Source organism: Macaca mulatta, chromosome 8 (genome assembly GCF_049350105.2).
Source record: "Macaca mulatta isolate MMU2019108-1 chromosome 8, T2T-MMU8v2.0, whole genome shotgun sequence".
Lineage (NCBI taxonomy): Eukaryota > Metazoa > Chordata > Mammalia > Primates > Cercopithecidae > Macaca > Macaca mulatta.
The window spans coordinates 85,519,830-85,591,918 of NC_133413.1; the positions used below are offsets into that span (position 1 = coordinate 85,519,830).

Below are 72,089 nucleotides of genomic sequence, written 5' to 3' on the forward strand. Positions count from 1 at the left end.
CCTGCCTCAGCCTCCCAAGTAGCTGGGATTACAGGAGCCCGCCACCACGCCTGGCTCTTTTTTTAATTTTTAATTTTAATTTTTTATTTTTAGTAGAGGTTGAGCTTCACTACGTTGACCAGGCGGGTCACGAACTCCTGACCTCAAATTATCCACCCGCCTCAATCTCCCAAAGTGCTGAGATTACAGTCATGAACCACTGTACCTTGCCAAATTTTTTTTTTTTTTTAAATTGGCCATGTAGTTATTGCATATACAGCTACATACAACAACAGGAATAAATCTCACAAACATATTGAAATAAAAGAAAACAGACAAAAAAGAAGCCAGACAATGGGATTATTATAGACCACAGACTCTTTGGCTTCCAATGTAATGAAAGTTAATACGGGCCAAACAGATTTCCCAGACAAGGCTTTTATTTGGGGCTAGTGCTTGAGTGTAAGGGAGACAGTAGAATCAAAAGAATCCTCCAGTTGACTCCCTGAAAAAGCTGGTATGGATTTTTTAAATTAGGCAGATCAAGGGAATTGACATCATGTGTAAGAAGTTATGCAGGCTAGGTTGGGCAAACCTTGAGAGGGGTACCGGATGCAGGTCAGCATCTGTGGTTGCGATGGTTATCTTGAATAATGGGGCCATCTGGATGTCTGGCCAGAGGCAACAAGGATGCAAATCAATTTTTCAGCATTCCTTCCTGAGATGGGACACTCCACAACCTTGATTCCGTATTTGGGTCTTCTAAGGCCAGTTTCTGGACTTAAATAACATTTACCCTATTCAAGTACTTTCTACTTACTGTTACGTTTTAAGTGCTTTCGTGCATTAACTCACCTTAATACAAAAGTAACAGATGAGATAGCTACTATTATTTCCCTTTAAAGAGAAAGGATCCAGGGCCGTACAAAGTCCAATGACTAATGGCACTTCATGAATCTAATTTAGGCAGCTTAATTTAAATTCCATGTTTTAAAACATTGTCCTACACTGATTCTATCTCCTAACACAACAGGAATTCTATTCTTACACCTCCCCAATAGAGGATGTACTTAACGAAAAAAGTGGTGATAGAACAGACATGGAGTCATGAAATTATACAGTGAACAAAATGTCTCTATATACCCACTTTTGCAAGTTCAGGGATAGGAAAACACATAAGAATAGATTTAAAGATAACTATGCACATAAGCAGAAAATAATAGCCACATGGAGAAAATACGATATTGACAGAAAAATGTATCTCTTTGTAGAAATGTATCTGTTAGAATGCTTTGTGGTGCACACAACCGAATACCCAAGTCACTGTGATTTAAACATTCGTTATTTATTTTAGCAAGAAAAATGGAAGATAGGTGTTGCGGTGATTGGTCAATGGCAGGGGAGTCAGGCACAGTTGTCTTTCTGTTTGGCCAGGGTAACGGGTTTCTGCCCTCAGGCTTGTCTGTCTTCTTTGCAAAGTAAGAGCTGCATCTTTCAGTTTCACAGACTTACACATTGGTACCTAAAGAGACATTTTCTCTTTTTGCATCTCTTTTTATCACAGAAGAAAACCTTTGCCAACCCTCCTCCTTATCCCCAAGTTTCCCTTTCAACAGCTAGGGTTGCATGACACGCCCATGCTAAATCAGTCACTGGTGGCAGGGATAGATTGTGATGCCTGGCTTTGACTAATCAACATTCGCCTCCTGAAGATGCCAGTTTGACAGCATGTGAGAGGGTGGATACCCCCAGTAAATTGGAGGCTATGGGCTTGGAAGGAAGAAAGGGGTGGAAGGCTGGTTGTTGGTTAGGCAACCACCAATGTTTGCCACAAGAAAGTAGTAATGCTAAAAACAACCAGGGCTTTACAAGTAACAGCCTTAGCCGCAAACCAAAGTGCCACTTTTACATGAATTCTGTGTGAAGAAGACATTTTCTTATGTCTACACACAGATTTCTCAACAACAAATAAAAAATCTGAACAGTATCATCTTTGAGTATTCAAGAATATTGTGTTTGATTTTACTGTTCAAAATGGCATTTCCGACATATATACTCAATCAGGAATGACAAGATGTATTATTGAAAGGCTAAAGTTAACATGATGAATGTTTAAATCACCTGCAGTACCCAAACTGGAAGCCAAAAGAAATGCTGAGTCAAAGGATAATTTTTTCTCCTTGTTTAGAGAAAGATTTGGAATTAAAGCCTTAAAACAATTTTTATTTTCTTTAATGTAAGCCTTTAGGGTGTTGGATTTATCATACATCGTGTAAGAATGTTTATAACAAATATTCAAGGGTTACAAATTCATTTAACTTCACTTCCCTATCATTTTAATTCCCTTCTTCCTAATTTGAATTCTCTTTGCAAATGTTTCAAGTAATATTATTACTTTCAATGGCTCTTTATTCAACATTCAGTATACTTTTCAATGCCACATGAAGATTGTAGTATAAAAACATAGTTTTCATCTGCTGTAACAAATGATAGTTATTTTAGTCTAAACTTTGGCGGTTTTCTATCAGTTTCTAGGAGGGAAAGCCAGTTTTCTCAACCCTGTGCATGGAAATTATGAATAGCTACTAGAAAAATACAAAGTTAAGAACTTTTTGTACTTAAAACTGCTATAAAATTGCAGAATTACACTTCTATAAAAGTCTTATGTGCATCAAAACTTTTCACCTTCTGCATCTTTCTAATAAGTGATGCTTCCCTTGTCTGTGACAGGAAGCTAGGTCTCACCTTCAGCTGAGGCTTACATTTGAGTTTTTAGGTTTGATAGACACGGTGTAGTTGAATGGTGGAAAGAGACAGGCAACAGCTTGGGATGATTTGAGTTATGACCACAATGTTGTACTTGATTTGATCATATGCTAGATACTCTAGCATTGAGAAAGAATGAAAATTGAGATTATGATTCACCACATTAGGGAAGCAAACATAGATGGATTAAAATAATTAAAAATAAAAATAAAAAACAGCTCCACACTCGGTAGGGTAAGCTGTTGTGAATTTAAAATTAGCAATTTTCTTACTCCAGATTACAACATGAACAAAGGAACGGCCTCTCTTTTCACTACCTATTCTGGCGTTTCAATTCTTGTCAACAATCCCTGATAAATTAACTAATGGCATCCTTTATATCAAACTCCTTAAATGTATACATCATAAGAAAAAAAAGTGCTATGGCCACCTTGAGAAGACAGTGCCTCATATTTTATGAATAAAGAGGGTGTCTCAACTGTCAGGCCATTCTGAGTCACATATTGACCCCAAATTCTATTGAACATCTTCCCCGCTTGGATCTCATCAAGGATGCGGACCCCTGGGAAAAATAAAAGGAAAAGACTTTCTCCATTTCGTCCCCTATTTCCCCCTTTTGTGCCTCCAAGATTGAAGGTGTTAACCCCATCCCCCACCCACTCCATGCTCTCTGGGGCAGCCCCTTCCTCTGTAAGGGCCCTGAAAGGCATTTCAACGTATCAGCAGAAAGGAACTGAGTGGGAGGAGGATCTTTGCATGCAGGGGAGCTGGCGGGGTTGACGGGGGTTGGGGCCCTCCTTGCACATATCTCCCACGGGGGGACCAGACCTTCCGGGCTCAGGTATTGGGAGCCCAAAGCACGCCTACAAAGGCCGAGCGCCCTGGCTTCGCAGCGTCCCAGAGAAGCAGGGCGGGCTGCTTCTGGCGGCTCTGGCGGGCCTCTGGCCAAGGCAGGCTGGAGGTGGGGGTGGGCGAGGAGGGGCGCCGAAGTCACGTGCCCGCGCTGGGGCCGCAATAAATGCTCTGGAGCGCGAGGGAGCGACGAAAGCGCTCGGCGCCTGGTTCTGCGCGCACCGGCTGCACCCAGCAAGAGCAAGAGGTCGCCTCCAGCCTCCGCAGCCGAGCCTTGCTGGTGTCCCCGCCCGTCGCTCCTGCAGATAATGCTCAGAGACTCTGGGGCGCCCACCCTGGCAAACTAACGAAGCAGCTCCCTTCTCACCCCAACTGCAGGTCTAATTTTGGACGCTTTGCCTGCCACTTCTTCAAGGTTGAGGGAGCCAGAGAGGCGGAGGCTCGCGTATTCCTGTAGTCAGAGCCCACGTTGCCCCCCTGACGCGCGGTGCTCGGGCCCTTCCCGAGCGGGGCTCTCGGTCTGCGGTCCCGTGTGAAGGCTCTGGGCGGCTGCAGAGGCCGGCCGTCCGGTTTGGCTCAGCTCTGCCAGGAAACTTCACACTGGAGAGGTAAGGGCGATTCTAAAACGCATCGCTGGGTCGTCAAGCTGCCACCCGTTCCTAACTCCCTTTTCCTTCTTAAACTGTACTAAAAAAAAAAAAAAAAAAAAAAAAAAAAAAAAGCCTACTGGTACAGAGTGGTTAGGCTCGAGGGGTGGGTGGGCTACTCGGAAAGCAGCGACGATAGAGATTAGCGGGAGCTCCAGTTCTTGTAAGTGACTTTGTTGGTTTCACCTCCTTTCTCTGTCGCGCGCTTTCCATTTGAATTCAGAGAACTGTGTGTGCCTTCACACTCGAGAGGAAAAGCTCTCAAGTTGCCGGGGAGCTGCTGACTTCTTCGGGTGCAGGCCACAGATTAGTCACAAACTTTCCAGGAAATACTGAGTTCTTGACCTGAGCCTGAGTAAGAAGAGACTTACCCCAGGGACCCAAACCGTTCATTTGCAGTAGTTCACGGGGCCCCCTAGATGTACTCTTGGATGCATATATGAATAGCCTTTTGTATTTCTTTGAAACATTCACTCTCAGTTTTAGAATGCTGTGGACATTTTGAGTGTCTGTGCAACAGAGATGTGCCACTGGAATAATACCAAATAAAATATTAACACCTTAAAACTCTTCATAGAGAAACATGAACCTCTAGATTGAAATCAAACATTCTAGGTGTATATAACATCTTTTGCAGAATATGTGTAATGTGTAGCCACTTAAAGTCTTGCAATTCACATAGTATTTTCAAGCTTTGACTCTTCTAGGCTACTTTTGCCATTTACGTTTGGCCTCAGGGGTATTATCTTGGACAATACAGTTTTCTATTTTGTGGAAACTGCATTGTGAAAAGTCCTCTGGAAGAAAAAAAAAATGGGTTGGAGATAAGTTATTTCAAAATATGAGTGTCCATTTTCTGTTGTTAAATAGATAGATCAAACTGACACGCTTCCTTTGTAACTTGTTTTGCTCGTGTTATTAGAAAATTCATATCTGCCGGTATTTTCATCTTAATCACATGACATGTCGTTATAGCCAAAAGGAGTGGAAGAGCCTGTCTTGGAGATTTTCCTGGGGAAATCCTGAGGTCATTCATTATGAAGTGTACCGCGCGGGAGTGGCTCAGAGTAACCACAGTGCTGTTCATGGCTAGAGCAATTCCAGCCATGGTGGTTCCTAATGCCACTTTATTGGAGAAACTTTTGGAAAAGTACATGGATGAGGATGGTGAGTGGTGGACAGCCAAACAACGAGGGAAAAGGGCCATCACAGACAATGACATGCAGAGTATTTTGGACCTTCATAATAAATTACGAAGTCAGGTGTATCCAACAGCCTCTAATATGGAGTATATGGTAAGGACGTTTTTCAAGTGGTATGTACAAAAGAAATGTTTATTCATGCTTTCAGTCAGCAGTCCTCATGCTGTTCTTTACTCTTTAATCATTTGTTTTATATGAATATTTTATATGTTTTAAGAAAAGATTTTCTTTCAGGGTATTTTCCTCTACGTATTCATTTATTAATAATGTTCCTCTTGTTTCTAAGAGCTCTTGACATTTCAGAGTAGGACTAAATGCCTTTAGAAACAATGTTCCTACTAAGTGCTGTAAATTCTACTCTTACCAGGAAGGTTAATATAGTGAAAATGGAAAACAGCTGGTATATTTGCTGTTAATTGACTTAACTGAAAATTTACTTCCTAATTCCTGATAGAACCTTTTTATGAATGGTGGATCTGAAAATGGACTAATAATTGGAAGAAATAATTGCTGGATTGCTGGTATATATAGTTTCTAATGGGTCTTTGTTTCTTATAAACATGTAAATGACATTGTAAAAGATACATTTTTATGGTTGCTTTATGTTAAACAGTGCTTTGGCAATGGCTTTTTTTCTCCCCTTGGATTTATTATTTGTGAACTTGAAGCATGAAAATAAGCCTGGGCAAAGGATTAATTTAAAATATGCAACTTATCCTTAACAACCTTATGTTTACTCTGAGTAAATTTGTAACTTTAAGGGACAGAATTACTTCTTTAAGACTACTAGCATGTAACTTATGAGTATACTGCCATTTCATACCCTAAACATTTAGAAAACTTCAAAAATCAGTTATTATATTCCTTCTATGAATGAGGAATGCACTAGCAAAGCCTGATAATAAATAGTTGTTGGTGATGGCAAAACTTACTTAACAAATGTTGGAAATGGCATTTTCATTGCAGTTAATTTTCATACATTAGTTTTTTTCTGCATTTACCTTAGTTTTGGTGGATATTCTTTATTTGGATAATTTTCGTGAAGCATGGAAGTTCTGAGTTCCTATCACCCATTATAAAGTATGGCATTACACTATTTTAACTTTTACCAGAAAAAAATTATTTTACCCTAAAGAAAGTAGGTGGCACTCAAGAGAACTAATCAGGGATTAAGAATTGAGACTCAGGAATGAGGCTGTCTGGATTAAACTTCTGGCACTGACACCCTCTAGCTATGTGACATTGGGCATTTGCTAATTTCTCTCTACTTCAGTTTCCTGGTGCCTAGCATTATATACTCACCTCAAAGGATTATTGTGAAGATAAAAGGAGATAACCTGGACACAGTTTAGCTCATTATCAAACATATTTCAAGATCTCAGTAAATGTTACCAAGACATGTATAACTAATTTGATGTTTCCTTATATGGTTTAAATATAATATCTAAGGAAATTGCCAGCTCTTCTCAAAATACTGTGCAGGACATGACATCTGTCATGTCTTATATTTCTGCCTCTTGCATAGTGTTTGTCTAAAGTGAAAAATTCTATGACTTCTTCATCAATGAGACTTCAAACAGAGTGGCCAGTTCTGGAGCCTTTCCAACTAGGCTACTGAATGCTTATTCCATGTGAATAGGTATTCAGCTACTTTTTACTTAAGGAAGAACTTGGGAGTTCAAACCCACAAAATGCAATCTGAGAATATTTGTGTGTGTTTTCAGTAATATGGAAATCATGGAAGAACAGTTCTGTGATTCGTTCTCATGTCTGGCTTCCAATAATAATAATAATAATAATAATAACTGCCTATTGTATGATATCTGGTCTGGGATGTTTATATGAGTTTCTTTTTAGTTTCACTGGTTTCAGTCTGTCCTTGAAATGTAGATTCAGAAACCAGCCAGGGTTTATGTTGTGTTGCCCTTAGATACTATTAGCACTGGAACTGTGTCTTGGCCATTAACCGGTCTGCAGAGAAGTGCATTGCCCAACTGTAATACACATTTTCTAGAGTACACATTTAAGGTGAAGTCTAAAATACTATTTTATTTGAAATACTGTTGATTTAGGCATTTTATAACAATGTAAATGAGATGTAGATCATTCTTGTGAAAATCCAATTTATTCAAATCGTTATTTAAAATGTATTTATTCTGAGAAAACAAACCTTTAAACTGGCTAAAGGGCTATTTCCTGTAAAATCTGCAATGTCCTATGATAAGTACTACTGGTTTTGGCCCCTTCTACCCTATGTGTCTGTCATTTCATGTTAAATGTTTGAATAACCACTTACCTTATTTATACTTGGTGCATATTTTAGGTAACTCTTTGTCCTTAAACCTATGGGAGCCAGGCCGTATCCGGACATTATTAATGTTACATTTCTACCCCTACTCTTTTACTCATTTAACTTTTAGGGTTAAAAATTGAGTCTGGGCTGGGTGCAGTGGTTCATGCCTGTAATTCCAACACTTGGGGGCAGAGGTGGGAGGATCACCTGAGTTCAGGAGTTCTAGACCAGCCTGGCCAATATGGTGAAACCCCATCTCTACTAAAAATACAAAAAATTAGCCAAGCATGGTGGCATGCACCGGTAATTCCAGCCACTGGAGAGGTTGAGGCACCGGAAACGCTTGAACCCGGGAGGGGAACATTGTAGTGAGCTGAGATCACGCCACTGCACTCCAGCCTGGGTGACAGAGTAAGACACTGCCTTAAAACAAACAAGCAAGCAAGCAAACAAACAAACAAACAAAAATCTTGAGTCTGGAAAGCTTATTTTCTTTTAAAGAGCTTTAGGTGTTGATTGAGAATAAAGAAATAGACTCATTTGAAAATTTGCTTGTAAGCAAGGACACAGAATTCTTTGTTCACGTCTGTGAGTAATGCCAGAGGAGCACAGAACAAATGGAACATTTCTAATTTTGAGTGCTAATCAGTGGATGAGATGAGGTATATATTGTTTCTGAAGGTGGTCAGAAACGTGAATCGTAGGAAAGAGTTGGGGGTATATGTCAATTAGAGGAAGTGGAAGAGAAAAATGCAGGGTGGCAGGAATTGGCAGGCTGGTTGTAGGGAACTGGAAGCAGATTAAGTTCATGGAAGCAGATTAGTTGATGAAAGCACAGACCTTGTGGCAGAGTCAGGATGAGGAGAAATAAGTTATTGGTGATAGAAACCAGTAATCCTAAGGAAGGAGATTACCTACATTTAATTTGGGGTAAATGGAGAAACTGGAACTTTTAGGGCATTCAGTGATACTGTTGCTGAAGTGGCAGTGGGTTTTGGAGGAAAAAGTATTGGCTTTGGACCTAGATTTCAGCAGGTTCACATTTTGCTTCTGCTGCTTATTGGCACGTGAACCCTGATAGTCAGCAAACATTCTAGGCGTTGTTCTTCTCATTGGCAAAATAAATGAAAGAATATAAACCTTATATGTTTATTGGCCATTTTTATGTTTTTTTTTTTTTTTGGAAAAATGTCTGTTCATGTCCTTTGCACACTTTTTAGTGGGGTTGTTTTTTTCTCATTGAGTTCCTTGTAGATTCCATATACCAGTCCTTTGTCAGATACATAGTTTACAAATATTCTCTTCCATTCTGTAGGTTGTCTGTTTACTCTGTGGTTATTTCTTGCTGTGCAGAAGCTTTTTCGTTTTAGCACCATTGGTCTATTTTTGTGTTAGTTGCATTTGCTTTTGAGGTGTTTTTCATAAATTCTTTGCCTAGGCCAATGTCTAGAAGAGTTTTCCCTGGGTTTTCTTGTATAGTTTTTATAGTTTCAGGTCTTACATGTAAATATTTAATTCATAAATCATGCAGTATCACTCAGCCATAAAAAAGAATGAAATCATGTCTTTTGCAGCAATGTGAATGGGACTGGAGATCATTATCTTAAGTGAAATAACTCAGAAACAGAAAGTCAAATCCCGTATGTTCTCACTTACATGTGGGAGTTTAAATACTATGTGCACATGGATATAGGAAGTGAATTAATAAACGCTGGAGACTTGGAGAGGTGGCAAGGGTGGCAAGAGATGAGAAATTATGTAATGTGTATATTACATTATGTAATATATGTAATCATGTAATGTGTATATTGTACACTATTTGGGTGGTAGTTACACCTAAAGTGCAGACTTCATCACTACACAATATATCAATGTAACAAAACTGCACTTACACTCCTTAAGTCTATTAAAAAAAAAAAAGAATACAAACCTGACAGGTTGTAATGAGATAAGCCATTTGCTACTGTGGAACAGCTTTGCTTTCTTTAAGCGTTTGCATTATGTGTTTTAAGACTGCATTGCTTGGTTCTTCCATGTCCCCATGCTCTTGTTTCCCACACATCTCTGAAAAGTTTGTTTCCCAAGTTTTCACTTCTGTCCTTTTCCCTTTCTACAGGGACTTCTGTACTCCTCTGACTTTAGATATCCTGTATTTGTGGCTCCATATTCTGTATCTCCAGCTGACAGCGCTGTCTTTGAGCTTCATTTGAGCTTCATTTTTGTATTTCCTACTGCCTATTGGACCATCTCCATGTAATGTTACTCCACAGACATAATACTGCACACTGCAAGTGTCAAAAAAAAAAACCCAAAAAAACCTGCCTTATCCTTTTCCTCTACCCTCACCTGCCAGCCTCTTTGTTGATGATGAATATCACTAACATCTTCTCAGTACTTTCTAAGAAACATACAAAAAAAAAAAAACCCAGAAAATTGGTCACATCCTTAACTTTTTACCACACATTTCCGTATATCATACACACACGAACATCAATACACCATTACTTGCCAAATTGTGTAGCTTCTGTCTCAAATGTCTTTTGAATCCCTCTCTTCTATTGCATTCTAATCTTTGCTCTTTTCATACCTACACTGGTACCACAGCTTCCCACCTAGCAGACTATACCAGTCTGTTCTGTTCCTCCTTTCTTTTTTTTTCCTTTTTTTTTCTTTTTTGAGACTAAATCTCGCTCTGTCTGCCAGACTGAAGGGCAGTGGCACAATCTCAGCTCAGTGCAAACTCTGCCTCCAAAGTGTAAGTGATTCTCCTGCTTCAGCCTCCCAGGTAGCTAAGATTACAGGTGCACGTCACCATCCCCAGCTAATTTTTATATTTTTAATAGAGATGGAGTTTCACCATGTTGGGCAGGCTGGTCTCAAACTCCTAGTCTAAAGTGATCTGCCCGCCTTGGCCTCCAACAGTGCTGGCATTATAGGCATGAGCCACCATGCCGGTCTTTGTACCTACTTTATTTCTAATTTACCTCACTCTCCTCACCATTAGTGAAGGTGACTTTTCCCTCAAACCAGTCTGTGCTGGTTGCTTAGTTGCACAACAGTTCTCTTGGCTTCTGGCTGCTCACAATTTAAAGCCCACCATGATTAGCTTATAAATGGAAGCATGTTGTCCAATCTGCCCCAGAGTGGTCAACTCCCTTGTGTTTATTTGAACCTGTGTTCCCATTGAATTACTCAGTGTTCTTGAAGATGGGCATACCTCCTCATGCCCTCGTGCTGGGCTGGAGTGCAGTGGCACTGTCTTGGCTTATTGCATGTCCGCCTCCCAGGCTCAAGAGATTCTCCTGCCTCAGCCTCCCGAGTAGCTGGGATTGCGGGCGTGTGTCACTTCGCCTGGCTAATTTTTGTGTTTTTAGTAAAGATGGGGTTTCACTATGTTGGCTAGGCTGGTCTCGAACTCGTGACCTCAGGTGATCCACCCGCCTCAACCTCCCAAACTGCTGGACAAGTGTGAGCCACTGGGCACGGCCACAAACTCTTACTTTTCCCTCAAAACAGCTTAAACTTTGTCTTTCCTATAAAGCTCCCTCTGCTCTCGCCATTCCACTGCTGCATTCCTATTTATTTAAGCCTATTTATAGTATTAAAGCCTATTTTTTTGCAGTGAAATATCATACTTGTTTTCCTTTCTAAGACTGAATTACTAGAAGGATAAGTATCATACATTATTTATCTTTATAACTAAGCTTGGTGAATAGAAGGGCTACTCAGTAAACATTTGTTGATAGAATATTGTTGCTCAATAAATACTTGTTGAATAAGGGGATGGATGGATGAATAGGTAAGATTATATGAAACAAATATGGAGGACAGGTAAGACAGAGAAATTAAAATAATAAAAGTTCTGGAAGGTAGAATATCACCAAAACCAGGGATATTGATGTGGGAAATTGGAAACACTTGAGAAAAAAGTGTAAATGCTTCAAATAATTCAGGATTTTTTCCCTAGTTTTTCAAATTTTCATGAGCTGCTAAAAAATGTCGTATAACATAGAGCTACTAAACTGTTAGTAAATGTATTGAAATGTTGTGGAATTTAAATAATAAAACAGATTAATGAGTCTTTACCCCTTATTGCATATTTTTAACATAGTCTGTAAAATATTATAGATAAAGTTCAAAATAGTTTGTTACTATACAAAGTGTACCTAAGTGTAGAATGTACTTTAGCAACCAGGGAGGGCAGGTGACCTAAAAAGGACATGTGGGTCAACTGTGTAAACTGTTTCTTGCTGTTATTACTGTTTCCCTGTTTTTTTTGAGAAGTGTTGGCAGACACTCTGCTGGGGAGTTGATTGCTATGCATGCCTCCTCTCCCCTCATGTATTGGAGAGGCTATGGGCAGAACCTTCACATGAATGACACTTTTCTAACTGTAAAATGAAACACATCTGGTTTCGCTAGGGAACCAGAACCTAAGGGCCAAATAACTGGTGGTACTTTCAGTCCTGGGAGTATGTTGATGCAAACAATGTCTTGGTTTCAATTGGTTACTTATGTTCTTTCTAAGGCCATGCTTAAAATTAGAAATTATGTTTTGTTTTTTTCCTTCTGTGCTTCAGTACAGAAGATAACTCCAGAAACTGGACATGGGACAATCTAGTTTGTTGAACAGGGTAATGCTAATCTAGAATATGCAAAAGTGATCTTTAGCTTGTGAATTGCTTCATTTACTCTCATAAATTCACATTTTCTAACATTATTTGCTATCAGTGATATATGTCCAGAATAAATGTAGATAAAGAAATGATGGCCTTATGACTTCCTTACCCATAGCTTGTGTCCTGATCTTGGTACAAGTGCCAATAATTCATTGCAATAAATATTTTATTGCAATTAAGGTTTAATGGCAATTAAGGTTACTGCAATTCTTAACTCCTAAAATAATAGTTTTCTCTCTGTATACTGTTGCTTGACTGGTCATTTTCAAAAATGAAATATTTTTATATCTTTGACACACGGTATCTACATACACCTAAAGGTATATGAAATTTCTGTTTATTTAAAGAATATCATTATTACTTAAAATTACTAAAGTTCCCTTATTCTGAATTTAAAATAGCTTATTTAATTTTCCTAAAGTGTTTTTGCTTTAATAGTAGTATTGAGATACAATAAAGTTGTTTTAAGTATCATTTTCTACAGAATTTTAAAGTTTACAAAACTTTATTTTGAATATTTTTAAGACTTCGACCTTTAAAGTGAGTGTATTTTTCTTTTTGAAGATTGCACCATAGATGGCAATACCTATAGAAAGAAAAGTGACATTACAACCCAGTTCTATTCTCCCTTAAATATTAGCAACATATCTATGGGTTTAGAAAGACAAGAGAAGAAAAGTAGTTTCAATAGGAGAATGGAACATCCAGAGCCTGAGATATGCCACAAAATTTTGGAATTGTGCTTTTATTCATTCCTTTATTCAGCAAGTATTGGGAGTTTACTAAATCCCAGGCACTATCTAGGCTCCTAGTAGAAACAGAACAAACATTCTTCCTTGCATGGAATAGATGCGAGTCTCCAGACAGCCAGGGTGCCCATGTGGCAGACAGACGGAGTATGAGAAGTGTGGTAGGAGATGAGGTTACAGGTTTAATTGGGGAAGAGATGAAGATCATCGTAAAAACTCTTTCTTTTAGCTGAGTTTATGATAAGAAGCCATTTGAGGCATTTCGACATATGAATAGCATGACCTTCCCTACATTTATTCAGAATCATTCTGGCTTTGTTGAGAACATACTTTAGGCGGTGCGAAGAGGAGCACAGCTGTGAACAGGAAGACAAGGCAATTGCAGTAATCGTACAATAGTTGATGGTGGCTAGGAGTGGGGTGACAGCCATGAAGGTAGTAAGAAATGGAAAGAGTATGAATATAAATCCCTATGTGATCATAAAATTCATCTTGGAAAATTAAAGGAGGCCTTGTTGCAAGATGAATGAAATTGACTTGGCTGGCCAGCCAGCCAGTAGGCTGGGATTTCCTGCATTTGATGCAAGATCTAAATCCATCCAAGCCTTGGCTGCCGTGTTTTGAAAACTGATGGCAGTTTCCCCTCTGGTTTGAATATCAGTGGAGAAGATTCTGGATCCTTCAGCTTGCAAGGACTTCTGGAATGGTTGCAGAGATTCCAGAAATCACTGGTTACCCATTTTACCCACACAATTTCAAGAGATTAGAGGAGGAGGAACGCAACCTCTGTCTCCTCCCTTTCTGGGATAGATTTGCCTGCTGTTTCCTCACCTAGTCTGCCTTCCCTCTCAAAACTCAGTCTCCTTCCTCCCTCCAAAAAACAGAAGATGAGAACTTTTGCATGAGAAGTAGAACAGGAAATTGTCCAGTTTCTGCCCAGCAATCACTATTAATTGCACTATCATGGGAATGTCTTTGGGATTTTATTTCATTTTGGCAGACTTATTTGGCATATGGGGTATAGCTGTACAGTTTGCGCCATTAGATCTTGGAAGCGTTGTAGTTGTTATTTTTTCTAAGATGGGGAAGAATATGGATAGACCAGTTTTAGGTAGAGAAAGTTGGGGCTCAGTTTGAGACATATTCAAATTGAGATTTAGCTTAGATATCGAAATGAATGTGTCAAGTATGCCATTAGATACAAAGCAGTTAATATATGGAGGCAAATCTTGAACATGAAATTAGGACTCACCATCATTTAGATGGTATTTAAACTCATGAGGAGAGATGAGGTCGTCAAGGGAATGAGTATACATACAGATGGTCAAGACATGAGTTCTTGACACACTTTAAAGTGTAGAGGTAGGGAAGATGAGAAGGAAAAACACAAAGAAAATTGAGAATTAGGAAGAAAACCAGAAGAACATGATGGCCTGGAATTCAAATGAAGAAAAGCAGAAAGAGTGATCAGCTCTGTCAAATGCTGCTTATAAACCTCAAGTAAAATGCAGATATGACAATTTTACAACATATTTGACAATATAGAGGCTACTGAAATCTGATAATACAGTTTGGATGAAGTCATAGTGGTCTAAGACTAGTTCAAGAATGGGATCAGAAATATTATTCATTACTTATTTATCGAACATGCAATATCTCCTGTGGGTCAGGTGGTACCCACAGTCTTTTGTTTTGAGTCAGGGTCTCTGTCCCCTAGGCTGGAGTGCAGTGGCACAATCACAGCACACTGCAGCCTTGACCTCCAGGGTTCAAGCCATCCTTCTACTTCAGCCTCCTGAGTAGCTGAGACTACAGCAATGTGTCACCAGGCCCAGCTAATACACAGTCTTAACTCTCTTCCAGCCTAAAGTTTTCAACTTAGTTTTAGAATAGATAATTCAATCTGGGAATGTATCTCAAATTTTATGACAATAAATAGGAAAATGTAATTTATTTGCATAATTTTTGCACTTTACTGAATGCCTTTATTTAAATATGAAAATATAATAATCATATAGTCACACTTAAGAGTTACATTTAGTTCAGGAAAATTCTCTCTTTGCTATTGTTCAGGCTGTGCTCTCTCACATATTCCTTACGGGAATTTATACACCAAATCATTGCACATGGCTTTAAAATTTAAATTCTTATATTTGTAGTGATTTTTACTAAATCAAAGCCAAGTCTTTATAAAAATGGCTATGGGTCATTGCTTCATTTATATATGCATAAATATACATATGTTATATTTATACACGCACATACATCATGGAGGATATTTATACATGTATGCACATATAATACATTTATATGTATGATATTTAGTTTACAGGGAGAAAAATGTGAAAATTTAAGTGGTAATGAATTATCTGGTGAAGATATTACAGTATGTCTAACCATGTTCTTATTTTCCTAAATATTTGTTGCCTTCATAATTTTAAAAAGCTACTTGTAAGGCTTTTATAATTGATTACAGTGATTTGTTATTATTGATAAATTTACGTTTAAAAAGGCATTTAAATCAACAAATATTGACTGAGCACTTATGTGACAGACACTGTTCTTAATGCTGAGGAATGCATTAGTTTATAACGCGTTTGACCAGTTAATGAAAATAAGCAGAGTGAGGTGATAGAGAATGAGGGAGGTGGAGCTAATCCTATTGGGTAGTTGGAGAAGGCTTTTCTGAATTGGTGAATTACAAGGAGTCAGCTAAGGAAAGATACAGAGACCCATCATTCTAGGCAGGAGAAATACTAGGCACAAAGTCTTCAAGTCAGGAATAAGGTTGGAATTTAACAAAGAAGGACTGTGGGACTGAATTTTATTCCATAACAGGGTAAGTATTAGAAAATAAGGTAGACATAAAAACATGGACCAGAATCCTTTTTTTTTTTTTTTTTTTTGAGACAACGTCTTGCTCTGTCACCCAGGCTGTAGTGCAATGGCACAGTCATGACTCACTGCATCATCAAACTCCTGGGCCCAAGCCGTCCTCCTCCTCAGCCTCCTGAGTAGCTGAGACTACGGGCACATACCACCACACCCAGCTAATTTTTAAATTTCTTGTAGAGATTGGTCTTGCCGTGTTTCCCAGGCTGGTCTTGAACTCCTGGGCTCAAGTCATCTTCCTGCCTCGGCCTCCTGAAGTGCAGGGATTATAGGCGAGAGCCACAGTGCCTGGTCCCAGAATCCTTTTTGGCCTTTTAGGTGAATAAAAATTTCTGTTTTATTTTGAATTTTTTTTGAGATGGAGCCAGTGTGGTGGCTCATGCCTGTAATCCCAGCACTTTGGTTGCTGAGGTGGGTGGATCATCTGAGGTCAGGAGTTCGAGACCAGTCAGATCAACATGGTGAAATGCCATCTCTATCAAAAATAGAAAAATTAGCCAGGTGTGATGATGCATGCCTGTAGTCTCAGCTAATGGGAAAGCTGAGGCAGGAGAATCGCTTGAACCTGGGAGATGGAGATTTTAGTGAGCCGAGATCGTGCCACTGCACTCCAGCCTGGGTGACAGAGAGACTCCATCTCAAAAAAAAACCAAAAACAAAAAACAGTAAAGTTCAGAGATTTAATAGCAGCGAAGAAGTTTACTATATTATTTCAAGGTATTGACAAGAATCAGAGATTTAAAGTAATATATTCTTCTCTGATTTGCCATTGGTCACACCACTCTATCACACCACTGTATGTGGTGTCACCTGCTTTCCCTTTGGAGACATTTGACTAGGCAACATCTGGAGATTAGAAAGAGATAATCAAAGACATGTTAGTAATGGATTAATTTTTTAAGTACTCAGATATTAGATAATATGGATCTAGTACAGATACATACCAGATAGCTTGTTTGGGGTTCATATTGCAATTGAATGCTAAATACATATGGTTGTACAGGAATCTAAATTATGAAAATTATGGAACTGTTGACCCAAATATGTTACTTGGATTACCGGGTTATTAAACTGGCTAAAAATAAGAAGCTGAAACTGATCTGGCGAAGCTTACTTTTTTCTTCTTTTGACTTGTTAACAGAATCAGTAAGGTGTGATTAAAGTCAACTACTTACACATACATGCTAATTGGGAAAAAGACAGCAGATTTTCTATATTGGCAGCTCATAAACCTCAAAGGCAAACATTTGAAAAAGGACACAGTCTATTTAGTAAGCCATGCTTTATATTTTAATTTTTAAGCCAAAACATGTTATGAAAATAGCAGAATATTAAAGATAGAAAGCATATTTTTGTCATGGCAAAGCAAGTAGGTATGATTTTGGGGGTAGAAATAAGGGGTGCTTTTGTCTAATAGTACTCAAACTTTAATGTGCATATGAATCCCCTGGGAATCTTGTTAAAATATATATTTCGATTCAATAGGTCTGGGAACCCCAATATTCTGTATTTCTAACAAACCCCCAGGTGATGTGGTGGCCGCTGTTCTAGCAACCTCATTTTAAGTAGAAGGCTTTATCCTTCCTGGAGGAAGTGAGGTTTAAATTGGGACATGAATAATTATAAAATACAGGTTCTTTATTTTCTCCCTCTTCAACTATCACATTCTCCTCCCTTTTTTCTTTATATAAGGTAGTGACTGTAACTGTTAAGGCAGGAAAATGGAATTTCTTTTTCATTTTTTTTTTTTACAAAGTACTTATAATGCATAATGTTGGAGAAGTTTGAACAATAAGATTCTCTCCTCTAAGGCCTAATGTTGAAGTCAGTCTAATTGGAGGAGAAATGGGAAATGAATCTCAAAGTTAGTTAATGGCACAATTCTGCTGGATAGTGAAAAGTGAAATACAGCCACTGACGGAATAAACCTTAAAGGCCATATGAGTAAGAAGGGAGGAAGTAGAATTTCAGTTGGGTAAGTATGAGGGGTTGGAGGGCAGCAACTAGATAAAAGGATAATGAGCTATTAGGCAAGACTGAGAGTGAACACGGGACTTAGTGTTTCTAGAATGTCCCCTGTATGTTGTTGCAAGTCAAACAATACAAAGTAACCACCAAAATGCTGGACAGTCTGGTAAAGGGGCTGCTGGTAATAAAACGTAAAACTGTATCTTATACTTGCTCAAGACATATTAAATCCGTATCTGAAATAATGAATGAGATCAGATGTTGTCCAGAGAAGGAAAATCAAAATGAAAAAAAGTGTTGAGGGAGGGGCAGCTCTTGAATGAAGATGGAATAAGAACATGGGAACTCCTGTGTGGAAAGAAAAGGCCAAGAGGTCTGCTAAATCAAGGGTACTGTGAATAAGTGAGTACAACCTGAACAAATACAAAGCAGTGCTATTTCACGTGAACATCTACCGTGTTATTACATGTGCCTTGAGATTTTTGATGCTAAACAGATCTCGCCAAGCCTGCTCCCCTTTGCAGACAGTGAGAATGCCTATCGCCCTCCTTGTTTTCTTTGTAATGAATTTCTACTTCCTTTAAGATTCACTTAGAGCCTAACCTGCTTTTGTCTAAACCCTCCATACAGAATTAGGTGCCCCCCAGACCCAGTTCCCTGGCTTCCATAGCCTCCTTTACATGCCGCTGCTTGCAGTGTTTACATCCTTGTCTCTTTCTCTAGCCTCACATTCCTTTGTAGGAAGGGACTGTGCCATGGTAATCTTTGCATTCCCCGGTTGTGTGGCTGACACATGGCCTAAGCTCAGTTTGTGTTAGCCGGAAGGAAAACAAAATGGGATGAATGAAAAAAATGAAAAGATGACAAGATTTTCAACAACAATTTAAAGTAGACAGAATGAAAAGGATTTAATTCTGTCTTGACAAAATAGTTTTATTAGAAAATTGCAAAAACATTCTTTTTAGTGAAAGCTTTTCACTAAAATGTTTTACATAATTACATATCATTGCAAGCTTGACATGATATGTAAATATTGTTTTACATATCCTGATGTCCTCTATTGAAAAATATAAAATTATGTAAAATGTAATAAAAAATAAAGTTAGGTAAAACCATTTTATATATTTTAAACATGAATTTATGCAAACAATAATTTTACATAAAACAATTTTATATAAAACAAAATTTTATGTTTTTAAGTAGAATAGTTTTTGGCTTAGGGCAAACTCATTCATTTTGGGTTAGTGCAAACTCATTTAGTAAACACGACAGGTGGCTAAATTATCACTGGATTTCAGTGACTTTCTGAGTTGCACTGGGTTTCTGACATCTCTGTCTCACGATCTGGGGATGGTCAGAAGCCCTCTGAAGTTCACGATAGGATCTTCCAGGAGATACAGTGATCAGAATGCCAAAACTCTTGATGAACTGTTTTCAAGATGTAAGTCACAGTATGGTAAGAAGTACAAATTAATATATTTTACACTGCATATAAATCATGAAGAATTTCAGAATAAAGCAGTGACGAGTAAAGCCTCTTAGAAGAGGTATGTTTTGAAATAGTATTTGGTAGAGGTTACCATCATTGTGTGGAAGGGAATATGGTGAGACCCTCATCAGTAAGGGATTGTGGTGAAAATATGTGTCCAGCTGATTCAATGGGGAGGAAATGGCTGTCACAATCTGTGTGAATTGATTTAAGCCTCAATTATGGAGATATTTAGGCTTGGTCAGATTTTCCCAAATGGTGGAAACAACCTTGTTCTGTCAAGTGTGAATCATGGCAGACTTGAGCAGCACAGCCCTGTTCCATTGTCTTATCTGCTTCTTATGATGAAACATTTTATTTGAGGTAATATGACAGTATTAGTCTGACCTTTTAAAGTGAAACTTCATTACAAATTATTTCCAAACTTTGAGTTTCTTGAGCTTTCTTGACCTAAAAAATGTTTTTTATATATAATGTATGTATATGTTAGTGTCACCTGAACTTCAGGGATACTTGGAGACTTCAGTTGGAAATGAATCTCAGAAAGATTTCTTTTTAACTAAGGTCTTAAATTAGTTAATTGTTAAGAATTTGCAGCAAAGCTAGGAGTAACTTACTCCAACCTTTGTTTTGTAATTCATGTTGTCTTAAACATGAATTATAAGATTGTTTACTCTCTCGTTGGAACTTTAGATAGCAGTGATTATCTTATTTTTCAATCATTCAAAATTTTGAATTTTAATTTCTCTCTTACTCATATAAATACCAGTAGTGTTCTAAATTACTGGTAATGTTCCAAATTACTGGAAGAGACGGGCTATGTTAATTACAGCAAATCAAACAGATTCTCATAGGAACAGGGGAAGAAGAGAGCATTCATTAAGATCTAGTATGTGTCAGGTAACAGGTTGTTAGGCAGTTTGCTAATCAAAATTCTGTGAAAGGTTTTCATTTTCAAATATTTGTTTCTCAACAGGAAACAAATGCCACAATAACTAGGGTTCAACAGTTAAAAAAAAAAAATAATAATAATAATGAAGGGCCTATACGCAGAGTTGTGGGCAGGATTAAGGCGAGCCATGGGGTGTGGCAGGGTGCCCAGGCTTTTGTGGTCCTGACACAGGCTGGTGAAGACAGGTGCCTGGAAGCAGGGTCATGTGAGAGGACCCGGTCACCATTGCGGTGAGGCCTAGAGGACTCAGAGGGGCAACGCATTCTGAAATTCACCTCCCACCCTCGGAATTCCTGTTTGTGTGTTTTGTTGGCCAAATCTAACCAGAAGCCGGGGGCAGGAGAGCCTGAGGTAACTCAGCATGTGGAGCTATATTGTGAAGACACTGAACTTGGCAGTAAGGGGCTGAGCTGACTGTGTGGGGTAAATGAATATTTAGCACTATCTTCTTTCTCAGAGTTTTAAATAAGGACTTTTGAAAACCATTCTTTAAAAAATCATCCTTTTAGTCATTGTTTTAATATTGAGGAAAATAATGCTATAGTCATATTCCTGAGGAATGTCTAAAAATCTGATTGAGGATGCTATGGTTCCTAAACCAGCTTTGAGCTTCGTGGCATTCAAGGAAAACGGGAAACTATGTTGTTTGTAGCTCTCACTGCCTGTTTGCAGGCACAGCAATTTATCATTCTTGAGGCAGGAATTATTAGTGGAAACTTATCGCAGAATTCTTAATATAGCAATATAGAGACACCAAGCAATGTAACATAGTCGTTTCATTAAAAGTATGTAAATATACATTTGAATGTTTCTTATAGTAGTCATCTTTGGTTTAAATTGAAGTTTGGATGTCAAATTGTAGATTTCAGTTTCTATGTCTCCATAAACTGTCTTCTTTTGTCCAAGAAGTTTTTCACTTGTTAGATCTTTTTTTATTTCATTTTGAAAATTTGATGTTCCCACATAAATACACAAAAGCAATTATTTTTTATTTACTTTCAAAACCTAAGTTATGGTTATTTTGATATTTGAATATGAAACATAAACTAATTCATAAGTAGATACTGCGGAGGGATTTTTAAATGAGTTTTCCTATCATGCATTTTTATAGACTTGACTTTTAGATCAATCCTGCATCTATATAAAATTTACTGGGTTATGAATAAACTGAACACATGTTTATTCTTATAAAATGGCATCATGTCTATAGGTGAAGACTTAAAGATCAAGAAGTAAAGAATATGTATAGATCAGGACTTAAAGTACCATAAATTATATGAGACATTTGCAATTACTAAAGGATTTTCTTGATAAGCGAGGTAGGTAAGGTATGGTCAAACTTGGGGAGGGGGACCTTGACACTGAGATGAGATGAGCTTAATCAGTAGAAATTCTATGGAAAATGTAAGGACTGTAATTCTGTAGAAAATTAATGGCTTTGCTGTCCCACAAAGACTGTAAGCCCTATGTCATGCATCTGATGTAATATTCAATATGATATCTGTATATATTGATACAGTGGGTTTAATTGAAATAATCTTGTGAGTGTATCTGCATATTAAGTTTCCATTACAAAAGGTATTTTAATTTTAATAAAATATAGAGGAGTTTTCTAAATTGTTAGGGTGCTATTTTTTTAAGGTTTTAAGCCTTTGTTTTAGATTTTAAGTGAAACATTGCCACTCATGCCTCACATCTCTCAATTTGCAGGAGACCCTAATTTGTGCATTGCCTTAAGGTAATGCTTCTTTCTCAGTAGTTGGCAAAGTCACTGTGCCCTGTAACATAAGTGTTTCCTTTGAAATCTGAGCCTCGTGCATTTTCCCTATAACTACAAAGTCTATTCAGAATGGGTGAAGCACAACACTTAAAATACCTGAAGTAATTGAATTGTAAGGAATGCAATACAGCTGCTTGCCATAGTGCATTTAATACCAGATGATTTAGTCACAAAAGCATCTCACACTCTTCCCGCACAGATTTATTTACTTATTTATTTCATTGATGTCTGGGAGAAAATTACATAGCTTTACAGATGTTATAATGAGTCATTATATTTGGAATTTGAATCTGATGTATTCTGAACTGTCCAATGTGTTATTTTCATAGAATAACGAACTATTGGGGTATCTTGGAAGTTAGGTTATTGCTGTAGTTAGGATCACATTGACAACTTACTCTATCAGATTCTTGGATTGTAGTTTCTGATTTAAAAAGGAAAACAAAAGATTTGGGGAGGGATTGAATTAAGATGGATGATTTACAAACCTGTTTTATTTCAGAAGTGGTAGCATAGCAAGAATTATATTTTAAAGCAGTATTTCTAAAAAGATAATTCTGTATGCCTTTTATTTTCTCAAATCACTTCTGCATTCATGAGCTGCTTGAAAAATTCTGGTATTCCTGATAGCTGTGCAAAAAATTATATTTAGAAGTCTGTGCTTTATTTCAAATATTTTACCATCATATTTTCAGTACTAAACTGAAGAAAGGCCTGGTTTTAAATTTTTATTAAGGTTATCTTCTTATTCAACTAAATGCAAAGTTTTATTAAGGTTCTCTGTTGCATTTATCTGTTATGAACAATATTAAAACAAATACTTCGAAACAATTGAGCCCTGCTGTCATGGGCTCGTAATTAGGAAATCTGAAATCTCCTTGGTTATCACAAAACCGCTTCTCAAACGGCTGTTTGAAAACAGCTTTTGCTTCTTAGGTAATAGAGATGCTCTTCATTGTCATCTTAATTGTCATCAGATGCCTTTGTCACCAGAAATAGTATTTTACAGCTGATTCTTATGGGATACTACCAGCAATACAGGATGTCATCTAAGAGACCGTGATGTACAGACAATGGAATTGGAAAGCTGAGTCTTTTCCATTGAATTACAAAAGAATTTGGAAAGACTTATTTCAGCTCCGTAATGTTAGAGATAAGGAAAGAGAAACCAAATGATGTAATCAAAGATATAAGTTTGGAAATAACAATTTAAATGGGAAAGAGAACTCTTCCAGGGTGTTCCATGTATTTTATGGTTTGAGTCATTTGAACAATGCAAACTTTTGTCTCTGTCTGTATAATAAAAGAAGAAGAAAATTGATCACGAATGCCCTTGACTTATATAGGTCCAGAACACACAGCACTGAAGAAGGGGTATTTTCAGCACCATTGGAAACTAAAGCGTAATTCTGTCATTACTTCTGTCAGCCCCTGACTGCACAGAACTGGGATAGGTAGGGTTGGAGATATTGGAGTGCTTTTCTGAGTTAAGCATGTACACTTATGTGTCTCAAAAGAAGGATGTTTGGGGAATTTATTGTTCAAAACTTATTGCAAATGCTAAGAGACAGTTTTAAAAATAATTCTATCATTATTTTCAGCTTTCACTAGTGGAAAGGTAAGACTTGAGAGCCTCCAGCCTAGATCTGGACTTCCAGCATAACTGCCTTTGCAATGCTCTAAGAAGGAACAACTTTCAGATGTAGTTGGGAAATAGAGTTGTTTTCATTTTGGCACACCTCACGTGTATAGAAATGGGTACCCAACTACTCATTTTATAGAGAAATGGTAATTGTAGTGTGGTTTGACTTTAAATTAGTGCTGGGTGAATAGTTCAGAGGAAGAAAAAAAGAAACTCTTTAGGCTATCTTGATTTAATTTGCAAACCTGAATTTAAATAGAAATGTATAGAGACTAACCTACATTTAATGGGGTGGGTATAACTTATTGGCAGTTTTAAAACATGAAATATGTTGTAGCTTTAAAAAATATGTACCATGCTTATTGTTAAGTCATGGTAGAATTTCTTTCAATAAGTTTTTAACACTTGATTTGTATTATTGAACTTGACCTAAACAGCTATGCTTTATTCGATTCTATGAATAGATAATTACTTTTCGTCACTAATTAATATTAATATTGATAAAGAACTAAATTTTGGTTGCATGCCCCTCTGCTTCAGCACTTATATTAAAAATGTATGCCCTTATTTTAGCAATATTATAGTTTATTCAGTATGCTTTTCCCACTATTTTTAATGGATTAAATAAAATCATAAGTCATACCTTAAATACAGCTTATGCATTGTATATATTCAACATTGAATTTTAGTCCTCAGAGTGATCTGAGTTACCTTCTATTTCAGCTAACAAATTTACAAATAAGAACAATTAGCTCAAAGTATTTGAATGATATGTTTTACATTTTATTCTGATTTCTATACAACAGAAATATAAGCAAACTTGAAACACTTAGATACACTGTAGTGTATTAAAGTGTAGTGTGGAACTAGTTGTATATCTTTTCTAAAAATGATCCATTTTCAATTTCATAGGGAAAACTGACACCTAAGATTGTAGAATCATATGTGAAACAAGAGTAAATTGAACTTGAGTAGAGGCCATAAGGATTCTTTTAAGAGCTCAGCTGAATGGTCCTCGCTTGAGGTGTCTCACAATTGCCCTGACTTGCGTTGCCATCATCTGAGGGCTGGCAAACTCACAGGTCACATGCCTTGGCTAGAAAAACTCACATCTCTGGAGTATCGTCTGCATCTCTCTCTGTGGTCTCTCCATATTTTCTTTCCAGCTACCTAGTCATGGTAACTGGACTCCTAATTCATTGGCTTAGGTCTATCATGATGTGTCTTAACAGGAAAAACAAACAAACAAAAACAGAAGCCTTCTTTCCTAACCTAGCTACCCAAAGTCTCCCAGCCTCTTTCTGTTTATTAGAAGTGAGTCACTAATAGCTCAAATTCAAGGGGAGAGTGGGGAATTCAACTCCACCTTTAGTGGAAAGGGCATTTTAAAACCATCACAATTGTTTCAAAGCAATTATTTTTAGCCTTCTAGGAACTGTTTCTGTTTTTCCTATTTTCTGGCTACTCTTTGAATATGAGATTGATATATTAAAAAAAAAAAAAAAAAAAAACAAAAAACCCTACAGGTAAGTGTAGTTATATAGTGCGTATAACTAGAGAACTCTGGAAGAATCTGATTTCCTGGATTGCAGATAATAATTTGTCCCTTAAAGACAACCTATGTCTTTAGGGAACTCCACCTGGAAACCTGCTTGCTTTTGAGAGACGATTACTTCTCCAACTTTCTAGATACAAAAGGAAATCAACATTTTGCTCATTTTCTGGGACTCTAGCCAAATTCATTGTTTCTTACCTAATTCTTCTTTGGACAAATAGTGACCACAACTTGAATTATACTTTTGTATAATAAACTTTATGTATAATTATAAAATTAGGTCAAAGATAAATGGTAAAGTTTAATAATATGCCCATAATTGGCAAATAAAGTGCTTACCTGATAATATTTGTTTACAGCATTTGTTTCTGATGTCCATATCTTAAAACCAGTCATCTTGAATATTTGACACTAATTGAAAGTAAAATTAAAAGTTTTATGAAAAGCAACGACTCTTGCTGCTCTTATATTTTTAGTTGCATATAAATACACTATTTTTGTATTTTGCTAGAAAATTTGATACGCTAATGATAAACTTATTCTAATTTTGTATAAATTTTCCTTTGTGATTTGATCTGTATTTCAGTACCACAATGGAATGGGGAAGAATGTTCACCTATGAAAAATTATATGAATGAATTAGGAATCTTCTTCTCCTCAAGCATACATTTCTATTTCCATGCCTCTTTGTCCCTAGGGTGTTTTCCTTTTGGCGTATTGATGTGATTAGATTTCCTGTATCCTTTAAAAATCAAAGCAAGTGAACAAGTTCTCCCTAGACTCTGGCATCTCATCTATAGCTTCTGCCACATCTCTCTTCCTATCTAAAGTATTGAGAAAGTAACTCACATTTGTCTTCCGTACTTTCTCTTCACTTATTAATGCTCTGTGTTCTGATTTCTTCACCCATCATTAATCTGAAGTTGCTTTTAGTCATGAATTAGTACTTAGGAAATCTTGGTTTTCTGTGTCATTCAAACTTGTTACCCATTCTCTACTCCCAAAGTATCTTTTCTCTCTCATTACTTCTATAATTTCATATTAATTAGTTTTTCTTTAACCTCTTTTATTCTGTCTTGCCTGGCTTCTTTTGTTATCTTGTTGGAGATTTTTCCCTTTAGATTTTGATAACCCCAGAATTTTCTTTTTATTCCTCTTCTCATTCTATATCATATTCCCAAATAAATTTATCTCTGGTTGAACAACTTCACAATTCATGTCTTCAGAGCACATTTTTTCCTCTGGATCCCCAGTCATATAGTTCTACTCTCTGCTTGGCATACGTGCCCTCATACATCACCCTTGAAATATGCATGGAAATACCTAGACACACACTTCTATTACAACCATCTATTTCTCTCTCCCTATTTCCTTTCTTCCAGTTTGGTAGTATCGTCAGTGTTCACCTTTTCTTTCCCTTACCGCCTACTCCAGCCATTTATCAAGTTGTAGGAATTTAAATTCCTAAACATCATTTCGCTGTCTACTCTTTTCACTGTCACTTAAGTTGTGTCCTCAGTTTCCATTCCCAGATTTGTTTTCCCATCTTCATAACATGTCCAGAGTCCTGTAATTGTAGTGCTAAGATTGAACCCAGGTCTACCTAACTCGGTGTTTTTACCACCACGATACTATACTGCATATTTTTCAAATTAATAACTTGAATACTAAACCCAGAACTTGCAAAATTATTTCAGTAATCATTTCACTAAAATAACTTAGTGATTTGAATTCTTTTAAAATTATTTTTAAAAATGAATTATTTAATTTTATGTATATATTTTTATGAGAATTAGATTTGTCATTCATGTATTTAAGAAGCATTTATTAATCACCTTGTCCAGATGATAGACACTAGAAAATAGACCAAGGATACCAGCAGCACTGCCCCGTTCAATTTACAGTCTCATGAAAGAGATAGATATGTAAGCAAATACTAATATTACAATGTAATAAGTGCTAAACAAAGAAATGTAACAAAGCCTTAAGAGTCCCAAAGGGGTAGCTTACATCTAAGAAAATTGATATGATGTCACAGAAAAAGTATTTTATAAAGCTGGATTGTGAAGGAAGAGTAGGGACCTGTCTGACAAATAACTGGGAGAAGGATGCTTAGGCAGAGGAAACAATGTCAGCAAGAGCAAGGACTTGTATGCTTTATGATAGGGAAGAATGGGATCCCGGATCTTGGACTTTATGTGTATGGGGATTTGTTTTATGTGTTTAGACAGAGGAATCACTTCAGCATATTCGTGTTCACTTAAGTAATTCTAAGCATGTATGGGGCAATTTGGAGGGTTAAGAGATAGAGACATGGAGATTGATTTGGAGGCCAGCACAAAAATTTAGATGACTTTTGAGTCTGATGAGAATCCAAACTATGATGTTGACTTTGTAAAGAAAGAAAGGAGGAAATGTAAGAACTGCTCAACGCTATATTCTGAAGAAGTGTCCAAATACTACATGTGCACATTTTGCTTTTGTTTTAAACTGTAGACATGGGATGTAGAGCTGGAAAGATCTGCAGAATCCTGGGCTGAATCTTGCTTGTGGGAACATGGACCTGCAAGCTTGCTTCCATCAATTGGACAGAATTTGGGAGCACACTGGGGAAGGTATCTTAAAGCACAACTTTTTGTTTCTGAAAACATTAGTGTTTAAAATGAAATCCTTATTAATTCATCAGTGCAGTTTTTCAAAGACTTGAAAGAAAAATCATCACAAAACAAGTAACAAAAAATAAATATCATACCAGAACAATCAGCATTTTTTTAGACTTTAAATCATCAATTTATTAGTAATGTAATGGGCATAAATATTTAAGTTTGATAATTTACACCAAAGTATCTTTCTACCAAATTATACCAATGTATTTTGCAATATTTAGTTTTGTATTTTCTGCGACTTTGCTTGCCCTCTGTGACTGTTTTCTCTCTAATAGATATAGGCCCCCGACGTTTCATGTACAAGCATGGTATGATGAAGTGAAAGATTTTAGCTACCCATATGAACATGAATGCAACCCATATTGTCCATTCAGGTGTTCTGGTCCCGTATGTACACATTATACACAGGTATGTTTAGGGGGTATTATACTTAATTCCCCAAATTGAGTTAATGTAACTATGAAAGAAATTAGGCTAGTGAACTTGTCTTTCTTATATCATTTAATATGGTTATTAAAAAAATTATATGAATATTGATTATGTTGAATTGGCTTACAAATTTCTATAAACAATGAAAATAATTATCACAAAAAAGTCCAAGCATCTACTTAAAAAGACATTATTTCAGTGATTTTGTATATAAAACATTTTTAATATGGCCCCAGTAATATGGGGAGAAATTTACCATCTTCAGTGTCAAAGTTTTATCTCAAGGAATAAAAATATAGTTTTATTTACCAATGACATTCAATATTTACATGTGCAACATGTATATATATATATTTATATTTCATGTTCACAATTGGTATGTTCTAAGTTTCCAAATCAAACAACTAAAGGCAGATTGAACTAGATAAAGCTCACTGCTGATTAGACTTATTATCAGTGAATATAAAGCAGATTAATTGTTCTGTATGCTTTTGCATGTGACAAGACTGACCAGCATCAAACTACCTGATAACCTGTGGCATGATGGAAAGATCATGTTGTATAAGAAATCTGGACATGTAAATTTTTGCTCCAGTGTTTGCTGTTTAGGATGTGATTTTCTGTTCCTTTGTCAGAAAAGTTTCTTCATAGACACGTTAATATGACATTAGGTTCGTGAGGATGTAACTTTTGAATTATTTACTAAGTTTGCATTTGAAAATGCCTGCATATTATAACCAGACACAGTTATTTTTCTGCAGCTCTCTTTTTAAAATTGAACTAGGTATTACTCAAAGACTCAGGGAAAAAACCCTTTTTGATTTGATCTCAGTTCATTTTGAATGATAAACATTGGTTTCTCACCTTCAAATTAGATGCATTTTTCTCTCAGAAGTGTTGTCCTACTTGATTTCAGCCTGCTTTTTCTGAGCCTTTCATTTTTCTAATATAGGTGGTGTGGGCAACTAGTAGCAGAATTGGTTGTGCCATTAATTTGTGTAATAACATGAACATCTGGGGGCAGATATGGCCCAAAGCTGTCTACCTGGTGTGCAATTACTCCCCAAAGTGAGTAGACAAAACACTATTTCAAATGTACATTTTTCTTAACAAAAGGAAAATACCTTTATGTTCCTGATTGTTTCCTGTTTTCCGTGTGTATCACTGAATGAAGTGTATTATTTTAATTCTGTTTATTTAATATGGCAACAATTATAGTTGCCTAATGCATAAAATAAATGCATAAAGGGGGATATGAAATATGAATGTATAATCTTTGTGAATATGGGAAGCATATTTTTATGTATTCACTTTTACTCACTATACTATCCATAAATATTGAATAATTGTTATTTATTAGAGATAAAAACTGTACATTAATTGAGAAATGCATTTTCATCTGTGTAAAGACCATTTAAGGGATTATAGGATTATATTAACAATGTGACACAATCATATTTAGGGTCAAATTCAAGTTTAATAATGGGTTTTTATTAAAACAAATGGAATATAGTGAATATTCCATGGCAGAGTTTGGCTTTCTGCAAAAGTTTGATGTCGTAATTTTTAACAATATGTGTTTTAATTTACGTGAGAAACTTTCAAAATGAGGCAGTAATTTATATTTAAACCTAGTAACCAAAAGGGGTCTGTTATAAATTATATAAATGTGTTAAATCTATACACCAAAATAATTACTTAGAATGTTCATATATAGTGATGTTTCACAATATTTTATAAATTATGCCGTTAGACTACTTTTTAATAGAGCGTATCATCTCTTAAAGGGGAAACTGGTGGGGCCATGCCCCTTACAAACATGGGCGGCCCTGTTCTGCTTGCCCACCTAGTTTTGGAGGGGGCTGTAGAGAAAATCTGTGCTACAAAGGTAAGTGCTATTGTGTTGTAGTGTTCATGTTGATTTATACTTTAATCCAGCTCCTGCATTACTTATGTTTAAAAAAGCCAGAAGTACACTTAATGATTACATGAAAAGTCTCTAGAACTCTATTTCAAATATTTGTATTATTTATATCATATTTATATTAATAAGAATTTTGTTATACTAACATGAAATTTTTAAAGTTCCATGATTATTTCAGGTAACTTTCTGATTCTACTTTGAAATAACCCCAGAATGACAAGTATATTTATATTCTTAAAAGTCATCTTCATGTATGGTTGACTAGAGTTATTTCCATAACTGTCATCTTTTTTTAAAGGATTTAGCAATTTAACACAATTTATTTTTAGCACTTTAAACATTTTTAACAAAATACCCCTTTGTGTATCTTATTGAACCATGCTCAATGAATTATATTGATTTTTCACTTCTCACTGCACACTATTCAATTTGTCATGCTAAAATAAGAAAAGTATAATAGTTACATAAAACTGTAAAACTAGTTTTATATTACTTGAGTAGTACATTGAGTAGTACTCTGAAATGCATTTGATGTCTTAAATAGTAAATATGGTGTCCTGTTTATAGCACATAAAGATAAACTGTTATGACAAAGCTTTGTGAAAAGTCATGCACTTGTGCATTCAAGTGAACATTTTTTACTGCCTTGTACTTTTTTTCTTAATGGTGACTGAAGGAGGAATGATGTAGACTGAGTATAATATGAAATATTTGAACAATTACAGCCCCTTTTCAGTGCTCATAATGACACATGTCTCTTTTTTTTCCCTTAATGATGCATTAACTAAAATGTGTAGAGAAGTGCCCATATATATCCCTGTGTTGTATAAGCCATTTAAACATTCCTGGAAGTATTTGCAGCATTTTTTTCCTTGTGTGGGTGTTTTTCATATTCTCTATGTCCAAACCTCCAACCTGCCTGCCTCTTCCCCAGTGACCATTATCTTTTACTTAAAGCTGACTTTCCTGTGACTTCATACTTTTTTTTTAGGTTCTGAGTTCTTGGGCATGCATCAAAATAATACGCCTCTCCAAAATGTGCCATTGTCAAGCCTTTAATAAAGGCCAATCTGGAAAAAAAAAAAAAACACATTAAATTCAAAGTTTGAAATTATTCTCCATGGTCAAGTTTAAATTTCTGCACATTGACTTTTCTTCTAAAGGGAAAAAACTTGCTGTGGAGATGGATATTGTCATAAATAATAAGGGCATATCAGTCCTTCTTTAGGCCACATTTCCTTTTGGGAGAAGTCTAAATGTGATCCTCCTGAAAATATTAAGAATATGATTTTAATTGAAATCACATTTGATTTTGCTAAGCCATGAACTTATTAGATCACTTTGTAGATTTCATGATGTCATTATGAAAGTCAAACAATGATATGTTGAAATATAAGCAAAGTTTAGAAGCAGCTTCATTGAATATTAGTCAAACATTAACATAAATGAATCAAGGACTTAAAAGGCTTATGTGTGTATTTCATTTACTCCAATGCAGTACCTAAGATCACCACCTGAAGCCAAATCCTGTGCAAAAAAACAGTACTGATTTTTCTAGTTCTCAATGTTAACAGTAGTGACAAAGTATATTATTATTTGTAATTTGTGCACATGTAAAATAGGGTTAATATTTCCTAAATCTGCTTTCTCTAACAGAAGGGTCAGATGGGTATTATACCCCTCGAGAAGAGGAAACAAATGAAATAGAACGCCAGCAGTCACAAGTCCATGACACCCATGTCCGGACAAGATCAGATGATAGTAGCAGAAATGAAGTCATAAGCACACAGCAAATGTGTAAGACCTCTATATTACTTATAAAATTTCTTAGGTACCTAAATGGTATGTCCATCAAGATTTTATTAATTTGAACATTTATAGAATGGCAAAAATTTTGTCATTAGGCTATATATAATGAATTACAACTGCTTTTATATTATATGAGTTATTTTGGTATTTTTTTCTTTATAGCCCAAATTGTTTCATGTGAAGTAAGATTAAGAGATCAGTGCAAAGGAACAACCTGCAATAGGTAATATTTGTTATTATTTTGAAAACTAATTGACTGAATATAATAACTATTTGTATTTTGTACTGACATTCAGAGAAACTAAATTTTGTGCCCAATTACTTTTATTTAGGTACGAATGTCCGGCTGGCTGTGTGGATAGTAAAGCTAAAGTTATTGGCAGTGTACATTATGAAATGGTAAGTATTATAAATGTAATTATTTGAGGATAGGGTCCTTCCATATAATATTTGATTTTTATTGTGCAAAATAACTTACATAAGTATATTTTGCTCAGAAATGTTTAATTTAAAATCATATAAATGGTAAATAGTTTGAACTTATGCAGAACTCTTATATTTTTAACATCCTTTTATCTCCTACTTTTTTCCAAGCAATCCAGCATCTGTAGAGCTGCAATTCATTATGGTATAATAGACAATGATGGTGGTTGGGTAGATATCACTAGACAAGGAAGAAAACATTATTTCATCAAGTCTAATAGAAATGGTATTCAGACAATTGGGTAAGTACACAAATAATCTTTTGGACCAGATAATTTTAAATTGTAACAATGAACTAACACATTTTTAAAGAGCAAAGCATAGAATAATTTAAGAAGAAATAATTTGGTAATTTTCAAGGCTCATTTAGCTTGTAGTTTTATTAGACAAAAAGAAGATAAAGCATCTAAGGACAAAGTTGAACCCTTTTGCTTGTAATGGGCATGCTAAAACTCCAAATTTTTGAGTTGCATTAAAAATGTGTAAATTTATAGTTAATTCTTAATGTAAAGCAATATATTTTTTAGCTTGACAGAAAATACCCTGAGAAGGGTAATTAATTTGCATGTTCTTCTTGTCCTATTTAGGGAAAATGGCTTATTTCATGTAATATTAACTTCGTTGATAAGATAAATTACTTTACAGAAAAGAGCATTTTGAAAAGTTCTCTAAATATGTGTTATGCTATGTCATCTTTCTTTTGTCCGTTTAAAAGTATCTCAATATAAAAGCATTTAATTTTATTAATGTTTCTCCTATGAGGTGTACCAAATACCTTATTCCAAAACACTGTGCATTTTTATATGTACTGTATAGAAAGTAGAAAAATGGGGGCTTTTGAAATACCTTTTTAGTGTCTTTTTCCTCTAAGTAAAACAGTAAACATTACTGAACTTCATACAGAATGCCTTTTCTTAGGAAATTTGACATTGTCTCTTTGTTACAATACAGTTGCATGATATCTTCACAGTGGGGTTAAGTTAGAATTAATAACTATAAAAAACTATTAGGAACTCTTAAAAATTTGTGGAATGATCTCCTATGTAGTCTTTTTTTTTTTATTGTTGTTTTTCATTTGTTTGTTTTGTTTTTTTGCTTTTTGAGACAGGGTCTCACTCTGTCACCCAGACTGGAGTGCAGTGGCGTGATCTCAGGTCACTGCAACCTCCACCTCCCGGGCTCAAGTGATTCTCCTGCCTCAGCCTCCCAAGTAGCTGGGATTACAGGCATGCACCACCACACGCAGCTAATTTTTGTATTTTTAGTAGAGACAGGGTTTCACCATGTTGGCCAGGCTGGTCTTGAACTCCTGACTGCAGTTGATCCACCCGCCTCGGCCTCCCAAAGTGCTGGGATTACAGGCGTGAGCCCACACACCCAGCTTATACAGTCTTATTCAAAGGCCTGATGGGTGGTTTTTAGCTGTTAGTGATAACTCTTTTTAGCAATTTTTTTTGTTGTTGTTGTTAAGACAGAGTCTCACAAGTTCAACTTTTCCTGCCTCAGCCTCCCAAGTAGCTGGGACTACAGGCACTCGCCACCATGTCCAACTAATTGTTATTTTTAGTGGAGATGGGGTTTCACCAGGTTGGCCAGGCTGGTCTCAAACTCCTGACTTCAAGTGATCCGTCAGCCTCAGCCTCCCGTAGTGCCGGGATTACAGGCGTGAGCCACCACACTTGGCCGAAAGTTCTATAGAAATATTCATTAATCTATTTACTTGGCAAACATTTATTAATTACTTTCAATAAGTAATAAATAGTAGTTATTAGCTTTAGTAAGCCAAGCAGTGGGTGTTCCATTAAAGGACATTTGTCCTGTTATTTACTTTCTTTCCTCTTAATTTTTAATTATCTCTCAATTATAGAAATTCTCTTGAAACTTGAAGGCTATATTTAATAGGTTGTATATTTTATGCCTCAGAGAATGTTATTTCTTTTGGACACATTGTAGATGAGGAATATTAAATACTGAATTTGAAGCTGACAGAAATAAAGAGTTGTTGAAATTTTACACCTTCAGTTCTGAGCTAATATATTCAGAGAGTGAACCACGTTAAAGTAGCCTTACCTTTTGCAATAGATATTTTTCTAAAAATTTGGATATATATAAACCAATTAAAATTTTGATGTGTAATTGTGTGCCTGATCTTATATTTCAGCATTTTAATAATGCATGTAAAGAGGAGAAGTTAATTCATTTTACTGTAGACATTTTGCTAGATACTAGGAGGAACCAAAAAGGAATAATATACACTCCCTTCGGTACTTATTTTTTGTAGTCTTTTAACAGCATTGTTTTGTATTTCCTGTTGTGAAAGAATAAATAGTTTGGTCTTGTGGAGGCAGGAAATTAGTATTTGAGGGTTTTAATTTTGATAGGAATCAAAATAGATATAGCTTTATGCTATTATCTATAAGTTTTTGAGATTAATAATGAAAAGAGATCACCTTAAGAATGGTATTGATTTGGTTAATAACTGATGGTAATATGGATTTAGCATAAAACTGATGATATATTCTTATATTGCTACTTGTCTAGTGTAATAAGTGTTTAAAAAGAAAATTAAGTGTTCATAGACTTGAAAGATTCCAGAAATGATGCTGCTGCTTATGATGACTATGTGAAAATAATGAACATTTCTGTATTTTTACCTTCAGCAAATATCAGTCTGCTAATTCCTTCACAGTCTCTAAAGTAACAGGTTAGCACATTCTTCATCTTATTTTCTTAGTACTATGTAATATGTTATTGCTTTCAAAGGATTCACTCATTGTTTTGTGTTTTAATTCTTCAGTTCAGGCTGTGACTTGTGAAACAACTGTGGAACAGCTCTGTCCATTTCATAAGCCTGCTTCACATTGCCCAAGGTAAACCAGTGTACACATAGGGAACTTTGGCCCTGCGATAACTGTTTTTGCCTGAAATTCTGGTGTCTCTGGGATTCAAAAGATGTATAATCTTGAACTGCTAAACTGGAGGGAGCAATGGAACATCATAAACTACATGCACTCCAGGCAGGCCGAGTGTACTTTCTCCCAATGCAAAAGTATTCTCTGCTATTTCATAATATCAGGGTTTATGCGTGTAATCTGTATATTCATCTGTGCTACAAAGAGTCCTTTATTAGTCTGCTCTGGCTGCTGTAACGAAATAGCACTGACTGGGTGGTATAATCAATAGAAATTTGTTTCTCACAGTTCTGGAGGTTGAGAAGTTCAAGATCAAGGTGCTGGCTGATTCGGGTCCTGATGAGGGCTCTCTTCCTGGTCTACAGATGGCCACCTTCTCTGTGTCCTCACATGGTGGAGGGAGAAAGAGAGCTCTCTCTCTTACATCTCTTCTTATAAGGACACTAATCCTATTGGATGAGGACCCCACCCTTATGACTTCGTTTAACATTAATTACCTTCATAAAGGCCCTGTGTCTCCAAGTTCAGTCAAATTGGGGATTGAGACTTCAACATATGAACTTTGAAGGGACAAAATCATTCAGTTCGTAAGTTTCTTACAACAGAAACTAAAGTGGCATAACTCATATTTTTAACATTATTATCCAGTTTTTTAAATTAGATCAATCTGATTGCATTTGGTAAGTTAAAAAGCCCATCTTTGCCTTTCTTTTATTTTTTTGTATATTCTCTTTTACAGAATTATAATGGAATTTGTGTACTATAAAATCATGAAAAAAGCTTTATTTATCTTGGCCAAGCTAAGATGAAAACTGTTAGAAGTATTATGGTTTAATCCATAATCAGTAGATAGGAAAAATAAATTGTGTCTCCATATATCCAGTCTTAGTTCTATCTGCACTATTTCCATTAATGCAAATATCCACACTACTTCTAAAAACTAGTAATGAGATTTCAAGATATAATTGTAATTTGACAACATACCTAAAAATTTAAGGAGCTTAATTTTTATGGAAAAGTTTATCTACTTTGGAAAAACGTCATTACTTGCCCTTTTAAAATGAAAGCAACATTTCACTTAAAGAATGGGACTGGCTGTTCACAAGGTACATAACGGAATCTTTATAACAGAAGACTGTGATCTTCATATAACAGAGTACTTCATTTTCTATCAGTTTCCAAGTTACAGATGTGATATAAACAATAGACTTCCTCACATACACATAGTCTGTTTCTTTTCAAATCATTTGTCTCTACTAATGCAGGACTGCTGTTATAATGTTTTTGGTCAGCTAACTTGGTGCATTTTAATTGAGAATTTTAGAAGTCCTCAGCTTGTATTTGCTGAAATCCGCAGATTACCAAGTATGCAGGATAATTTGAGGACCTCTTACTGGGTGAAGTGCATCATATACTTTTTGCCATTTGTTCACCAATGAATTATATGCTGAATATTTTTATGATAAAAATACAATCTGCTGTTACTAGAGCTTGACCAATTATGCTCTTATAAGGCCCACATATTTGATTAAATCATTATTTGCTGCGTAGTCTTAGACAATTTTGTAGAAATATTTTTTTTCAGATTTCTCAAGACCCCTACATTTACAAATTGCAGTTTTGTTTTTTTTTTTTTTTTGAGACGGAGTCTCGCTGTGTCACCCAGGCTGGAGTGCAGTGGTGCGATCTCGGCTCACTGCAAGCTCCGCCTCCTGGGTTTACGCCATTCTCCTGCCTCAGCCTCCTGAGTAGCTGGGACTACAGGTGCCCGCCACCACGCCCGGCTAGTTTTTTGCATTTTTAGTAAAGACGGGGTTTCACCATGTTAGCCAGGATGGTCTCGATCTCCTGACCTCGTGATCCACCCGCCTCGGCCTCCCAAAGTGCTGGGATTACAGGCTTGAGCCACCGTGCCCGGCACAAATTGCAGTTTTTTTTTTTTGAGACGGAGTCTTGCTCTGTAGCCCGGGCTGGAGTGCAGTGGCCGGATCTCAGCTCACTGCAAGCTCCGCCTCCCGGGTTTAGGCCATTCTCCTGCCTCAGCCTCCTGAGTAGCTGGGACTACAGGCGCCCGCCACCTCGCCCGGCTAGTTTTTTGTATTTTTAGTAGAGACGGGGTTTCACGGTGTTAGCCAGGATGGTCTCGATCTCCTGACCTCGTGATCCGCCCGTCTCGGCCTCCCAAAGTGCTGGGATTACAGGCTTGAGCCACCGCGCCCGGCCACAAATTGCAGTTTTAAAGAAAAAAGTAAAGATGTATTGCTAGGTGAAGATGGTAAATTTTAGCATCATAATATGTGGAAAAAAACCAGGAACTTTAGAATTTAAATGTATAAATATTTATTAAATACCTACTAAGTACCAATAGTATGCCTAGCCTTATGTCAGCCATGTGACTAGGTTTATGAGGACCAAATAATAAGGATAGTCTCTGTCCATCATTCTAACATAAGGCTCTCAATAGCAGATGCTCAATAAATGGTAATTTTATAACTACAAAACAAACTATATCAATATTGTTGCAAAAGGGATAAATCAAGTAAAGCATTAATAAACAACCTCCCTATTTCTTGGCTTGTTTCAGAAAGCAAAACATCAAAATAGGGAAAATGATATAAATTTTTAAAATTTAATTTTAGCCTTTACTGTTACCAATATAATAAATCCATAGAAATGACAATTTTTACATAATATTGACGTTAAGTAGTCTGAAAAGCTTCTCCCTTTTTTTTTTATTTCAGTGAAACAAAATTGTCTTTTGTTTTTCCCGTATGAAATTTGTAATAGTTTCATAAACTAGGTTATGATATTATGTATATGACAGGTTATAACTTTTAGGGAACCATGTAGTTGGTACATTTCTTTTAGAATTTCATATCACTTAAGTAGGCTGAGCCATAGTCTATTATGGAGAAAAAATGCCAATAAATAAATTAAATTAAATTAGCTCAAGAAGACCTTGAAGAAACAAGATTTACCTGCAAGTCATGTCCTTGAAAGTTTCCATGTCTGGTAGAACAATTCAAAATAAACTCTATCTTAAACTATTATTTAGTAACCATTTGGTTACTCTGTAGTAATTATTACTTAATATCTTATATAAGAAGCATCCAGTTTTATATATATATATAAACAATTAGATCTTTAAAATTTATTGAATGCTCAAGATGTAAAAGTAGATATTAAAGTATGTCAGTATTTTCATTCAAAGTTTACCAGCAAATTGTGGGTGGAAAAAAAAAAAAAAAAAAACATTTACTGGACCAGTACCTACCTTCTCAGTAGTACATAACAAGCTGTTAAAAACAGATTGGAATACAAACAAGCAAAAACTTCCCCCAATCTTTGTTTTACCTGAACTCATCTGAGTAGAAACTAACTCAACTTGGATTATTGACTTTGGCATTCCGGAAACCAACAGCTGAATATGGGCAAGATAGAGTTTGCAGAGCATGCAGAGCAAGTGATTTTACAACCATAAGGATTGCAGTGAATGCCTAGCAGTTCTCAAATACAGTAAGATCAGTTTCCAGTCAAAGGGGACATCCTTCCTCCTGCAGAAACCCCAGACAGCATCTTTTATAACAATGAATCCTTTAATTCAAAGTTATAGAAACTCAGGTGCATTTATTACTTATATTTAAATGGTTCTGGTTTCCATGTTATGTGAAGTATATACGCTCTAGAGTATACAGCGTTATACAAATTTTAGAAATAAGAACTATAACTATTTCTTAAAAGCTATCTTAAGGAAGATCTGCTTCAATTGGCAAGGGTAGTTTCAACTGAAGTATATTTATTATACTTTCAGGAAAATTGTTGATGCTATCATCCACCAATGATTGTAACATAATTATGTTGAGAGTCTCATTTACTACTTAAAATTGTGTTTTTTCCAGTTTTAGTTTGTATTTCCTTTTAGTGATGGGTGTGTGTGTGTGTGTGTGAATGCAGACGAGCCACTTGATTAAAAGTGAAGTGCCATTTGACAGTTTCTTCAACTTTGGGAGTAGATTTTTAAAAATATCATGTGATTGATTAAATATTGATAATTGGATCCTTTGTTTAAATGAAAAGCTTTTGGTCATATTGTATTAGAGCCTAACAACAAAAAAAAAGTGTTGGGAAATGTCTTTTAAGTGAGCTAAGCCAACCAGATGTCAGTAAGGCAGTAGGATTTCTAGAGGAAGAGCATTCCATGCAGAGAGGAAGATAAATGCAAAGGCTCTAAGGCAGAAGGCTATTGTGTGCATTTGAGGAATAACCATTAGGCCAGTGTGACTGGAGCAGGGTGAGAAAGTGGGAAAGGAGTAAGATATAAAATTGGAAAGGCAGTGAGGATAGAAGATACAGGGCTTATTGACCTTCCTGAGGCTCTTGTCATTTACTCTGAATGTGATGGAAGCCACTGGAATATTTAGAGTAGAGGAATGATGTGTTTGAAATTGTACATTTTTTGTTGTTGTTTCGTTTTGAGATGGAGTCTTGCTGTGTTGCCCAGGCTGAAGTGCAGTGGCACGATCTCAGCTCACTGCAACCTCTGCCTCCCAGGTTCCAGCAATTCTCCTGCCTCAGCCTCCCGAGTAGTGGGATTACAGGCACCCAGCACCATGCCCGGCTGATTTTTGTATTTTTAGTAGAGACAGGGTTTCACCATGTTGGCCAGACTGGTCACGAACTCCTGACCTCAGGCAATCCACCCACCTCGGCCTCCCAGAGTGCTGGGATTACAGGCATGAGCTACCGCGCCTGGCTGGACTTGTATGTTTTAATATAAGTATGGAAAACAGATTGAAGAGGGACAAATTGGAAGCAGGGAGACCATAGAAGCCTAGAAGAGCCTATTGCAGTAAGTTAGAGAGTAGATGATAGAGCCCAGAGTTACCATGATTGAGGTGCTTGGGGATGCTCTGATCTTGGATATGTTTTCATGTACAGCCAATAGAAATTGCAGATGGGTTGAACGTAAGGTGTGAGATTAAGAGAGGGATTGAAGATAGAAAGGTTTCTGGCCTGAGCACTTGGAATCATGGAGGTGCCATTTATTGCAATGGGAAGCCTACAGAAAGAACAGATTTGGGAACTAGAGAAGGAGATTAGGAATTTGGTTTTATACATGGTAAGCTTGAGATGTTTATTATAACTAAGTGGAGATGTTGAACAAGCAGTAGGATATTCACGTTTGGAATTAAGAGAGGTCCCAACTGGAAATGTAAATTTGGAAATCAGCCATTTAAAGATGATAATTAAAACCATGAAACTGAATGAGATTCCAAAGATGTGAATATAAAGAAGAGAAACTATGAGATATATGAGGCAGACAATGATTCAGATTTTCCAAGTTATTGGTTTAGTAAATTCTACAGATATATTGAGTACCAACCTCTCAGATACATAGAGATGCTTTCTGATGTTTCTTTTGGCTCGAAATCCCCACATTAGACAGCTTCCTAATTTTTTTTAAATCACATTTGTGCCAAAAGATAGAAATAGATAAACAGAAGCAATTGTGTCTACTACCTGGGCTTGTACAATTGACCTATTTCAGGAGAAAAAAATGAGTAAGGTTTAGAATGTTGAGCTTACTTTGTGTATACATATCTGTGGTTTTACTAACAAGAAAGACGTAAGTAACCAGCTTAATATATATATTATTTTTTTCAGAATATACTGTCCTCGTAACTGTATGCAAGCAAATCCACATTATGCTCGTGTAATTGGAACTCGAGTTTATTCTGATGTAAGTATCCTAATTTATACAGCTTTCAACATTCATGTATATATATAAATGTATAGCCACATTTAAATGTGTATATGTACATTTATATACAGAGCAAAGAAACAGACTTTGTTAATAGGCATTCTCAGAAGAGTTAAACATCCATATCACCAAAAAATTAATATCCATATGTAAGATATGAGTGTATAATTATTTGACAAAATTTTTCTTCACATTCTCCCCATATGTTTTATATAAGACACATAATGAAATAGTCTATAGTCATTGTTGGGAAGGAAAATGTGTTTCGTTTTTCTTTTGATTCTTTCGTATTTGAAGTCTAAACTGGATAATTAAGATTTTGTCAAAAGTCTAAACAATATCTTCAGTGCCAAACGGCCATTTAAAATGTAGCATAGAGTCATAGAGATGCTACATTAAAATATATGCAAAAGAGAACTAATTGAGGGGATGTTTTAAGAGATGACTTTAGTGGGGTTGGACAAGGAATGTGAGCTGTGATGGCCCAGGCTGGAGTTCAGTGGCATGGTCATATCTCAGTTTAACCTCAAACTTGGGCTCAAGTGATCCTCCTGCCTCAGCCTCCCAAGTAGCTGGAAGAACAAACACATGACACCACGCCTGGCTCTTTTTCTGTTGTTGTAGAGATGAGGTCTCACTGTGTTGCCCAGGCTGGTGTGGCCTCAAGCAGTCCTCCTGCCTTGGCCTTCCAAGGTGCCAGGCCTGTTAAGTGCTTGTTGAGCTAGGTTTTTAGTGTCCATTGGTAAAGAGGATCAGGGAACATGTTCTAGTGGGATAAGTGACATTTACAAAGTAATGGAGTTAAGAGTAAATGAGCTGTACATCAGTCTAGCAGATAGCTTTGTTTCTGATCTGCTGAAAATCGGAACGAAAAGGGGCTTCCACCAAGTTAGTCAGAGAGAGAGGAACCCAGCTCACATCAGTGTGTGGACAAAGTCTGAAAGCGCACGCTGATGAGTTTATGTTTTATGAGGCAAACACTTAGAAACCATTACAGATTTCTAAGCCAGAGAGTTACAAATGCAAATTTAGGAAATGTCTTATGCACATACTCAATAGAATATTAAGGGAATTTGATCATATAAAGAGGACTGAATATGTATATTACCACCTATTTCTCTTGGTGAGCTTTCTTAGGTCCAGATTTTTTTCAGTTCAGCTTTACCTTTGCAGTTATTCTCCAATTCTGAGTCTCTCTCAAGCTCCAGATTTGAACTAGTCTTATGTGCCACTGAAACATCCTGCTGGTATCTTGAACGTGCTAGTCTTCACATTTGTGCTTATATTCTTGCCTCTGTTGAAATGCAATATTTTTGAAAATTTTATGTCAAAATTGTGGTCATTCTTCAAAACCTAAATTATTGCCACTTTCTCTGAGGGTATGTTGCTGGACCTTCCAACTCAAGTATGAAGTTGCCCCTATTTCAACCCCTATCACTTCATTTTCTCCTTTTGGCACTTAGCCTGTTGAATTTGATATTATGATTATTACCCTATCTCTTTTATTAGTTAGTAAGTTTCTCAAGGGCAGCAGCTGGGTTATTCATTCATCGTATTTTGATCACGAATTTGATGTCTGCCAAGCCGTGAACAAGACAGGCACGTCCTGCCTGAACAGAGCTTAGAGCACATAGTTACGTCAGATATTAACCAAGTACCTTGCACATAAATATTTGTTGAAACAAGTAGATTAACAAATATATAGGAATGTGCATATCTGAACTCAACAGAGATTTCCAAAGAAATTATACTTTTCAGATTTTCCCTTTAAGCAGGAGAACTTTTAATTTTAGTCATGTCTAGTGAAAATCTTTCAAAATATCCTGTATACTTCTATACCTTTAAAGCCATCTATTTGTTAGAGTTCAGGTTTTGTTAGAACTCATATCTTGAGATCATTTTATCTTTCTACCCTCAGTGAAATGGGTGTGTAATGTGTGTATCATATAGGTCGTTTGAAGAGTAAGTTGGAAATACAAAGATTACTGTCAAATGGCAAGTACGAAATCAGAGATCCAATCATTAATTGCCAGTCTTCCCTGGCCCGACAAAATACATTATCTCTCCAAATAAAGTATGAAAATGTGAGAACCAATCAGCCAGACTCCATCCCTCCTTCCCTCCTTCCCTCCCTCCTTCCTTTCTCTTTCTTTCCTTCCATTTATAGTTAGACCTTGTACATTCTGTTTATTTGAACTTTTATTTATAGTTTATTATATATTTCTGCATTCATTAAAAATTCTATTTTTAAAGATAAATAATTCTTTTCATCACATATTAGAGTTTATGAAGTCTGAGTATGAAAAGAAAATGTCTTCTGACCTTTGAACTCAAATAGGGATGCCTGCTGAATGCACAACTGCAGGCAATACAATAGCCTCAAAACATATTAAGTACTTGGACTTTAAGTAAACGTTGTATCTAAGCACTTTTGTTACCTTGGGAAAAATGCTGATTAATACTCTTTTAACAGAACAAATACTGAAATGTGCACAGAATTATTTTTAATCCCATCTGTTAGGAACCATATTGGATGCAAATGTAATTCAGTGGGACTTTAAATGTTGAAGAAAATGCGTTTGAGTAAGGATGGAGGTTTTAGATACATGGTATTTTGTGATACAGCAAAAGCATGGAAAGGATTAAACAGCTTGGCATTCAGACTCTGATCTAATAAATACTGACTGATGCTCTAGAGTTCACAGCACAGTAATAAAGCAAGGTCATGTAAGATATACATGCTTATGCGAACTTAAAAAAGCATATTAAATCACTCACATGTGCATAGAGATAAAAGAACACACCAATGGAATCAGAAAAGACTCATGGGCATTTGACATGGATTGCTTTATACTGAAACAGTTAAAATATTTTCTTTGGTCGGATTTCCTTGGATTGTACTTAGTTGTTGACAAAGTTTGGTAAAACATTTGGACTAAAGCAAATGTTAAAATTGAAGATTTTAATGGGCCAAAAGAAATGATCTGACTTTTAGAATTCAGTAGTTTTAAAAATTTGAAAGTATTGGAACTGAAACAATAATTTTCTTCTCCATAGAAATCCCATTCAGTTCAGATTATATGACTAGTACAATGTAATCGGAGGACTTTCCTAGTATTTCATGTCAGACCATTCAAACTAAATTGACAGGCATTACAAATCTAGGTAGAAGCTATGATGATTCTTCATTTTTTTCTTTTTAGGGTTATTAGGCAAAGTTTATCTGTGTAGATTACATTATTTACTAAGAAAAAAACTACCCCATTTCTTGTATTTTGGAACAGGGGCCATAGTCATATGCAGAACTATGGTGGAGTTTGTATTAGGCAAAAGTGAACATACCTGAGGGATGAATAATCTAACCTGTGAGCATTTAGTCAGAGTGAGCCCAGTATAGAACAAAGGCTAAAACTGAAGAATGACAAACAGGCGCTAGAAGAGATAAAAGAAGCTAATTTGCTTTCTATTGCTTTGATACTCTAAAGCCTACTGTTTGGACAGAACAGGTGTTTGCTAGATTAGACTGGGGAGGGGTCTTACCATTGCATCACCCTTAAGGTTGGCCTTCAGGCTTGCTCCGAATTGGCTTTGACTTTGTGACATTTCAAACACTCCTTTCTGCACAAAACCTCATCCTGTAGCTGCTCACTGGCTATCCATGACATCAGGATGTCAGCGACTTTAGTCTATTAATAACGGAAGAATAGGCTGGACAAGTCCAACAGGAATTTCCAATAATGGCAGTTTGTTTGTTTCCTTGCCTTCTCAGCTGTCCAGTATCTGCAGGGCAGCAGTACATGCTGGAGTGGTTCGAAATCATGGTGGTTATGTTGATGTAATGCCTGTGGACAAAAGAAAGACCTACATTGCTTCTTTTCAGAATGGAATCCTCTCAGAAAGGTAAAAACAAAACATATGTATGTATAATTTTACGTACCATCTATCACTGTATTCATGATTGCTGCACAGTTGACCCACTGTAACATTTTTAATTTTTTTCAAAGTTAAGTGGCAGAGTCAGTGTGTTCCTTTGCACACTTGTGTACCAGTCAGCCTTCCAGGGATGGGAGAAGCTGTAGTACCAGAGGTGCCTGTCTCCTGCAGGCTTATAAAAATCAACATGAAAATCGGATTACAAGTCAGAACTACTCTTTTGTTAATTGATCTTATAATTAGGAACTTTCTTTCATCCTCTTTTGGATTTTCTAGATTAGTTTTTATATTTAATTCTTTCTAGGTGAGCAAGGCACAGAATATTTCTCTAATCCAGTTATCTGACAAAGTATTTGACAAAAACAATGTCTGATTTTCCCTAGAACCAAACTCTCCAATTGATTTGAAGTTGGATGCCTAGTGTGATATAAATGAACTCTTTCAGGTCATTTTTCATATTATTTAACCCACCCACTAGTGTCATATATTTTGGTGATGTGAGAAAATTCTTCTAACTCACTTTATCAGGTATCACTAAATATTAAAATAAATGAAGCAATGGTGATTTTTAAAATCATTGTTACTTATAAAAGTAATATTAAAAGTCCTATTTATTTGTATATAGAAAAATCCCTAACTTTTAGGTATTTCCTGGGTTCTTCAAAATTGCCAGTGGAGAGCACACATATGTACACCAAAGGATGTGTCATGCGGGGTATCTAGATTACCTTCCACGTAACCATCTGGGTGTCATCCTCTCAAAAATACAAATCTGCATTATCTGTTTTCATATTAGACTATATCAAGAGGTGAGTGTTGAGAAAGTGACATCTCTACAACCTGCTCATGTCCTCTTTAAGCAGAATAATACATAAAATGGATCTTTGAGTTATAAAATTGGATATGCAACTTTATAAGCTAAACTGAGTGATATGGTTTTATTCATGCCTTGTAATTCTTAGATTTAATTTAAAACCATAAAATGATAGGTGATATCCTAATAAAACGGTATAATAATTATTTTTGAATACCTACTATGAATATTCCAGATGTTAGATGCTCCTGAGCACTCTAAGTATGTTAGCTCAGCTTCAACATCCTTGAAATGTCAGGCCTATACCCGGAGAGAGAGAGAGAGAGATATATATGTATGCACGTATGTGTGTGTGTGTGTGTGTGTATGTATATGTATGTGTGTGTGTCTGTATATATGTATGAGTGTGTGTATATACGTGTGTATATGTGTATGTGTGTGACTGTATATATGTGTGAGGGTGCATATGTATATTTATGTATATATGTGTGTTTCTGTGTATGTGTGAATGTATACATATACACATATATTTTATATATACATATATACACATATACATACATATACACATATACATATGTATATATATGTTAACTGAGACTCCGAGGGGTTAAATGATGTGCCCAAGTTCATATAACTTGTAAATCTCAAAGCTTAGATTCAGTCCGTAGGCTCAGAGATGTGTGTTATTCCAGTATTTAACTGTGTACAAAAAGGAAACACAGCAAACACATTCACTTCCTGAGGCACTCAGTCAGTCTGTTTCTCATAAATAAAATATTTGGATTGGCCATCTACTTGCGTGAAAAACCTGGCATGCATGCATGCACATGTGTGTATATGTTGTGTGTGCACCCTTGTGATACCCTTATTTTTGCTCACTCAAAAATTCTCTCCCTTTTTTCTTGTACGAATAAATATATAAAAGATATTTCACTTTCTCTTTCTTAGCATTTATTTTATTGATCTCCAAAAGTCTTTTGTAATTATTAAGGAAATAAAACTTTATGTAAAAGCTTCAAAAGCTTACAGTTGATTTGAATAAATAATGATTAATGGTACTACCAATCTGTTTTAACTTTTAGACTTTTAAACAAAACATACCTTGATTTATGTTGCTAAATAAATATAACCAATTTAGTAAAGAGTAAAATTTATGAGTCTGCATTACTTTTAACTTCTATTTAAAAGTACTTTCAAAATGAGATTGAATGCTCTGTGTGTGTGTATGTGTGTGTGTCTGTGTGTGTCTGTGTGTGTGTGTCTGTGTGTGTGTGTATGTGTGTGTGTCTGTATGTCTGTGTGTGTGTGTCTGTGTGTGTGTGTGTCTGTGTGTGTGTGTGTGTGTGTATTTTTTCATTTCAGTGAAGATATTCTTAGGTCCTTTCAGATTTGACCATTAAATATCCTTACTAATATTTTTCTTGTAATTATAGATGTTAAGAGTATTAATCGGTATGATAGCAATGTAATTTAAATTTTGTCAGACTTGGGCAATGATGATAAGCTAGTGGGCAATGATAACAAGCTAGTGCTCTAGAGTATTGCCTAAGTATCAGCTGTATTTTAAGCTTGTAACCATACATATCAGTTGTAAATCTGAGTCTCAGTATTCCCCATTAAAACTGAATAACAGCTGCCAAACTCTACTTTATGAGAATGAAAGGAGATAATATAGGAAAACATGATGTAGAATCTATGAAGTTCTGTAGAGACTACTATTATTACCATTACACATCTTAAATGTTGTTAGTACTTGCAGCCCAGCATGGAACCAAGAGTTAAGCTCTTTCGTTCAAGCTTTCCAATAACTATAAATTATAGTAGCCTAAGAAAGTTGACCATCTGGATTCGTAGAGCTGCTTTCTTGACTGTCATAAGAAAGCATGATTTATAAGAAGGATTATGTATAGAGATAACAATATACCTTGTGTTTTTTTTTTTTTTTTTTGCAGTTTACAGAATCCTCCAGGAGGAAAGGCATTCAGAGTATTTGCTGTTGTGTGAAATGGAATACTTGGAAGAGGATTGTAAAGACTATTCCAAATGCAGTATTTCTGAATTTTGTATAAAACTGTAACATTACTGTACAGAGTACATCAACTATTTTCAGCCCCCAAAAGTGCCAAATACATATAAATCTTGATAAACGAAGTCTATAAAATAAAACATGGGACATTAGCTTTGGGAAAAGTAATGAAAATATAATGGTTTTAGAAATCCTGTGTTAAATATTGCTATATTTTCTTAGCAGTTATTTCTACAGTTAATTACATAGTCATGATTGTTCTACATTTCATATATTATATGGTGCTTTGTATATGCCACTAATAAAATGAATCTAAACATTGAATGTGAATGGCCCTCAGAAAATCACCTAGTACATTTAAAAATAATCGACTATAAAACTGAAAGAAACTATCACATTTTCCTCAGTTCAATGCTATGCCATTATCAACTCCAAATAATCTCAAATAATTTTCCACTTAATAACTAAGGTTTTTTTTTCTTCTGTTAATTTAGGCATATAGAATATTAAGTTCTGATATTGCACTTCTTATTTTATATAAAATAATCCTTTAATATCCAAATGAATCTGTTAAAATGTTTGATTCCTTGGGAGTGGCCTTAAAAATAAATGTAATAAAGTCAGAGTAGTGGTATGAAAATGTTCCTAGTGATCATGTAGTAAACGTAGGGTTAAGCATGGGCAGCCAGAGCTTTCTATGTACTGTTAAAATTAAGGTCACATATTTTCTTTTGTATCCTGGCAAATACTCCTGCAGGGCAGGAAGTATAATAGCAAAAAGTTGAACAAAGATGAACTAATGTATTAAATCACCATTGCCACTGATTTTTTTTTTAAATGGTAAATGACCTTGTGTATAAATATTGCCGTATCATGGTGCCTATAATGGTGATATATTTGTTTCTATGAAAAATGTATTATGCTTTGATACTAAAATCTGTAAAATGTTAGTTTTGGTAATTTTTTTTTCTGCTGGTGGATTTATTATTTCCCATAAACATATTAAAATTAATCATGTTTCAAAGTTTTATTTTCAGTTCCTTTTCCATGCTTATTTTGATTTAGAAATCACTTTAAGATAAATGAACAAAATTATTGTAAGTCTTCTAAATTTGGTTTATTGACGTTAGTATGATAACATACTTAATACCAGATGTCTACAAAATCGACCTAATTATTTCAGTATTTGCATGTGAAAGAGAAACACATATTTAGAGACATAGCAAGGGAGATTTTGAATAAAAAGAGATGAATTTATAAAGTAGGAAAAAATCTGAAAGATACAAAGTGATTATAAAAGAATTAACAGAACAATAAATACTTCAAATACTTTTAGAAGGTAAATGATTAGGAGCTTAGGAGGAATAAAAGAGATAAATATCATGCAGTGATCAAGGAAAGCAAGAGAGAGGATAATACAAAAGTAAAAGAAGAAGGGCTCACATAAATAGCTTCTGGAGTGCAAATTATAAAGACATCAACATTTTTGATCATTTAATAAGTATTGGCTTATAGCTAAGTGGTTCAAAATACTGGTAATTAAAACAATGATGTATACATTAAAGATTGCAAAACTTAAAAGCAGATTTTTATGGGAACATTTTTTTGAAAGGATACATTACCACCTTCTTAAATAGCGTGACTTTACATAGACTCTTTTTCTGGTCCTTACTGCCCCTCGCACAACAGGGACGCCCCATCAGTTCTGTCAGTGTAAGATTTTCTTCTATTTGCTCTTAGTTTAGATCTCCATCATCAATTCCCCTTACTATTGTAATGTCTTCAGCTGGAGCCTCTTCTTTGTGTCTTTCTCCATTCCTTTTTAATGCATTCGTATTTCCCAGCACCAGAACCCTGGAAATTAACTCTTCCGTGAGTTTCCATTGCTTAAGAAAAACCAAACACCCTTGTAAAAACATTTGAGAACTTCCATAGTCTTGTTCATATTGTTTACCTATCTTCGACACAAGGCGTGGCCTCGGGTAAGTTATTTAGCTTCAATTTACCTTACCTGTAAAATGGAACAAATAATATCTCCTTGAGATTGCTCTACGAATTAATTGACACATTATGTGTAATGTACTTAAAGGAATAATAAACACATGTGGTCAGTGGATGCCATTTTCTATTATTATCATAATTTTTGTTATTTAGTTTGGGGAAACTATTCATCTGTCATATGCTATTGATCCTTTGGCACTTAAGTAAATGTGAAATCCTCCATGAATTTTCCTGTGATTCTCCTTGTAAGAATTAAATGCTAATATGATATCCTTTTAATTTGGCCATTTTAATTATTTGTGTTTGATTATATTCTTTAAAAGATAAGCTCTTTGTGAATGGTAATACTCATCTCTCTACCCAAGAGCACAATTATCTCAATGATTTTTACGTCCGTGGACTCTACAAATGGTATATCAGTATTGTTGAGTGAACATTCCAACAATTCATAATTTTTTATGAAAATGATTTTTTTCCACATTATAATGTGATGTCAACACAAACATAAAGTACTATAGCTAGTGAAAATAATTTATTGATAGACGTGGATTTAAAACAGATCAATGCTTATAGAATAGTATTAATATTACTTTAGCATTTAAAGTTTACCAGACCATGTGTTACTTTAATGCTCTTCACGTATTAAAAATTATTATGTATTTCAAGCATAGTATTTTGAAAATAAATTACTAATATTAGATAATTTGCATATTACAGGGTCCACTTTTCAATACTGTACTCTAAAATCTTGACTGTTCTCTAGCCATTCTAAAATGTTTTTAAAGAAATGTAAACTCTTCTAAATAGCATAGTGAGCCAAGCAAAGAAACAGAGCTATCGTTTTTGCAGACATACCAAATTTCAGATTTGAACTTTAAGCTAATTCATTGCACAAAGAATTACATTGTTAGAGTTGATTTAAAAAACTTATCTGAGGTGATACTTCTACCCTGGCACCACAATATTCAGGAGCTGAAGAAATAGTTTAGTGAAATAATCTGATCCTCTTTTATTAATTTGTTGTAATTAAGTCGAAATTATATCAGTTTGAGATTTTAAAAAGGCAGGCAAACTCGTTAGAACACTGCTCTTAACAATTAGCTATTCTCTACTTCCTCTTATCCCCTAATCCTTATGTCACTTTGCACAGAATTACCAGAGTGTGAAACAATGCTAGTAAGCAAACATCCTTGCACTGGACCATTAAGTTATGAAAACTAATTTTCCAATGATTACTAGTAATAGTGAATTGGCAATTGTGTTTACCACTATACTGATGAAGATGAAAAGCAAAGGGGCCTACACATGACTGTATCTGATAAGCTCAGTTTTAAAAAGAAACATGTACAGAAGATGAAGTAGAAATTAGAGATACATAACTAAAAGGCACAAACAGATTACAAATATCATTAGAGGCTGGGTGTGGTGGCTCAGGCTTGTGGTCCAGCACTTTGTGGGGCTGAGGTGAGTAGATCACTTAAGCTCAGGAGTTTGAGACCAGTCTGTGCATGATGAAACCCCGTCTCTACAAAAATTAGCCAGGCATGGTGTTGCCTACTTCTAGTCCCAGCTACTTGGGTGGCTGAGGTTGGAGGACCACCTGAGCCCAGGAAGTTGAGGCTACAGTGAGCTGTGATTGCACCACTGCACTCCAGTCTGGGCAACAGAGCAAGACCTAGTCTCAAAAAAAAAAAAAAAAAAAAAAAAATAGAAATGCTTTTTTTTTTTTTTTTTTTTTTTTTAGTTCGTGTCTTTTATTAACTCATACAGTTACTTGTCTTCTGGCTTGTTGAAGCAATAAGTCAGACAACATTTGTCACAATAATGTCTGTCAAAGTGGCTTGCCATAAACACCCCAGCACCACATTCATCAGACGGGCACTCTCGACGAAGGCGACTAATTTTGCCCTTCTCATCCACCTTATAATATTTCAGGACAGCCAGCATAACCTTCTTTCTCTTGTGCTTATTCTTCTTGGGAGTGGTGTAAGACTTCTTCTTCCTTTTCTTAGCACCACCACGAAGTCTCAACACAAGATGAAGAGTAGACTCCTTTTGAATATTGTAGTCAGACAAAGTACGTCCATCTTCCAGTTGCTTGCCAGCAAAGATCAGTCTTTGCAGAGCAGGAGGAATTCCTTCCTTCTCCTGGATCTTGGCCTTTACATTTTCTATCGTATTCGAGGGTTCAACCTCGAGGGTGATGGTCTTCCCCGTAAGGGTTTTCACGAAAATCTGCATTTTGGTGGCGACTCCACCACAGATGGCGGATCGAAAAGGGAAATGCTTTTAAAAAGCCTAAACTGATTGAGTCCTTATGCTAAGACAGATAAGAATTTTTTACAAAATGATATGAGATCAGCATGGTCAGGGACAATATAACGAAAAACAAATAACCCCTTCTGAAGCTTTCTGCTTTCATTCATCCAAAAACTGAGTTCCTACAATCTGCTATAGGTTTGTGCTGATCACTGTAGATATGTTTATAAACAAAAATGTCCTCAGGAAATTAGATTCTAGTGAGGTAAACATTATTAATTAGATAATCACATAAGTAAATACAGGAAACAATGGAGATTATAGAGCTTTGTTACTACAAAGAAAGTCTATATAGTACCATGGCAGTATTGAAAAGTGGGACTTGACCTTGGGGGAAGAGTAAAGATGACTTTCCTGAGGAACTGACAAAGTTCAGAAGAACTTAAGGATGAGCAGAAGTAACTTGGAAGGGGAATAATTTCTTACATAAATAAACACTATGCAAAATACCTTATGACAGGAATACTCTAGAAACAACAGCAACAAAAAGCCAAAGGCATGTTGTATTGAGTCTGGACATGTAAACGGGGAAGCAGACAAAGGTTGAAAGAATTTCTTTAGGGTTAAAAGGCACTGTTGGTGCTCTAACAGATGCCCAACATGAATAACACTATGATGTGACACATACCAGTATACTCAAAAGGCACTCAGGAATTCAGATTTTGAGCACAGGAGCAAAGTATGAGATACATTCTGTATTAATAACAAACTGAGTTTTATAGCCCTTTATAATAAAGTTCTTTAATACTCCTGGGATCTGGAGTTTGATTCTTACATGATTAATATGTCTATAAGCAATGAATTGAAATTGATTGAGAGCAGGAGGAGAGGATGACATGTATTGAGAACCAACAATATTTTAGAAACACTGCTATACGTTTAATGCATTTGCTTCTCACAACAAACTTGTGAGACAATATTATTTTCCCATTCTTATGTCTTAGAATGTAGATTCTAAAAGGTTAATCTACACTGTCTAAGGCCTTGAGTTTGGGAAACGTGATTCATGGTTCCGTCTCTCTAAATCCAAAGCCCATCTCTTGCTATTGGATCACTCCTGCTGGACATTTCCATGGGGACAGGGAATAATTTCATTAGCTCTCCTTACATCAGCTTTAGAAATACTCTTACACAGAATTCTGTAATCTTTGAATATGCCATACATTTGTTAGATGTAGAAAGATCTGTAGAAGAGGAGTAGAAATTGAGCTTTCTTTAAAGGTAGACTACAAACAATTTTAAAAAGAACATTGATTCAGGGAACACCAGGAAAGGATGGGGTTTGTGTTCTGTAGATTTGGAATTAATAAACTACTTTTTCAAGAAAATACACTGAATTACTTCCCTTTCACCAATTCATAAAAAGGGAGATAAAGACAAATAAAAATATTGTGCTCATAAAAGCATGGATATCCTGAAAGTGGATGGCAGGTGAAATCATATTGACAATTCAGAACACATGGAGCCTCAGCTCAGAGCCCACCCAAGAGAAGGGTGCAGTTGAGGAGAAGGCTTCTCTTTAGGCACAACCATAAAGCAAAGTGCTTGAAGAATCTGCCTTCTGATTTTCATTCAGGTGGACTCCTGGATTTCACTCTACCCTTCAACCTCACCCTGCCCACATACCCTCAAATGAGTCCAACTAATTAACATGCCATGATACACATAAAAAACTTGAAGTCAGACCTCTCTTATCCAGGTGACAGGTTGACAACAAGAGATACCACTTTAGTCAATCCAGTTCTTCAAACAGATACAAAAACAGACAAAATGAACTGTCAGACAAAAGCACAGAAAAGCAAGCATCACATCAACTGACACCAGAAGCAGATGTTTTAGAGAAAAGTACCCTTAAAATCTTACCATCAATATCCTCAGAGAATACAGTACACCCATAAAACAAGAACAGACTAGTGTAGAAAAGAAACCATCAAAGAATAAGAAAACCATATTTTGGAAGACATTAAAGTAGTTAAAACTTAGCCATTGGACTTCAGGAAGCAAGAATGATGACATGCTTGGTGGTTGTATTTAGAATGTAGGAATTTTGGGAGAAGTATTGAAGTGAAAAACATAACAGAAAATTTCTTGTTAAAGATAAAAATGTAAAATGCATATAGATATCCACATATATAACATTAGATATTGTTAATAATCATGTAAAATTAGGCATAAACTGTGATATAACAATGCATTTCTAGTGAAAAATGTTGTGTTTCCAAGTCAGCTTTGCTTCTTTCTAGTTGGCTAATGCCATTCAAGTTTCATTAAACTTTGCTTAAGCATATTTTGCTCATATGTAATATGGGAATTATAATGACTTCCTCATAGGGTTGATAACAGAATTAAATTAAATGATAGAACATGGCTGAAATTAGCTAGTACTTGCTGAACACTAACTAAATGATAATTCCATATGTATATTGCATTTTCTTAGAGGTTGTGTGGATTTTATTTCAGATTTTCATGAACCATGTTCAATCATTTTAAATCAAATGTATTGAGGAATAATTTAAATACAAAAGATGTATGCTTTTAATTATTCATTCTGATGACTTGTATTAGTTTCCTGGGGCTGCTGCAATGAAGTTCCACAGACTAAGTGGCTTAAACAATAGAAATGTATTGTTTCACAGTTCTGGAGGCTAGAAATTCAAGATGAACGTGTTGGCTGGGCCACGCTCTCTCTGAAGGTACTAGGGAAGGTTCTGTTCCATGCCTTCCTCCTACCGTCAGTTGATTTGCTGACAATTTTATGCATTCCTTGGCTTGTGGCATTAATGTAATTTTCACCCAGCACTCTCCATGTGTGTGGGTCTGTGTCCAAATGTCTCTTTTTTTATAAGGATACTGGTCATGTAGGATTAGGGACCCATCCGACTCCAGCAGGACCTCATATTAGCTATTTACATCAGCAATGACCCTATTTCCCTATGAGGTCACCTTCTGAAGTACTGGGACACTTAAACATATGAATTTAGTGGGGACACAATTCGAACCATAACAAGAGTATTGGCAAATGTACACATTTGTTTATACCACCACTATAATTAAGATATAAAACATGTTCATAGCCCCCCCCCCAAATTATCTGTTTCTTCTTCCTGGTCAATTCCCCAAATGCCCTCAGATTCAGGCAACAACTGTTGCACATTTAGATTTCTCTTTTCTAGAGTTTTATATTAATATATAGTATTACTGTCTTCTGTCTTGCCTTTCTTGCTCAGCATAATGTTTTTGAGATTTGTTCATACTGTTACATTTAGTAGGAATTTTCTTCTTTTTATGATTGAGTGGTATTTTATTATATGAATATCCATCAATTGTCTTATCTTTCACCTATTAACAGACACTAAAATTGCTCCATCCTTTCAGTAACACAAGTGGAGCTGTTATAAACGTTCATGTACAAGTCTTTAGGTATACAAATATTTTCATTTTTAGAGTAAATAAGTAGAATTTCTGGGTCATATGGTTAATATATAATTAACCTTAAAAGATTTTGCTGAGCTATTTTTCAAAGTGGTTGTGTCATCTTGTATTCTCACAGTAAATGTAACAGAGCTTTCATTTGCTCCACATGTTGGCGAACTTGTTTTTCAATTTTAATTAGTCTTTTAAATCTATTAAATTAATTTAAATAAATTAATTTTAATTGATCTTTTTGATTTTAGTGACTCAACGGGTGTGTAATGCTATCTTATTGGGGTTTTATTTGGCATTTACCTGATGAATAATACCATTGAGCATCTTTTCATGTGTCATTTGTATATCTACTTTGTAAAATACCTGTTCAAATATTTTTCCCATTAAAAAATTGTTTGGTTATGTTTTTATATTTAGATATAAATATATAAATATATATGTATATCTTTTTAAGTATATATATAAATAATATATATTTAAACTATATATAGAAAGTTTGAATATTTTCTTCCAGTTAGTGGCTTAACCTTTTTTAAAATTATGTTTTTTAAAGAGCAAAATGTTTAAATTTTGATGAAGTCCAGTTTATCTTTTGTTTTGTTTTGTTTTGTTTTGGGATTTACGCTTTTTGTGTCATATCTAAGAAGTCTTTGCTATCACCAAGTTGCAAGAATTTTTAAATATGGTTTTCTCTAAGAGTTTTATTAAGTCTATGATCCATTTGTGCTAACTTTTGTGCATAGTGTGAAGTAAAGGTGGAGGTTTGTTTTTTTCCATATGGATATTCAATTTTTCAAGTACCATTTGTTGAAAAGATGATGCTATCCTATTGAATTACTATTACTGTCTGTTAAATAAATCAATTGATCACTAGTATATGGATCTATCTTCAGACACACTATTCCAGCACCATCTAATAGAAATTTAATATGAGCCACACATGTGATCTTAAATTGTCTAATATCTACATTAGTAAAAGGAAAAAAAAATTCTTGTGAATAATACATTTTATTTGATCTAACATATCCAAAATATTATTAACATGTAATTTGTATAAAAATATTTGGTAATAATTTTGTTGTGAAGACTATTTGATATTAATATTGCCACTCCAGGATTCACATGTAGTGACTGAATAATTTCCATCCATTCACTTACTTTTTTTTGAGACCCAGTTTTTATGCATTTTAGTGTATACATTACATAATTTGTAGTGTTATTCTCAGATTATTGGCACATGCATACAGTCATCTAGCAAGCAACACAATCAATCCACAAATTCTTTGGTGCCCCCTTGTCTTCAATGTCATCCCCTATTCTCATTCCCTGTAATCCACGTTCTATTTGGTCAGATAGTTTTACCTCTTTCAGAATTTCATAAAAAATAACATCAGTGTAATATTTTGAGTCTGGCTTCTTTCACTCAGCACAAACGATTAGAGATTCATCCATGCTGTTGTGTGTCAGTGGTACATTGCATTCTTCTTCTGAGTGGTATTCCATAATGTGGATGTACCATAATACATTATTCATTTACCAGTTGAAAAGCATTTCGATTAATTTTAGATTTTGGTGATCACAAATAAAGCTTTGTAAGGATTCCCTTATAAGGGACATTGTATGGCTAACTTTAAAACTCACCAATATTCCAAAAAAATGTGGTTGTACCATATTTTGCATTCCTCCCAGCAATGTCTGAAGGTTCTTCCGCATCCTTGCTAGAATGTACTATTAGCCATTCTAACAGGTGTGCAGTGGGATCTCGTTGCTAAAGACTTACTTTTAATCTTATCATTGCTTTATATTTAACATAGTCTTCTTGTAGGTAGCAGAGTTGGGCCTTTTTTTTTTTCCCGTCTGATAATTTATCCTATTAAATTAAATATTTATGTCATTTACATTAAATATAATATTGAAATGATAAGGCTTAAATCTCTCAGCTTAGTATTTGCTTTTTACCTGCTTTAACTCTTTCCTGTATTTTTTTGGATTAATTGAAATTTTTTAAATATTCCATTTTATCTCTGCTTTTTGCTTACTGGCAAGTCTATTTGTTTTAATTTTTTAGTGATTTTCTTACTTGAAAGGGGCCCGGATCCAGACACCATGAGAGGGTTCTTGGACCTCATGCAAGAAAGAATTCAGGGGAAGTCCATAGAGTTAAGTGAAAGCAAGGTTATTAAAAAAGTAAAGGAATAAAAGAATGGCTACTCTATAGGCAGAGCAGTGGCATAGGCTACTCAATTTAGTATACTTAGAGTTATTCCTTGATTAAATGCTAAACAAGACATGTATTATTAATGAGTTTTCTGAGAAAAGGGCAGCAATTTTCTGAAACTGAGGGTTTCTCCCCATTTAAGACCATATGCGGTAACTTCTGGACATTGCCATTACATTTGTAAACTGTCATGGTGCTGGTGGGAGTGTCTTCTAGGAGGCTAATGCATTATAATTAATGTATAATGAGCAGTGAAGACAATCAGAGGTCATTTCATTGCCATCTTGGTTTTGGTGAGTTTTGGTGGTCTTCTTTACTGCATCCTGCTTTATCAGCAGGGTCTTTGTGACCTGTATATTGTGCTGACCTCCTACCTCAGCCTGTGACGAAGAAAGCCTAACCTCCTGGGAATGGAGCTCAGTAGGTCTCAGCATTATTTTACCTAGCTCCCATACAAGATGGAGTCTCTCTGATTCAAATGCTTCTGATAGTTTCTCTAAGGCTTATCATATGCATGTTTAAATAATCGCAGTTATTCTGCAAAACATATTGTTCTATTTGCATATAACATAAAAGCCTTACAACAAAATGCTTCCATTTACCCCTTTTCATTCTTTGGGCTACTTGTGTCATAATTTTGCTTTTGCATTATTATAAATATCATAATTTATTATTATGTTTCTTGAAACAGTCAAGTGTATGTGAAATTTTAAATGATAAAATATATTTACACACAAACTTATTATTACAGGTATTCTTCAAAGGTTTTTATTTTGCTTTCACTTTTGGGAAATATTTTCACTGGATTTAGGGTTCTAGGTTGATAGTTGTATACTTTTAGCACTTTAAAGATGTTATTTCATTGTCTTCTGGCTTATGTAATTTCTGAAGAGATATCTATAGTCATTCTTGTATGTATTTGTCTCTAGAAATGTTTCTTTTTACTTTGGCAGCTGTTAGGACTGTCACTTTGTCACAATCTAGAGATAGTTTACTCTCATATTAAGATCTCTATTAACTGTTCCAGGTGATGAGCCAGGAATCTCCACTCTTGTTGATCAGAGCTAAGTTGTCTCCTAGTCTGGGGTGAGCTCTAAAAACGGTTCTGTTTATTCTTCTCTGATTGCTGTTTGTCAGTCATTTGGAGTATTACATTATACTTGAGTGGCCTAGTATTCAGCAAAAACTTAAGGTGACCTCATGCAAATGTTTGGACTTCTTTCTCTGAATAGTTTCCTCTTTCCCAAAACTCTGCATTGCAATTTCTGATTGTCTCAGCGTTCTTGAACTTAATTCTTTTCCTGCTCAACTCACACAATGATGCTCTGCTTGGGAACTTCCTCTCTGGACTACAGGTGGAATGATTCTCAAGACCCACAGATAGGTGATCATGGGGATCACTTTGCTTGTCTCCTTTCTCTTAGGCACTACAAGTGTTGCCTAGTGACCAATATCTGAAAACAGTTGTATCATATATTTTTTCCTCCTTCATATATATGTATGTTGGGAAGAGAAGTTTGATCCTTGTTATTTCACTATAGTAAGAAAGAGAAATCTTCAATTTTTTTAATAAAAAGAAGGATAATCTAAGAGAAACTCTCATTTTTTAATTTGATTAGCTTAAAAAATTAAATAATAGTATACAGATTTTCTTTGAAAAATAGTATGATTTGCAAGAAGTTTGGGAGTTTGGGTATGATTTCAAATATGTGGATTATTAATTCTGATCAAATGTTAGTGGATTCTCACAGAAAGCACAAGCTTATTAGATCCAATATTTTGATAAGAAAAGCAGGAATGCATGCTGAAGGCCTAATGGAGCTTGGAAGAACAGAAAACATATGCTCAACATGATAATTTGATCTCTAAACAATAAAAAATGTTGCCTTAAAAATAAGCTAAAGGCATAAGCTGTGAACCACAAATGCTTTGAAATATTATAATCCTGAAATGGAAAAAATGAAAAGGGCAAAACTAAAAAAAGCTAAAATATATTAGATAGGGTTATTTTAAGAGCTTAGAAGTTGAGCTGATTTCTTTAATATGTTTTTGACATTTACAGTATTATTTCCTTATAACACCATCTTGAATATTTGATACTATAGATATATTAATGTATTCTCCAAGTAATGTTGATAATGTACCTTTTTAATCTTGTATAAATTTACCCAGTTTTAGATTTTTTATTTTTTTCCATGCAAATGGTATCAGAATGAGTAAACATATGATCTAATACCTAAGATAATAATAGGACAGTTTAATATGTCCCAGATGAGTTATTTTTGCCAGGAGGATTTTTTTTCTTATAATCTGGAAAATATCTTCAAATAATAGAGTTCTCTACTGTTAATGAAAAGCTTTATTTTGCAAGAATGACTTCCCAAATGAATAGGAAAAAGAATCCACAGCAAACATTATCTAGAATCCTGCCTAATTATTTTCTATAAGCCTCTAGTAATAATATTATATCTACAAAATAATAACACTTCTGCAAAATTTCACAATTATCTCTGCACTGGAAGCATAGACCAAATTGGATAGTTCATATGAAGAACATTATTACCAAGGCATATAGTCACCAGACTGTCCAAGGTCAACACTAAGAAAAAAATCTGAAAGGTAGCTAGGGAAAAAGGTCAGATCACTCATGAAAGAAACCCCAACGGTGAACTTCTCAAGTCAGAAGAAACTAGGGACCTATTTTGTTTGTTTAAAGAAAAAAAAAAATGCCAACCAAGAATTTCGGATGCAGCCAAACTAAGTTTCATAAAGAAAGGAGAAATAAAATATTTTCCAGAGAAGCAACTGCTAAGGGAATTTGTTACCACTAGACCAGCCTTAAGGGAGTTCTAAACATGGAAATGAAAGAATAAAACCTAATAACACATGAAAAAAAACACTTAAATACATAGCCCAAAGACCTCATAAAACAACTATACAATCAAGACTATGAAGAACTGCAGGGGAGAGGCCCCCAAATCTGGCCATAAACTGGCCCCAAAACTGGCTGTAAACAAAATCTCCACAGCATTGTGACATGTTTGTGATGGCCATGATGCCCATGCCGAAGGTTGTGGGTTTACCAGAATGAGGTCAAGGAACGTCTGGCCCACCCAGGGCAGAAAACCACTAAAGGCATTCCTGAACCACAAGCAATAGCACGAGAGATCTGTACCCTGAGGACATGTTCCTGCTGCAGATAACTAGCCAGAGCCCAACCCTTTGTTTCAGCCCATCCCTTTGTTTCCCATAAGGAATACTTTTAGCTAATCTATAATCTGTAGAAACAATGTTTATCATTGGCTTGCTCTCAATAAATATGTGGGTAAATCTGTGTTTGGGGCTCTCAGCTCTGAAGGCTGTGAGTCCCCTGATTTCCAACTTCATATGCTATATTTCTCTGTGTGTGTGTTTAATTCCTATAGTGCAGCTGGGTTAGGGTCTCCCGGACTGAACAGGTCTCAGCAAGTGGTGCCCATACGTGGGGATCGAACCCAGGTTGAAAGGTTGCCGGAGTGACAGTTGGAGGCTGTGGAACTAAGCTAGAGGACACCTGAGTACTCTTAAGCAATCCCCATGGTGAGTAAGAAGGGGAGCTCAGAAGCATCAGGGTAACAATGTGACGAGTGTGGGCTCTGGTTCATTCCACCTTGGAACCTTTTCACACAGATTATAAGGAAAAAGGAAAGCATAATGAAGTAACAGAAGAGGTAACAGGGCCAGTTTGTTTGCCAGCTAAAGCTAAAGCGGCAAAGGAGGAAGAGGTTCATCCCTACCCTTCTGCACCCCCTCCTTATTTTGAAGAAAAAGAGTGGCCTGACCCTCCAGATCTTTCTTTTCTGGAGGACACTGGGTGAAAAGTAGTGGCCCCAGTGACTGTTCAAGCAGCACCTCGAGTGACAGCTCTCAGTTCTATTCAGGCAGGAATCCAGCAAGCTAGACATGAGGGTGATATAGAGGCTTGGCAGGTCCCTGTTAGAATACAACTCCCAGATCAACAGGGAAATATTATAGCTATATTTGAGCCTTTTCCTTTTAAATTACTCAAAGAATTGAAACAAGCTATTAATCAATATGGACCAGGTTCTCCTTTTGTAATGGAACTGTTAAAGAATGTTGCTATCTCCAGTCAGATGTTGCCAGCAGGGATGATGGGATTACTTCTAGGTAGATCTAGTTTAAATTTAAAAGGAGTGCAAGTACAAATAGGAGTCACTGATTTAGATTACAATGGGGAAATTCAAATTGTTATGTCTACTTCTGTTCCCTGGAAAGCAGAGCCAGGAGAGTGAATAGCACAGCTCCTGATTGTGCCATATGTGGAAATGGAGAAAAGTGAAATTAAACCAACAGGAGGATTTGGAAGCACAAATAAACAAGGCAAAGCAGCTTATTGGGTGAATCAAATTACTGATAAACATCTTATCTGTGGAATAACTATTCAAGGAAATAAATTTAAAGATTTGCAAGATACAGGAGCAAACATTTCAATCATTTCTCTACAGCACTGGCCAAATACGTGGCCAATTCAACTTGCTCAATTTAACATAGTTGGAGTTGGTAAAGCCCCTGAAGTATGTCAAAGAGTTATGTTTTCAATTGTGAAGGGCCCAATGGACAACCTTGGACTATTCAACCAATTGTAACTTCTGTATTATAAATTTATGGGGGAGAGATTTATTATAATAATGGGGAGCACAAGTTCTAGTTCCAGAGCAATTATATAACCCTCAAAGTCAACATAGGATGCATGAAATGGGGTATGTCCTGGTATGGGACTAGAAAAAAATTTCAAGGTTAGAAGGAACCACTTCAAGTGGAAAGACAAAGTTCCCACCAAGGTTTAGGATATCATTTTTGATGGCGACCATTGTTAAGCCTCCAGAACCTATATCTTTAAAATGGTTAACAGATAAGACAATTTGGATAGAACAATGGCCACTGAGTAAAGAGAAACTAGAGGCTCTGAGGACTTCCTTACTGAACAATTAGAAAAAGGACACATAGTTCCAACATTTTTCCATTGGAATTCTCTAGTTTTCATAAATAAGAAAAAATCAAGTAAATGGAGAATGTTAACTGACTCAAGAGCCATTAATTCAGTTATACAACTTATGGGGACATTGCAGCCAGGACTGCCTTCTCCTGCTATTATTCCAAAAAACTGGCCTTTAATAGTCATAGATTTAAAAGACTGTTTTTTTTACTATCCCCTTAGCTGAGCAAGACTGAATGGTTTGCATTTACAATTCCTGCAGTAAACAATGTACAATGTGCTAAGCATTTTCACTGGAAAGTGTTGCCACAAGGCATGTTAAACAGTCCAACAATTTGCCAGACTTATGTAGGGCAAGCAATTGAACCTACTCGTAAAAAATTTTCAGTGTTATATCATTCATTATATGGATTATATAGTTTGTGCTGCTCCCACTCGAGAAATATTACTCCAATGTTATGATCACTTGCAAAATTTGATTTCTTGCACTGGTTTAATTATAGCTCCTGACAAAATTCAGACTACTACTCCTTACTGCTACTTGGGAACCTTAGTAAATGACACTACCATTGTGCCACAGAAAGTAGCCATATGTAGGGATCAATTGAAAACATTAAATGACTTTCAAAAATTACTAGAGGACATTAATTGGACATGTCCTGCTCTAGGCATTCCTACCTATGCCATGAGTAATCTATTTTCTATCCTTAGAGGAAATCCTAGTGTCACTAGCCCTCTTCAATTAACAAAGGAGGCTAAGGTAGAGCTACAGCTAATTGAGAAGCAAGTCCATAAAGCTCAAATAAGTAGAATAAATCCAAAAAAAGCTTTGGATTTTCCAATTTTTCCAACTCAGCATTCACCTACTGGTGTTATTGTTCAAGAGCAAGATCTTGTAGAGCGGCTTTTTCTTCCGCATACTAATTCACAGACTTTGACTACTTATTTGGATCCAATCTCTACTATGATAGGTAATGGGAGAACTCGGATTGTTAAATTACATGGATATGATCCTGGAAAAAGTATTGACCCTATCATGAAGGCATGAATACAGCAAGCTTTTATAAATAGTCTTACTTGGCAGACCCATTTAGCTGACTTTGTGGGTATTCTCAATAATCATTTTCCTAAAATGGAACTGTTTCAATTTTTGAAATTAACTAATTGAATTCTCCCTAAAATCTCTAAATTTAAACCAGTTGAAGATGCTGAGAATGTTTTTACAAATGAGTCTAGTAATGGTAAAGCTTCTTATTCTGGCTTCAAAATAAAGTTTTTCAGACGCCCTATATTTCAGCTCAGAAAGTGGAGCTTGTAGCTGTAGTTGAGGTATTGACTGCTTTTAATATGCCTATTAATGTGATTTCTGATTCTTCGTATGTGGTTCCTTCCACACAGTTAGTTAAAACTGCTCAGTTATGATTTCACACAGATGAACAACTGATGACTTTATTTACACAATTGCAAAGAGCAGTAAGGAGTAGAATGTACCCTTTTTACATCACTCATATTAGGACTCATATACCTCTTCAGAACCTTTAACTGAAGGGAATCAAATGGCTGATAGCCTAGTTGCTACTGCAATATCTAATGCTACACACTTTCACAATTTAACCCATGTTAATGCCTCTGGTCTCAAATGCAGATACAGCATTACCTGGAAAGAAGCTAAAGCTGTTATCCAGTGATGACCAACTTGCTAAATGGTACATTCCTCATCTTTTACAAGAGGAGTTAATCCTCGAGGATTAGAACCTAATTCTCTTTGGCAAATAGATGCCACATATGTTTCCTCATTTGGGAGACCAACTTATATACATGTATGTGTGGACACCTTTTCTCACTTTTTCTGGGCTACATGCCAATCAAGAGAGTCTTCTGCCTGTGTTAAACATCATCTTTTGCAGTGTTTTGTGGTGATGGGCATTCCAGCTTCTATTAAAACGGACAATGCCCCAGGCTATAGTAGCCAAGCTCTAGCTACATTTTTCTCTGTATGGAATATTAAACACATTGCTGACATCCCATATAATTCTCAAGGACAAGCCATTGTAGAATGAATGAATCTCTCTCTAAAATGACAATTGCAAAAGCAGAAAGGGGGAAACAGGGACTACAGAACACCCCATATGCAATTGAATCTAGCATTATCCACTTTAAATTTTTTGAGCCTGCCTAAAGGTCAGATGCTATCAGCAGCTGAACAGCATCTACAGAAACCAGCTGCAAAGACAGAAGTGGAACAACTGGTTTGCTAGAGAGATCTGATAACAAATAGTTGGGAAATAGGTAAAATAATAACTTGGGGTGAGGTTATGCTTGTGTTTCTCCAGGCCAGAGTCATCAGCCGATTTGGATACTATCAAGACACCTGGAACCTTGTCATGAGCCCGATGCCAAGGAAGAGATTCCAGGAGGATCCCAAGGACCCCCGGTTGCAGCCATGTTGAGACTGATGCTGAGGAGGACCCCAACTGTCATGAGCAACACCCATCAAACATAGCCACCTACCTGGGGACAGATTAAGAAGCTGTCACAGATGGAAGAAGAAAACCTGAGGAAAACAGGACAATGAGTCACAATGAGTAATTTAGTGATACCTATGATAGCAGTGATCACCATTGTCATGAGTATTCTTTCAACAAGGGTTGACACAGAGAACAATTATACTCATTTGGGCATATTTATCAATCTTGGCTGGCAATAATGCCTGGTTGTAATCACTCTATGACACAGTTACACAAGCTTTCTGATCTCAGTATTTACCATAATAAATCTGCTCCTTTAATTGAGACATACTACCCTGAAAAATCTATTTGTAAATAGAATTGGACCTGGCCAGAAATAATGAACGTACTGATTTGGGAAGATTACACTGCAGAACAGGCAGAGGTGCTATGCAACAATTCCTATGGAATCATTATTGATTGGTCCCGTAAGGGGATGTTTAGCTTGAATCGCAACTCTCAATCGGCATGCCATGGCCACACTATGTTCAGCTGGTCTAAACAAAATGGTCAGATGGTAGAAATAGTAAGAAATATGGCAAGAGTTCCTATTATCTGGAAACATGGCGTATAGTGGCACCTCGACCTCAAATTATATGGCCTGCTCTAGGAGCTAAACATAAGAATTTGTGGAAACTATTAATGGCTCTTAATAAGATCAAAATTTGGGAAAGAATACATAAGCATCTAGAAGGATACTCTACAAACTTGTCTTTGGATGTTGAAAAATTAAAAGAACAAATATTTAAAGCATCCCAGGCACACCTGACCTTAATGGCAGGAACTGGAGTGCTTGAAGGAGCTTCAGATGGATTAGCAGCTAGTAACCCATTAAAATAGATAAAAACACTTGGAGGCTCTGTGATTTCAATGATGATTGTGTTATTAATCCATGTTGTTTGTGTCTGTAGAGTCTGCAGATGCAGATCCCGACTCCTGTGAGAAGTAGCTTTCTGTGATAAAGCTGCCTTTGCTTTTATTGCCCTGCAAAAACAAGAAGGGGGACATGCTGGAGATAGGCCCCCAAATCTGGCCATAAACTGGCCCCAAGACTGGTCATAAACAAAATCTCTGCAGCACTGTGACATGTTCATGATGGCCATGATGCCCACGCTGAAGGTTATGGGTTTACTGGAATGAAGGTGTTCCTAAACCACAAACAATAGCATGAGCAATCTGAACCTTAAGGACATGTTCCTGCTGCAGATAACTAGCCAGAGCCCATCCCTTTGCTTTGGCCCATCCCTTTGTTTCCTGTAAGGAATACTTTTAGTTAATCTATAATCTATAGAAACAATGTTTATCACTGGCTTGCTGTCAATAAATATGTGGGTTAATCTCTGTTCAGGGCTCTCAGCTCTGAAGGCTGTGAGTCCCCTGATTTCACACTCCACACACTATATTTCCATGTGTGTGTCTTTATTTCCTCTAGCACTGCTGGGTTAGGGTCTCCCCGACCAAGCTGGTCTCAGCAAATAACTTTGGCAAACCTTAAAATGTGTTGCAGTCCAAACAAATTTATAACAACTTCTAGAAGACTTCTAGAAGCACTCTTCCTGGGTTTTATCTTGATTTCATTGGGAAGGACTGATAAGCTGTAACTAAGCAAGATTGCTAGTGGAAAACAAGGACCAAGTTTTTCCTAGGAGATCTTATCTGCTCTCATGACTATTACCTAACCCACAATGATATCCTAATCTGTTTCTGGCCAAGATCTCTGCAATAATATCCAGGCATATAAGTATAACCAACTACTGTATATCTTCACATAGTTAAGCCATCTTAAAGTCAACAAATCAAATATATTCTTCTCTTCCCTAACAAATCTGTGTTGTTTGTATTCCATATACAGCTGAATGGTAACACTTTCCTTCAGCCAAAAACTTGAGCTACTTCTGAATCAGTCTTTTCCTTTATTATGTTTCATCCACCAGAAAATTACATTGACTCTACGTTATGCTCCTCTCTGTTATCACTGCTTTTATCTTACTTTAAATCCTCAGGCTTTCTTGCTTGAATTATAGCAACACCAACCTAAATCATCTTCTTGCTAGTCTTGCCACTTTCAAATTCATTCTTTACAATATCATAGGAGTTATTTTTTACAATATATATCTTATATAATTTATATGCCAAAATTCATTAATGGTACCCCAATATCTGTAGGATAAAAATCTAAGTTACTTGGAAAGATAAAGTATTTGCTTAGCTGGACCCAGAATATGTCTCTAAATTCATCCCTCTTCAATCTTGTGCTACATCTGTTCTTAGAATTCTATGTCCAGAAGACACAGTATAGTTGCTATTCACTTCATACTTTTATAATAGTAGTTTCTTGCCTGTAATACTACATGCTTTTTACAACTTGCCAACCCCAATTTGTCCTTCAAGACTCAGTGTAGAACTTCCACTTCTGACTATAATAGTGAAACAATGCTTACCAAGAATTAGAATAGTCAGATTACATTTTTCACAACCAATCTGTTTGAAGACAGATTAGAATTGCTAAGGCAGCTAAGATACAAAATACCAGACTTAATGGGAAAAGAAAGATTACTGAAGTAAGACCATCTTTACACATACTCCTCTTTCCCACAGGACAAGTCCCAACTTTCCTGTTGAATACAAAGCTGGACAGCTAGGCAGAGAGTGATTGTTGAGAGACATAAACTAACAATGCGTTTTTTTACTCATTGAAGAGAAAATTTCAGATTTACGGATGCAAAAGCAGCCAAAATCTAAGGGGTCATGTCTGGCAAAGAAGAAAGGCACAAAGTAGTAGTAAGCCCTGAATAATGTTCCCCTTGAGGTCAGAGAATTTGCTGATTATACTCTGAAAGACAAGATGCTAAAAAACCAAACATGGAATAACTAGAAAAAAAAAAAAAAAAAAAAACTTTTGGCAATATCACAGTGGTAGACAACGGGAGTCAAGACTTGCCAGTAATGAGGGCCCTAGGAAAATTTGAGATGCCAAAAATGCTCCATCTTAGGAGTGGAGATAAAACCAGAGGTGGTGTGAGGCTGATGGAGACAGTCCCTGACTGGTTTGAAACGATCTGCCTTTCTGCTCATTGCCAGAGGATATGGTGAATCATTTCTGAAAGGAAGTAACAACATCAACAACTTTTATCATTTTAATGCAAAATACCCAGCACTTAACAAAAAAATAAATGCCAAGCCACGAAAAGAAATAGGGCCAGGCGCAGTGACTCACACCTGTAATCCCAGCACTTTGGGAGGCTGAGGTAGGCAGATCACATGGTCAGGAGATCGAGACCATCCTGGCTAACACAGTGAAACAAACAAAAAAAAATTAGCTGGGTGTGGTGGCGGGCACCTGTAGTTCCAGCTGCTCAGAAGGCTGAGGCAGGAGAATGGCATGAACCCGGGAGGCGGAGCTTGCAGTGAGCTGAGATGGCGCCACTGCACTCCAGCCTGGGTGACAGAGTGAGACTCCATCTCAAAAATAAATAAATTTTTTTTAAAAAAGAAAAGAAATAGAATAAAAATAGACAGACACACAACCAGATACATAGATGACTCAGTTAATAGAATAATTAGCCATAGACTTAGATGAACTGTGATTAACAAGCTAAAAAAAAATAGATGACAAGATGGACAATCTCACCAGAGAACTAGAATCGATAAAAGGTAATCAGGTGGCTATTCTCTGCAACAATGTAATAATTGAAGTTAAGATTTAGTAAAAAGGTTTATAAGCAGTTTGAACACATGATGCTACTGGTGTCTGCCTCCAGTTGTAGATATCAGAATGGCTAAGTATTTTAGTAGCAGTAGTCAGCACAGAAGTAGCTGGGCCATCCATGGCATTTCCCTTTTCCAAGTAAAACTGACTTACTCCATGTACAGTACATCTACTTATGTAAGAAGCTATAGGAAGGTTTGAGATGGAGATATTGATTCAGGCTGTTATCAGTAATTAAAATTGCATATGATATATTGATGCAAGAAAATTCCTAACCATGTTAAACCAGAACAAGATGCTATATAATTGAAACTTAACTTTTGTTCTATGACCATTTCTTTAAAATGAGTTCAGTGGGGTAATTTCCCCTGCCTGTGGATAGACACTTGGGAAGAGTTCATGATTTTTCTGCTCAGTCTTCAGAAATAAATAGTCAATGCTTATTTTATGTTGTAAGTAAGGACTTAATTTTAAAACAATAGAAGGTATTTAGAAATTACCTAAATGTCAGTCAATGTTCATCCAAAGGTAAGACTTTTCCTTTCTCTCTCATGTGCAAACACCAATAGTTGGTGGCTACCCAACTTTACAACTGTGGTCATCTTCTGGTCTTTCAACTTACTTCTTATCCTACTTTTGAGCAGTTGTTTCCAACTCCATTGGGGTCATTCTTTTTTGTGTATTCTATAGTTTTTCATTCCTTGGGGTCTCTTTTATAAATGTGTATAAATATGTACATATTTATTCTAGTAAATAGAATAAGATGAGGACCCGTTTTTCATCTCAGAATCAGGAATCTTTCTGCAAGTACTCTCCCAGCCCTTGAGATAATTTTATATCTAAGGGGGAAAGAATTTAGATATTTCCTGCAAGGCCACACATCCCTTACACTGACACATTCTGGGAATTTGGGGCTTTACCTCTTCACTTACCGCCGCAAAGTGGCGGGAACTCACAGTATGACCACACTCTCTCTAATGGCATCCCTTCACTAAATCTTCTGACACTTTCTTACTCTGACTTGATCTTATATCTGTATCTACATCGTAAGTGTCATGGAAATTGTTCACAGATACATGTTTTGTAAATTCTGCATATAAAGCATCTGATAAACACCCTATTTGGAAGCTCTCATAACATCCCCATTTTAACAGCATATAAAATATATATACATACACATTTAACAGTTTTGGAAATTGAAGAATTGCCTGAAAAGTTATTATGTAGAATTGAATGGACTGTACTGGTGTAAAGGTAGTTTTTCACTAGTTAATGGATATGGAAACTATTGCAAGTGTACATGCAATAATCAAAGTAAGCAAAATTATGAATTTGCACTTAACTAAGAGGTGTTTATTTATAGCTGTTAAATACAAACAAGCTTTGTTTTGAACTTAAAGACACCTACCAGAAGTCTTAAAATAACTAACTTCAATTATCATATATCAGAGGAAGAAGAGAATTAAAGGCTGTTACAGCTGCTTAATAATAGGATTTTTGCTCCTAGTTGGCTTATTGCTCTGGCACTGTGGAAATAATGTTTAATAGAAGGAAAAATTATGATAGTATTATCCAGAACAGATGTGCTAGAAATCATCTCATAACTTTGATATGGTTTTAATTGACAATACAAAACTAAAATCTTCAGATATTTTGAGAACTATAGCTGGACAATCTCTGTATATGTTGTGTGTGAGTTTCAATAAGTGTATAAATTTACATTTTTCACAGATTGAAAGTGTGTGAAAAAATCTTTTAGTGTTCATCTAATCTACCTTTCATTCCCTTGGTTTGCAGAATCAAAAAAGTTGAAGATGCCCTGTTTTTGCCAAAATTACATGAAGCTGTGACTAATAAAAGTAATGTATTTAGACTTCCAATCATATTTTTATTTGTTCTTGAGAGAAAGCCAAGAATAAGACCTAAAACCAAATGTTAGAGTCCTGATACCTCAATGATTTTAATACATCTTCACAAACTTCAAAAAGTATCAAAAATCAGTGATTAGAGTATAAGCAGTCTAAATATAATGGTGTGCACCTCATTGATAAGAAATACTTAATCAGATAGCTTAATGTATCAATTTAGAAACATTTGCTTGTTTCATCAGAAGTTATTTTCTAAAAAGTAAAAATCATCTTAACTAACATATACATTGTCACTAAGATACTAAAAGGCTGACAGACAACTTTGTCTGTGTGAAATACTCTGAAGTGTATCAAATGTGATTATAAGTAATACCAATTATAGCTGTTTTGATATTGTTCTTAATGTGTGCCAGACACTGTCCTAGGCAGTTCGTACACAAATTCACACAACCCACACTACAACTCAATGCAAAGAGTATTGTTACTATCATGTTCATTTTATAGATGGTAAGAGGAGTTAAGTAACTTCCTCAAATCCACCCAGAAAATAAATATTGGAGTCAGGGTTTGAAATCTTGAAATATCACTTTAGACTCCATTTTCTTATTTAATTATTTCCTATCCCACAGACAGCATCTTTTTCATTAGATATATAGACAACGTAATCTAAGGTGCATCGACTCTCTATGACAATAAGTTTTTTAGAATAAGTATAAAGTATGAGACCAGTACTCGTCTGTGGCGTGTTAGAAAAAGGGCTGCACAGCAGGAGGTGAGCAGTGGGCCAGTGAGCATTACCTCCTGAGCTCTGCTTTTTATGAGATAAGCAGTGGCATTAGT

General features: G+C 35.8%; 1 protein-coding gene and 1 non-coding gene across 2 annotated transcripts; one reads left to right on the forward strand and one right to left on the reverse strand.

Moving 5' to 3' along the window:
• Positions 1-3,578: 3,578 nt before the first annotated feature.
• On the forward strand, positions 3,579-49,233 carry CRISPLD1 (cysteine rich secretory protein LCCL domain containing 1). Its single transcript, XM_001087482.5, has 15 exons — positions 3,579-4,205; positions 5,220-5,539; positions 27,942-28,060; positions 28,387-28,519; positions 29,493-29,608; positions 30,328-30,428; positions 32,121-32,261; positions 32,436-32,496; positions 32,606-32,672; positions 32,868-32,998; positions 35,417-35,460; positions 35,554-35,626; positions 41,333-41,408; positions 45,199-45,329; positions 48,132-49,233. Exons 2-15 carry the CDS (start codon positions 5,282-5,284, stop codon positions 48,181-48,183), a joined length of 1,503 nt encoding a protein of 500 aa, XP_001087482.4. The 5' UTR covers positions 3,579-4,205; positions 5,220-5,281; the 3' UTR covers positions 48,184-49,233.
• Positions 49,234-51,928: 2,695 nt separating this feature from the next.
• On the reverse strand, positions 51,929-52,485 carry LOC697620 (uncharacterized). The gene has a single exon (XR_001442254.3). It is a non-coding gene; the product is annotated as an uncharacterized LOC697620 (transcript).
• Positions 52,486-72,089: the final 19,604 nt, after the last annotated feature.

Coding starts and splice junctions, on each gene's coding strand:
- CRISPLD1 (XM_001087482.5), top strand. CDS start 5,282: ATGAAGTGTACCGCGCGGGAGTGGCTCAGAGTAACCACAGTGCTGTTC. Junction 28,061..28,386: donor TTGGGAGCACACTGGGGAAG/GTATCTTAAAGC, acceptor TCTCTCTAATAG/ATATAGGCCCCCGACGTTTC. Junction 45,330..48,131: donor AATGGAATCCTCTCAGAAAG/GTAAAAACAAAA, acceptor TTTTTTTTGCAG/TTTACAGAATCCTCCAGGAG.